This window comes from Ranitomeya imitator, chromosome 3 (assembly GCF_032444005.1).
Source record: "Ranitomeya imitator isolate aRanImi1 chromosome 3, aRanImi1.pri, whole genome shotgun sequence".
Classification (NCBI taxonomy): Eukaryota; Metazoa; Chordata; class Amphibia; order Anura; family Dendrobatidae; genus Ranitomeya; species Ranitomeya imitator.
In genome coordinates, this window is record NC_091284.1 from 774,194,902 (window position 1) to 774,266,990 (window position 72,089).

Genomic DNA, 72,089 nt, shown 5'->3' on the forward strand with positions numbered 1-72,089 from the left:
TCACAGCCTGTAGTTTGGCAGGATCCATAGCCAATCCCTGGGCAGAGATGATATAGCCCAGGAAAGGTAAAGACTCCTGCTCAAACACACACTTCTCCAACTTTGCGTAAAGAGAGTTTGCCCGTAAGAGGTCGAAGACTCTGCCAACATCTCTCCGGTGAGAGTCAATATCTGGAGAGAAGATGAGAATATCATCCAGATAGACTACGACCGAGGTGGAAAGCATATCCCGGAAGATGTCGTTGACAAAGTCTTGGAAAACGGCTGGGGCGTTACAGAGCCCGAAGGGCATCACCAGATACTCATAGTGCCCATCTCTGGTGTTAAACGCCGTCTTCCATTCGTCCCCCTCACGAATGCGAATCAGGTTATAAGCTCCCCGCAGGTCTAATTTGGTAAATACCTTAGCTCCCCGTAGCCTATCAAAAAGCTCAGAAATCAGGGGCAGCGGGTACTTATTCTTAACGGTGATGGCGTTAAGACCCCTGTAGTCTATGCAAGGACGCAATTCTCCATTCTTCTTCTGTACGGAGAAGAACCCTGCCCCTGCTGGTGACACTGACTTCCTAATAAATCCTCTTGCCAAATTCTCCTGGATGTATTGGGACATAGCCTCCGTCTCCGGGAGAGAGAGGGGATAGACACGTCCCCGAGGAGGTTCTGCTCCAGGCAAGAGATCTATAGGACAGTCATAGGGACGGTGAGGCGGAAGGGTCTCCGCGGCCTTTTTGGAGAAGACGTCAGCATAAGACCAATAGTATTTGGGGAGAGTAGAGAGATCTGCGGGTATCTCAGTGGTGGAAACCTGAACGCACTCTTTCACACATCTGCCCTTACAGGATTCACTCCAACCCAATATCCTCCCAGAGGTCCACTCAATATGTGGGGAGTGGAAACGGAGCCAGGGTATTCCCAGCAGAATCTCATCCATTCCCTCAGGAAGGACAAGAAGGGAAATAATCTCCTGGTGGGATGGGGACATGGCTAACGTGAAAGGGACAGTCTGATGTGTGATCTGTAATGGAAGTGTCGACCCATTCACCACTCTAACGGTTACTGGTTTGGCAAGCATAACCAGAGGTATTGTGTGGCGCAGTGCAAAAGCAGAAGACATAAAATTTCCCTCTGCTCCTGAATCCACACAAAGCTCTACTGTAAGAGTGGATGTGCCTAACAGGATTGTCCCTTTAAAGGACAATTTTGAGGAAAATGCCGCAGTGTCCAGTGAACCTCCTCCAATGGACACTAGACGCGATCGTTTTCCCGACCGCCGTGGACATTTATTAGCGTAATGTCCCGGTTGCTGGCAATTTTTACATACCACAGGTACTCGAACGGTCTGAGACCTAGGTCCCGCTCGAGAAACCTCCATGGCCTCATGGGAGTCGGACACCATAACAGGAGATTTTAGAGGTTTGGCAAAGGAGGGAGTCAGCCGAAACCTCTGCCTACACTGGGTCCGCTCCAACCTCCGCTCGTTAAAACGGAGATCGATGCGGGTAGCTATAGTAATAAGCTCCTCCAGTGTGGCGGGAATCTCCCTGGTGGCCAAGGCGTCCTTCACATGATCTGCCAGTCCTTTCCAGAACACCGGAATAAGGACTTTATCCGGCCATTCCAGCTCAGAAGCTAGAGTCCGGAATATGATGGCAAACTGGCTGACCATGGACGAAGCCTGAGTAATTGCCAACAATTGGAGCGCGGTATCGTGGGTGACACGGGGTCCCAGAAAGACCTGCCTCAGAGCGTCCAGGAAGATAGGAGCACTCTGTACCACACGATCACCACGTTCCCAAAGCGGCGTTGCCCACTCCAACGCCCTGCCCGACAAGAGAGATATAATGAATCCCACTTTCGCCCGTTCCGTAGGAAAACGTGCAGCCAGCAGCTCGAGATGTATGGAGCACTGGCTCACGAATCCCCGACATAGCTTACTGTCACCAGCAAACTTGTCTGGAAGCGGGAGACGGGATAAGGTCGAAGCAGGGGTGGCAGCGGACAAACTGGCTGCAGCTGCACTTGCAGCCTGAACAGCGACAGCAGTAACGTCCACAGCTGAGGTTGTGCGCTCGAAAGCCGCCAACCTACCCTCCGGCTGCTGGATGTACTGCTGTAGACGCTGACCGTCCGCCATTTACTAGCCAGACCCTGGCGCTAGTATTATGTTAGGGCTAGCGGAACGCACCGAGTAGAAATAGATATTTATTATTAATGGTGCGTTCGCAGCCCGGGGTCCACCGTGCAGGAAGAACCTGCTGCTAGTGAATGGTGGCACAATATGGCGGTGTAGACTAGCTCTGTTACCTCACAGAGCAGCCGCGAGAGGAAAGCACTGCGCCCTGTTAGCCTCACAGGAGCACAAGCTTACTGCCAAGCTGATAGCAGTCTGTGATTAAGCAACACGCAATCTCCTCACCGGAGAAGCCGGTATTCTAGCGGCTTATTTCAGCCGGGTCCCTGAACACACTCATACAATCTCCTCACTGGAGGTGCCGGTATTCTAGGGGCTTCTTTCAGCCGGGTCCCTGAACACACTTATGCTAACCACACTGGCGCAAAGCACATATGACTTGATACTAGCGCATGGCCGTGCGGTCATGCGCAGTTTATATAGCTGCAGCACAGGAAGTGGCTATAGAACTTTTGCCCTTCCAAGACCTGCCAAGAGGACCAATGGAATGTGCCGCAGAGCCTGAGCACATGACCCTCGATCTCCAACGGGAGATCTTGCCCTGGGCATGCTCAGTGTGTGCAGATAAGGACTTAGTCCCAGAGAAGTCCGCTCGCTGCTGACCAGTATAGGCTTTAAAGGCAGAAGCTGGAGAAGCAGCAGTAACTCTTCTCACAGAGTCAGACTGAGCGAGACGCTGGGATCGACGTCCCTGCTGAGCAGACTCCACTGCGGCTGGAGGAGAATGGGAGACCGCAGCGGAGATGGATCGAGATTCCCCCTGTGCAGCAGAGGAAACTCGACTCCTAACACCAGTCTGCCACCCTGGAGTCTGCGGAAGACACGGGCATAGGCATAGGTACCCGTGGATGCTGACCATAGTTGAGGAGGAATGGGGTTTGTCCAGTGGAGTCGGCTACGGCGTTGTTCAGTGCAAACTCTGCCCATGATAGCAAGGATGCCCAGTCATCCTGCCTGGCTGAAACAAAATGTCGCAGGTATGTGACCAAGGTCTGGTTGGCCCTCTCTACCAACCCATTCGTCTCGGATGATATGCGGAAGAGAGATTTAACTCAATGCTGAGAAGACGACAAAGCTCTCTCCAGAACCGAGACGCAAACTGGGGACCCCGGTCACTGACAATTTTGTCTGGCATGCCGTGTAGGCGGAAGATGTGTCTTATGAACAACGCTGCCAAGGCCCGTGCAGAAGGTAACCGTGGGAGCGGCACCAAATGCACCATTTTCGAGAAATGATCGGTAATAACCCAAATGATGGTACAGCCGCGAGACTTGGGCAAACCCACTACAAAGTCCATCCCGACCATCTCCCATGGCCTGTCTGCCACCGGCAAGGGATAGAGTAACCCAGATGGCCGTTGTCGAGGAGACTTATTTTTGGCGCATGAGACACACGCCAGAACGTAATCTCTGACATCTCGGACCATATGCGGCCACCAGTACGTCCTCGCCAGTAGCTCAGATGTCCTCTTTGTCCCAAAGTGTCCACCCACCCTGGACGAATGAGCCCAAGAGAGAACCTCCGGTCGCAAATTAATGGGCACAAAAGTCTTGCCCGGAGGCACAGACTCTAGCGAAACCGGCGCTACGGTTCTCAGGCTCTCGGAAGGGACAATTAGCCGAGGCTCCTCTTCCTCCTCCTCAGTTGACATAAGGGAGCGAGAGAGAGCATCAGCACGGATATTCTTCTCCCCGGCGAGAAAATGAAGGGAAAAGTGGAACCGGGAGAAGAACAGGGACCATCTGGCCTGGCGAGAATTTAGCCGCTGGGCTGTCTGCAAATAGACCAAATTTTTGTGGTCCGTGTAAACTTGGAAGGGAAACCGCGCACCTTCCAGAAGGTGTCTCCACTCCGAAAAGGCCAACTTCATTGCTAGCAACTCCCTGTCCCTGATGGAGTAGTTTCTCTCCGCTGGCGTAAAGGTCTTAGAGAAGAAGAAGCATGGATGCTTTCGACCTTGAGCATCCTTTCGATAGAGGACTGCTCCAGCACCAACGGACGAGGCATCCACCTCCATTAGGAATGGCTTATCCACATCGGGACGATGTAAGATGGGAGAGCTAGCAAAGTGGGACTTAATAGAAGTGAAGGCCTTGGAGACCTCTTCCGACCACAATTTGGGATTCGCTCCCTTCTTGGTGAGGGCTACCAAGGGAGCTACCAGAGTTGAGAAGTGGGGAATGAACTGGCGGTAATAGTTTATGAACCCCATAAAGAGCTGCACCGCTTTAAGAGAATGGGGCTCTTGCCAGTCCATCACAGCCTGTAGTTTGTCAGGATCCATAGCCAATCCCTGGGCGGAGATGATATAGCCCAGGAAAGGTAAAGACTCCTGCTCAAACATACACTTCTCCAACTTTGCATAAAGAGAGTTTGCCCGTAGGAGGTCGAAGACTCTGCGAACATCTCTCCGGTGGGAGTCAATATCTGGAGAAAAGATGAGAATATCATCCAGATAGACTACAACTGAGGTGGAAAGCATATCCCGGAAGATGTCGTTGACAAAGTCTTGGAAAACGGCTGGGGCATTACAGAGCCCGAAGGGCATTACCAGATACTCATAGTGCCCATCTCTGGTGTTAAACGCCGTTTTCCATTCGTCCCCCTCACGGATGCGAATCAGGTTGTAAGCACCCCGCAGATCTAGTTTAGTAAACACCCTTGCTCCCCGAAGCCTATCGAAAAGCTTAGATATCAAGGGCAAAGGATACTTGTTCTTAGCGGTGATAGCGTTAAGACCCCTGTAGTCTATGCATGGACGTAGTTCTCCATTCTTCTTCTGCACAAAAAAGAACCCTGCCCCAGCAGGTGACACCGACTTCCTGATGAACCCTCTTGCCAGATTCTCTTGAATGTACTGAGACATTGCCTCCATCTCTGGGAGAGATAATGGATAGACTCAACCCCGGGGAGGCTCAGCACCAGGCAAGAGATCAATAGGACAGTCACAGGGGTGATGGGGCGGAAGGGTCTCCGCCGCCTTTTTGGAGAAGACGTCTGCATAAGACCAATATTGCTTGGGGAGAGAGGATAGATCTGCGGGTACCTCTGTAGTAGCAACCTGAACGCACTCTCGGTGACACCTACCCCCACAAGATTCACCCCATCCCAGAATTCTGCCTGAGGACCACTCGATGTGAGGAGAGTGGTACCGTAGCCAAGGTATCCCCAAAAGGACCTCATCAATTCCCTCAGGAATGATGAGCAGAGATATAAACTCCTGATGGGATGGCGACATGGACAGAGTAAAAGGGATGGTCTGATGTGTTATCTGTGAGGGCAGTGTCGACCCATTCACCACTCGTACCGTTACTGGTTGAGGTAGCATAACCAGGGGTATTGCATGACGTTGGGCGAAGGCAGAAGACATAAAATTGCCCTCCGCCCCAGAATCCACGCAGAGCTCTACCGAGTGGGAGGATGAGCCTAATGTTATTGTCCCCTTAAAGGACAATTTGGAGGCAAACGTCGCCGTGTCTAGTGTACCTCCACCTACTACCACTAGACGCTGACGTTTCCTCGTCCGCTGGGAACATCTGGTGGCAAGATGTCCTGACTGCTGGCACACATGACATACCTGGAGTGCACGAGCGGTCCGGGACTTAGATCCTGCTCGTGACCCTACCATAGGCTCATGGGACTCAGGAGCCTGGACTGGAGATTCCAAAGGTTTCGCGAAGGTGGGAGCCAGCCGAAACCTCTGCCTACACTGGGCTCGCTCTAACCTCCGCTCGTGAAAACGGAGGTCAATATGAGTGGATACTGTTATTAATTCCTCCAGTGTGGCGGGAATCTCCCTAGTGGCCAGAGCGTCCTTAACGTGGTCAGCCAGCCCCCTCCAAAATATAGGAATAAGGGCTTTATCCGACCACTCCAGCTCAGATGCTAGGGTGCGGAAGTGTACGGCAAAATGGCTGACCAAGGACGAGCCCTGAGTCAATGCCAACAGTTGGAGTGCCGTATCATGGGTGACACGAGGTCCTAAAAAGACCTGTTTCAGAGTGCTCAGGAATAACGGAGCACTCTGCACCACATGATCGCCACGCTCCCACAGCGGCGTAGCCCACTGCAACGCCCTGTCCGACAGGAGAGACACGATAAACCCCACCTTTGCCCGCTCTGTAGGGAAACGAGAGGCCAGAAGCTCGAGATGTATAGAGCACTGACTCACGAAACCCCTACAAGACTTACTGTCACCAGAAAATTTCTCTGGTAGCGGGAGGCGAGATAGAGTTGGAACAGGGATGGCAGTGGACAAGGTAGCTGCAGCCACGCTAGCAGCCTGAACAGCGACAGCAGTGACATCCACAGCTGAGGTTGAACGCTCTAGAGCCGCCAACCTTCCCTCCAGCTGCTGGATGTACCGCTGTAAACGCTGATCGTCCGCCATTTACTAGCCAGACCTTGGCGCTAGTATTATGTTAGGACTGGCGGAACGCACCAAGTACAAGATGAAATGGAACTAGGTGCGTTCGCAATCCGAGCTCCACCGTGCAGGTAAAAACCCTGCTGCTGGTAAGACGGACTATATGGCGGTACTACAAGTATACACGCACGGGTTAACTGCACCCTGCGTGAAGGAAGCGATCCTGTTGCGTCACAGGACCGCGGTACCGCACATAGAGCGCGAGCAATAAGTCAGCGAACTCAACCCCAACTAGGATTGAAGTCCGATTAGACACTTGCTGGCACAACACCGCAACTGGGTGTGTAAGGAAACTAAATAATAATATAAAGGCACAAGAGTGCGTGCGGTGCCGCACAGACGGACGCCACTAACTAACGGACGTGCTGTTGGATAAGTCGGGCGCTAGATAGCAAACATACACCTTCCGCGAACAGACATTCAATAGGGAGGGTATTTAAAGAGCGACTTTCACTCACAACACACACACATATTTACAAGACAATACTAGCGCATGGCCGTGCGGTCATGCGCAGTTTATATAGCTGCAGCACAGGAAACAGCTACAGAAGTTTTGCCCTTTCAGGACCTGCCAAAAGGACCAATGGGATGTGCTGCAGTACCTGAGCATGTGACCCTCGATCTCCAACAGGAGATCTTGCCCTGGGCATGCTCAGTGTGTGCAAATAAGGAATTAGATCCAGAAACGTCCACTCGCCGCTGCCCAGCACTGGCTTCAATGGCAGAAGCAGGAAAAGCAGCAGTAACTCTTCGCACAGAGTCAGACTGAGCAAGACGCTGGGATCGACATCCCTGCTGAGCAGACTCCACCGCAGCTGGAGGAGAATGGGAGACCGCAGCGGAGACGGATCGAGATTCCCCCTGTGCAGCAGAGGAAACTCGACTCCTAACAGACACCTCTTTGCTATTGTTCTAGCAACCTGTAGCATTTCAAATCTTCTTGAGATTTGGACAAAGTACAAAACTGATCTCAGTGAGGACTTCCTCATGCAGGGAAAATCCTCAGCAACTCATCAACTTCACCGAGGAAATGTTCAATGAAACTTTATTGCTCCTTGAAGATCAGTGCATAGCAATGGCAGGAAAAGCCTTACAGTTGCTTGGTTTGCCTGCTCCAATAACAAATCCTGAAGGCATCCAAATGTGTAGGGAGATTTTCATAGAAACAAACTACAATATTGATGAACTGACAGCATTTGTGTCTTAGAATGAGCCAATATTGGTACCAAAACAAAGGGACGCCTATAACTACATTTTAAGTTTCAGTGAAACCAACAAAGGTGGGATTGTCTTCCTTGAAGCTCCAGGTGGAACAGGAAAGACATTTGTAATCAACTTGCTCCTGGCAAAATTTTGACAACAAAAAAAGATTGCACTTGCAGTGGCATCTTCTGGAATTGCAGCTACGCTTTTAAAAGGTGGCAGGACAGCACATTCGACATTCAAACTACCACTTAACCTGTCTCATAGTGACAGCCCCGTGTGTAATATTGCCAAGGGATCAGGACTGGCCAAATTGCTTCAAAAATGCAGTGCCATCATTTGGGATGAATGCACCATGTCACACAAAAGGACTCTGGAAGCAGTGGACAGACTGCTGCAAGACGTGCGTAGCAACAAATATATCATGGGAGGAGTAGTTGTTGGTTTGGCAGGTGACTTCCGCCAAACACTACCTGTTATTCCAAGATCAACCCTTGCAGACAAACTCAATGCCTGTCTCAAAGCATCGTACCTTTGGAGAAAAGTAAAGAAAATGTCACTGAACACAAACATGAGGGTCTACATGACAGGCAATGTTTCTGCTGGACTGTTTTCGAGCCAGATGATGACTATTGGAGATGGCAAGGCACCAGTAAACTCAACCACTGGACAGATCACCTTCCCAAGCAACTTTTGTTGCATTGTGACTTCCATTGAGGAGTTGAAAGCAAAGGTTTTTCCAAACATTCAATTCCACTTCAAAAATTCTGGCTGGCTGTGTAAAAGGGCTATTCTAGCTCCCAAAAATGACAGCGTCAACAAGATCAATCTTCAAATTCTAAATCTCCTTTCAGGTGTGTGCACAACCTACAAGTCAGTGGATACAGTAATAGACCATGCTCAAGCATTATTTTATCCAACTAAGTTCCTCAATTCCTTGGAGCCACAAGGACTTCCTTCTCACAACCTCTTTCTAAAACCTGGAGCACCTAGTCTGCTATTGAGAAATTTGGATCCACCAAGTCTGTGTAATGGAACAAGACTCTTGATTAAGAACCTGTTTCCACATGTAATTGAGGCAACCATTTTGACAGGATGTGCCACAGGAGAAAATGTTTTCATTCCAATAATTCCTCTCATTCCATCTGATTTGCCTTTTGATTTTAAACGCTTCCAGTTTCCTGTTTAACTGGCATTTGCTATGTCCATCAACAAGGCTCAGGGACAGTCCTTGAAAGTATTTGGAATTGATTTACAATCTCCATGCTTTTCTCATGGTCAACTTTATATGGCCTGTTCAAGAGTTGGAACAGCCAAAATTCTGTTCATCTTTGCACCTGAAGGAAAAACTAAGAATGTCATTTATCAAAAGACTCACGAATAAGTAGTAGAAGATTACTTCACATTACCTGGCCAATTTAGTTAAATCTGTGTGGAATATCTCTGGTGTTGAAATATATGTTGTGAAATGCTTCTATTAGCTTAGTTTTTGCCTTTTAATAATTACATTTCTATCAATTTGTTTTGTGGTTTTTGTGTGCAGAATAAATTTTTGTTAACACACTCTATTTTGCTAACAGCAGTTATTAACCTGGTGAAGCCGGGTAGTACAGCTAGTATAAAATATACATAATCATAGCCATGTAGACATAAGCAATATATAAGATATATATAGTTCAAAAGCATAACCATATACACATATGTAATAAAGAGAAAAACTACTACATGAACATTTACATAGACACAAATATACCATATAGACTAGTGATGAGAGAATCAGCCAAAATTAAAATTTGGCATGTCGCTCAAATTAACATAGAAAATCAATTAGCATCAATGTTATTTGATGTGAATTAAATGTTCCTTATTACGCTCAGCATTCTCTCCAGACTCAAAATAAACATGGTGTGAAAAAATACTTACCTTGTCACTAAATTGTCCCACCAAAGCCCCACGAATGGCCCTCCACACGTTTTCTTTGACTCTTCAGTAATCCTCATTTGGCGCTGCGGCTACTGGCCATAATGACACAAATGGCCAGATATCTAGTCACCATCTCAGTTGATGCGCAACATAACTCTCAAGATATATCTCACCAGAGTCAAGGCAAGTCTCTTACACCCTCTAAATTTGTGAACCGTTAGCACTCTTTGAGACCCTACTACCAGTCCAGTGTTAAATCCCTTATCATCATGCACATGTAACTTTAGGAAAATAATGATGTAACTATACATTGCATTTTGACCTCATAGTTTTTATGCTTTTTTTCTGAAACCAGATTTAAAATTTTAAAAAGGGTTATTTGTTGTTATATTTTTACTTCATTTTTAAGTATGTTTTTGTTATATATCAATTGTATTACCTTAGCCCCATCCTAGCATTAAGCCTAACACTAGCTCTAATCCTTGCTCAAATCCTAGTTAGGGTTAGAAAAAGTGTAAAAGTGTAAAAGCAGCTCTTAGTAATAGATGAAGACAGTATTGAATCATGTGCTCTGTACACTATCCAATGCTGCCTCAATCCATTACTTGTTCAACTCCTGAGTTTGTCATTAGAAATGAGCGAACCTTTCAAGGTTTCAACATGCGTCGAACATATTCGAACCCCATTGAATTCAATGAGAGGCAAAACCAAACACTTAGGAAACACATTCAGGGGGTCAAAAAGCTGCCAAAACATCTCAAACTAGGGGCAAATACCAGGAAAAGTGGCATCAATTGACCCAGGGTACAAATAGTATAATTGTGCAGCAAGGATGCATGGGACAGAGCCTGGGACAGAGCTTGGACCAGCATTTCTAGTTTAAACATTAATCAGTAACAGGTGAATGAGTGACAGGTGTAGGCCTGGTTCTCTGAGAGCACTGACAAATTCAGGCAATACACAAGAAGGAGACCCAACTTGAAATACAAACATTTGATAAAATTGGGGTCTGACACCAGAAAATGTGGCATCAATTGACCAACAGTAGACATTTGCTAATGGCACAGCAGCAGTTGGCTATGGGCCATGCATGAGGTATCAGGGTTTGGGCCAGCATTTAGAGCTATGAAAATTAAGTGTAAATTAGGATGAGGTGGGTGAAGGACTGATGTAGCCTGCTGTGCTGGGAGCCCTGATACCTCATGCATCAGCTCAAACTGCTTTTCTGATCAGCCACACTCAGGTAGCACAAATATCAGTTGAGAAAATTCTTAGAAACATTTAAGGATAGTAACACAGGTAGTTCACTGAAAGTAAGTGCAGACCTGTCAGTCTGGGAGCCATACTGCTACAGGCAACACACATGAAGGAGGCCCAACTTAGAGTCCAAACATTTCAAAAAATTATTGCCACACACCCCTACAGTGGCATCAATTTTCCCAGAGTAGAAATAGCATAATGGGGTCTGACACCCCTTCCACTACAGGCAACCCACCAGATGGAGACCCAACTTGGAGTCTCCACATTTCAAAAAATTATTGCCACATACCACTAAAGTGGCATCAATTTTCCCAGAGTAGAAACAGTATAAAAAAATAGTTGCAAGAAAACCACTCTTAAGATTGTCTACAAGCGTATTTCTGTACTCCAGCATACGCGCATCCTTTTCCAGGTGGAGAAGCACCTGGCAAAATTTACTCTTGTACCGTGCATCTAACAGAGTGGCAATTCAGTAGTCAACACTATTTCTAAACCTAACAATACGGACATCATGTTGCAGATAATACAGCAAGAAGGCGCTCATGTGTTGGGTGCTTCCATGAGGTCCAAGTCCATGTTGTGTTGATGGCGGGGTAACACTCAAGCTTGCTTCCCCCGTCCCCTCCCACCAACCATGGAAAACAGAGAGTGGATTATTATCCTCTTCATATCCAGACTGTTGCGCTCCCATGGCTTCTTCCTCTTCATCCTCCTCCATTTGTTCCATGGCTCCTTCACCTTCAGTAACAGTTTGTCTTGTACCATGAGCCCCCCTCAATCACTGTAATCCACTCTCCCATGGAACCCGCCTGTGCGATGACAGTCTGGAACTTAGAGATATCGTTATCCCTTCTGAATCCTCTTCTTCTTCCACCTCTTCCTCTGGGATCAACACCTCCTCCTATTCAAAGTGTTCTCCAGCATGTAGATGACTAGAATAGTGATGCTGATGATGGCATCGCCAGCGTTAACCATATTTGTAGCCATTTCAAAACTGTGCAGAAGGGTGCAGAGGTCATTCATCTATGCCCACTCCGCAAGTGTAATTTGCACCACGTACATACTGCGTTGGCACAGGCTATGCAAAAGGACATACTGCAACAGGGCTTGTCGTTGCTGCCACAGTCGCTGCAACATGTGCAGAGTGGAATTCCACTATGTCGGCACATCACATATCAACAGTTAACCGTTAGGCCGAAAGACCTTGGGAGTAGCAATGCAAGTCAATGACCTGCCAAGTGCGAAAGGCGGAAGTGGTCACAGAAGTGACTGTGCTTTCTGCAGCAGCGCTTCCAGGCCTGGATAGTAGTGAAGAAATTGCTGTACCACCGGGTTGGGGACTTGAGCAATGCAAGGCACGTGTGTGAGGTTGCCCTGGCGTAGGGTATCCACTAGGTTTGCACCATTATCGCACATGGCCTTCCCTGGCTTCATGTTCAGTGACAGCCATTGCTCAAACTCGTCCTGGATAGCTGTCCACACCACTTGCACTCTGTGACTGCGTTATCCAAAGCATATTAATTTAAACACTGTCTGATTGCGGTGAACCCTGGCTGCGCAGTATGGAGGTGGATACACAGATTCTCTCTGCACTGTTGGAAAGCATGTCTCTTTAAAGGAGAGATGGAGGTGGAGGCCCTAGACGAGGTGGAGAAGGCAGAAGCAGTGGTGAAAGTGTTAGATACAGAGGTTTGTCCCGCAAGCCTTGGGGATTCCAACACTTGTGGACCAATCTCATGCCTACCTGCCCCCACAGCCATTAGAGTCACCCAGTGCCCAGTCAGCGAGATGTAACGCCTCTGGCCATGTTTGCTCCTCCAGGTGTCATTGGTGAAATGCACCCTGGCAGACATAGGTTTTTTCAAGAAATGGGTGATGTTGTCTGTGACATGCTAGTGTAGCGCAGAAACAGCTTTCTTAGAGAAATAATGGCGACTGGGCAACTGGTACTGGGGGATTGCAATGACCATCAGCTTTCAGAAACCGACTGTATCCACCCAACGGAAATGCAGTATTTCCATGGCCAAGAGATTGGAGATGGTGGAGTTCAAGCTCTTAGCTATGGCATGTGTAGGAGGAAATCTTCTTTTACGTGACCACAACTGTGGGACTGAGGGCTGGCTGTGCTGAGAGAGGGTGGAGTAGGGTGATAACGACAAACTGCTGGACTGTGAGTGAGGCACAGGCGGATATGTTATGGTGGATTGAGAAAGATGTGATGTGCTTGGTAAAACAAAAACAGCAGGCATCTCCACTTCCAAAACAGTTGATGGGCTCTCACTCACCCTGACTGTAGGGGGTAAACAATTAGAGATTCTGCGACTTGAGACCTGTGTGAGAACAGTTGCCACAGTGACGGCAAGTAATATTACAAGCTAACCCATGTACACTTCTAACAAAAAGCCTATTCCCCTTTCTACCACAACCTCACTTTTTCCCCACTTATGTTGGATGTACCCTTCTCCTCTTTTAACCAGCTGTTTCACAACCCTAGGTTCCAGACCTGTCAGTCACCGGTCACTAAATTAGCAATCAATATTTAGTTACTGAGACAGTGTGTTTGGACCACTTTTTTGTGTAAATCAAGTTTATTAAGTAATTTCTCATATATTGATACATTTTTAAGTTGAAATAGTAATAAATGGAAACAGCTTGAGATAACATGTCGTATTCTTAATATTATAACCATGAAGAGAGAAAAGAAAAAAAAATTACAATAAACTCTTCCATACAATCCTATGTAATGGCTCCTTCGTCTCTTTTAATATGAAGAAACTATTTTGGTAATTATTCAAAGAGAATCATGGATCTGAAGTAGATTCCCGAGCGTACACTCAGGAGCGCTTCATCTGCTGACCTTATGATGGCGTGTTACTATTAGCGACGGAATGTATGGTCATTGAGAATCCAATTTACCCGGAACTATTAACCAGTTTTGAATATACCGTTAAAATAGGGTAACGAAACAGTATCCTATTTATAACTATAATGTGATTTTAACCAATTAAATGATTAAGAAAAGAAAAGTAAAGAGTGAGGGGGAACAGAAAGAGAAGAGACAGGAGGGGGAGGGAGGATACGGCTTCCGCTATCCCGTTCAACTGAGCTTTTAGTTAATATTAATGCATATTTGTTTACTACCCAAGAGTTACATGCCCGAAGGTATCAATAATATATTCCATAAATTAGCTAAGCCAAGTAGTTAGCTCTGTGGTTTCTCTAAACATTATCCAAGGGGTCCATATGTTCAGCACCTTGTCCAGAGTTCCCGTGTCCTGACCGACCAGCTGCTCCATTCTGAAGAGATGGTTTAGTTCTGCTACAAGTTCGGATCTTGAGGGGAGATTCGATTGCTTCCAGTAACGGGGTGTCAAATTGCGTGCAGCTGTCAAAAAATGTCTGAGAAGGCCTCTCTTAAACTTGGCTATGGAAAGATCACAAATAGAAAGTAGAGCCACCTCCATTGTAGGTCGAACCTTGTGGAGAGATAATTTATTATGGAGATCAAAAACGTCCTCCCAAAAGCCTTTAATGTGTGGGCAAGACCACCAGATATGTGTGTGTATATGTTCCCTTCTCCTTCCAACATCTCCAACATGTATCTGGAGTATTGGGGAACATAATATGAATGCTGTCTGGACATCTGTACCAACGAGACAAGAGTCTGTAACTCCTCTCTTGGTAATTTGCACATAATGAGGATCTGAACGTGTGGAGAAGACTCTTATTCCTGTCTTCAAGCGTTGATGGTTTGTTCAGGTCGTTTTTCCATTTGGAAAAGAAGACTGGAGGATCAACTGTAGACAGCCGATGCCCCTGGAACATTTTATATAAGAATGAAACCGTGTGCGATGGAGGGTCCCCATCCAAGCAAGCTGACTCAAAAGGAGTAAGTGGTCGGAATAGATCAACCTGTCTGGATATCTTGTAAACATAGCTTCTGATTTGTTCATAAAAAAACAAACCCCAGGGGGAATCTCTGCCCCTCCGTAGAGGGACTGCAAGGGTTTTATGGAAGATTGGGTGATGTAGTCATAGACTATTGGATGGTTATCCTTGTGCTTATGAAGAAATATAACTTTATCTAAACCCGCGGGGAAGTCTGGGTTGTCAGAGATCGGGGTCAGGGGGCCTGGTGTAGATGAAATATTGAGCTTTAAATTGTTGCGTTTGACAAAAAGGGTCAGATTTCTCGTTAGGAAGGGGAGGCTGCCACCCTGAACCCCAGTATTTCCACTTTGCCACATGTTTGTTTTGGGATTAGTCATTGAGATCTTTGACTCTAGGTCCACCCACTTTTTTTATGTTTATGATGGTAGAGATCTAAAAGGCAGGTTCCGAGAGAGGCATGGTTATAAAGCTGAAAGTTAGGGAAGCTCAATCTCCCATCCTGTTTAGATCTGCTTAATAGTTGGTACGACAGGCGAGGACGCCTACCCGACCAAATATATCTTGTAATTGCCGTCTTGAGTCTGGAGAAAAAAGAGGCAGGGAGGACCATAGGTATAGTCTGGAAAAAATACAGAAAACGTGGTAATAGATCCATTTTTATTGTATTGATCCTCCCAAGCCACGACAAGTGTAGTCTGTTCCATTTCTCCAGATCAAGCTCTGCTCTACGAAGGGCAATTTTATGATTAGTTTCGTATAATTGTGATGTCTTGTCAGTCAGGTCTATACCCAGGTATCTAAGGGAATCAGATCACCATTTAAACGGGAAGGAATGCAACTGAGGGACCAGTGCGGGTGGTAAAGAAATGTTTAGCATTTCAGATTTGTGTGAATTTATTTTAAAATTGCTCAGTTGGCCAAAGCAATGCAATTCCGATAAAACATTGGGTATAGTGGTTATAGGGGAGGAAATAAACATGAGCACATCATCAGCAAAAAGTGCCAACCTGTGTTCCTCCGAAAGGATCTTCACGCCTTTTATAGATTTATTATTACGGATCGCATTGGCCAAATGTTCCATAGTTAATATATACAACAGGGATGATAGAGGACACCCCTGCCTCGTACCATTTCGTATATGTAGGGGATCCGATAAAGAGCCATTAACTTTGATCTGTGCAGAGGGAGAGTCATATAGGGCCATAATACTCCTCAGCATTTTCTTTTCTAATCCAATACCCTCTAACGTTTGGTACATAAAATCCCAACCCACCCTGTCGAACGCCTTCTCGGCGTCGATTGAGAATATACACATAGGGTCTCCTGTCCTATTTGCTCTGCCTATCAAAGAAATAGTTCTTATAGTGTTATCTCTAGCTTCTCTTCCCGGGACGAATTCCACCTGATCTTGGTTGACCAGGTGAGATAGGAGACAACTTAATCTTTTAGTAATCATTTTGGCATAAATTTTAACATCTATGTTGATAAGTGAAATAGGACGGTAACTACTACATAACGAGGGATCTTTCTCTGGTTTCGGGATGACTGTTATATGAGCAGCTAGGGCCTGTGGGGGAAAGGACCCCCCCCTCCCCGAGGCAACAAAGTTAAACGCGGCCAGGAATGGAGGGCCCAGCAAATCCGAGAATTGCTTGTAAAATCCTGCTGAGTAACCATCAGGGCCAGGACTTTTGCCCGACTTCAAGTCCCCAATCACTGAGGTGACCTCCTCTAATGAGAAGTCTTCTTCAAGGCTCGCCAGGCACTCCTCTGAGACCACGGGCAACCTGTTTGATTGTATATAAGATTTGATTTTGTCACGAAACAGGTGTGTCGGAAGGTCCTAAAAAGTGACCCTTTATATTATACAGGGAATTATAATAGTCATAAAAACTGGATAATATATCACGTGTACTATGTGCTACTTTACCCTTAGCATTTCTTATGAACGGGATAAATGTTTGTGGGCCTCGCGGGTGTAGAGCCCTCGCCAAAAGTTTGCCACTCTTGTTACCCAAGTGATAGAAACGGCTCATGACTCTCTCCCTGCAACAGTGGGATTTCTTATCTAGGATAGTTAGTAATTTTTGTCTGGCCGTGGATAAATCCGATAGGGTAAGCGGGGAAAGATCTTTTTTGTGCTGTGTCTCAAGCTTAGAGATCTGAGTGGAAAGATCAGCTATTTCTGCTATGCGGATCTTCTTGAGGCATGCTCCATGCGAGATAAGAACGCCCCTCAGTACACTCTTCAGGGCTTCCCATCTTATCGTAGGGGACGTGGGGTCCGAAGTATGGTCCACCACAAAACCCTCTATAGATCGTTTCACCTCTGAGGCGCACATCGGATCCCGCAGTAAGTTCTCATTTAATCGCCAGGAGAATTTAGGTTTCGCCAATGGGTCCAACTTTATTGAAAAATAAATGGGCGCATGATCGGACCTCAACACCGACCCCACCTCCGCCCCCACCCCAAATCCAGCATGGAGTGGGATACATAAAAATAGTCAATTCTACTATAAGTTGAGTGCACCTGTGAGTAGAAGCTATAATCTCTCGTATTTGGATGGAGGGTCCTCCACACATCAACCAGTCGCAGATCACTCATCTGCTTTCTCACCTTTTTAATGGTAGACCAGGAATAAGAGGACTTACCTGTTGACACGTCAATTAGAGGATTCGTTGGAAGGTTAAGGATAATCGGCGAGACGCCTGCAAATTTCTCCAGGAGCTTTTTGCATGAGAGACCGAATTTCTGCTGATCCTGGTTAGGAAAATAAACATTCGCCAAGATGAGCTCACGAGATCTCCAAGCCAACTTCAAGAAAATAAACCTCCCCTCTGTATCAATCATTGAGTCAAGAACCTCTGGAAGAAAGGACTTATGGAAACCTATGGATACCCCCTTAGATTTGGAATGGGCATTTGTACTATACTATTTCGGGTAGTAAAAAGATGTACAGTCAGGGGTCACACCAGTCTTAAAGTGAGTCTCCTGAAGTAACAGGATTGAGACACGTTGCTTATGGCTGGAGTACAAGATCTGTTTTCTTTTTTCTGGTATATTTAACCCTTTAACGGTAAAAGAGCAAAATTTTACTTCAGCCATAGTCAAGGTGTTGTTTGAGGAATTGGTTGTGTGAGAGCGGAAACCGGGCCCCTTGAATGCTCATGTGTGATTCCAGGGTAGGGAATAGGTTAGGGGGTTGAGGATGGAACAACAGAGGGGGGGAAGAGAAAGGAAAGCAAGCAGATTGGAAAAAAAAGAGGAAAAATTCAGTGTGTGGTGAGTGTACACCTAAAGGAAGAAGTCACGATGCGGTGGTGTATCTAGTATCCACCACGTACATCTATTTAAGTGAGCAAAAGCCGAGGGTGGGGTCCAACTTCCACCCGCCACCCCCATGACCAGGTAAATCAATAACAAGTAATAAGCAATATTTAAATCTATCAAAATTAACCAACGTCCAACCCCTCTTGTGTTAAATTTAAGCTCTGACTTCACAGTACAAACTGTTAAGAGGAAAATGAGACCTTCTATACTTAACAAATAGTAGATTAAAGTGTCCACTTAGTTGAGAACTGACCGCACTACCAAGCGAGGGCAAACCGAACGCACACTAGACCAGTGGTCTAAACAACCCGTCGGTGCACATGTGTGTCGGACAGCAACTTTGGAAACCGGAGGGAGAACATGAGAGTCCCTTCAGGTTTGACAGGAGGCCGAACCATTCTTCTTGTGTTGTTTGCTGTGGGGAGCTTTCAGCCATCTCGATGGGATGTCTGCGAGCTGTGGGGATCTCGGCCAATCAAGAATTTCAGTCAGTGGTAATTCGAAAGTTCCCAGAAAAGTGGTTAGGTCACCCAGATTTCGAAAAATTGCCGATTTCCCGCCTTTGAAAGCTATCAGCTGGAACGGAAATCCCCATTTATAAAGGATGTTTTTTTCCTTCAGGAGAGACAAGAGTGGTCGCAGGGCTCTTCTTAGCTGTAGAGTCCGCCTAGACAAATCCAAGAGAATTAAGATCTGAGTTCCACCGAAGTTGATGGTGCCTTTCTGTCTAGAGGCTAGCATAATGGTTTCTTTGACTTTATAATAATGTATTCTGCAGATGACGTCTCTAGGTCTTGAATCTGATTGCGGTTTAGGTCCAAGGGATCTGTGGATCCGGTCAAATTCTATGGAGCCTGCATCTTTGTCATTTAAGATCTCAAGGAAGTTTTTGTACTGTAATATCCAGCTCAGACGGGCTTACGGACTCAGGGAGACCACGTATTCTAATGTTGTTATGTCTGTTACGGTTCTCCAAGTCCTCTAACCCTGTTGCTATATCTTCCAATCTCATATTGTGGTTTGTTATGACCTCTCTGTGGGTTTGTAATTCTTGCAGGATAAGTTCCTGAGATTTCTCAACATCTTCTACTCTGGAGGTGAATTCTGATTTAAGAACCTGCAGTTCCTTCTTGTAGGAATTTTCAATTCTGCAAGCAAATGACTGTAAATCATTTTTAGTGGGAAGAGATCTGATAAATTTACTAAGATCTTGAATAGTCAAGTCATCTGGGAATTCAGAATTATCATCCCCTTCATATGTTGCTCTATCAGGAGAGCTATGGGAAGCTAGAGAATCCTGTGAGGAGGAACATTCCCCAGGAATCTTGGAGAAAGACTGGGATCTGGTATTTCTTTGCTGATTTTTTGTAGTTATAAAGCGATCCATTTCGTCAGAATGGGCTTTTGGGTCTAGAAGCTGTCCAGTATGCTTTTTGGGCTTGCCCATAAATGTAAGTGGTTTTTAGTAAAATATATATGGCCACGGGGGGAGCATGTGGGGAAGGAACTGCTACATTATGCAGCGTAGTCCCTCATCGGCAAACTCCTCTCCCCTAGTGAGGCTTCCTCCCATGAGTGGAGATGACCTTAGGTGTTATGACCTGGTGGTTAAGAGGCCACACTGAAATGACCTGGTGGCTAAAACGCAACATGGGACGAGCTCTGAGAAGGTGGTATCTCTACTGACCGCAGTCCCTAATCCTAACAACACAACTAGAAATAGCCGTGGGATGTTCCTGACTCTCCCTAGACACCTCGTCACAGCCTAAGATATAACTACCCCTAAAGAAGGAAATAGAAAGCTATCTTGCCTCAGAGAAACCCCCAAAAGGAAAGATAGCCCCCCACAAATATTGACTGTGAAAGGAGAGGGAAAAGACGAACACAGAAATGAAATTAGAATTCAGCAAAGGGGAGGCCAATACTAAACTAGATAGACAGAGAGCAAAGGATACTGTGCGGTCAGTATTAAAAACTACAAAATCCACGCAGAGTTTACAAAAATGAACTCCACACCGACTCACGGTGTGGAGGGGCAAATCTGCTTTCCCAGAGCTTCCAGCTAGCCTAAATAAGACATAGTGACAAGCTGGACAAAAGAGACAAAATGCAAAGCAATAGAGTCCAAACAAATGGACAAACAAACTAGCAAAACTTATCTTTAGCAGACAAGGACTGGCCATATGAGAAATCCAAGGGAAGAATCAAATCCAACCAAGAACATTGACAGCAGGCATGGACTAAAGCCCAGAGCAGGTTTAAATAACAAACCCAGGCAAGGCGATTAGTGAAGGCAGCTGCTACAGCTACCTAACGGAGCAGCAGTTCCACTCGAAACCACCAGAGGGAGCCCAAGGGCAGAACTCGCAAACACACCATTAGCAACCACAGGAGGGAGCTCCAGAACGGAACTCACAACACTTAGGTCTTTCAAGAGCTGAGCAGCTCCTGTGCTGGAATATTATTGTAGGAGGCGGGCAAGGCATCTGGCAAGATGGCGGCGTTTGGCGCCAAAAGAGGGGACCAGGGGGAAGGACGATGCGTCAGGAACCTCCAAAGTCCCGCCGACGCTGGGCTCATCCACCCTGCCTCAAATAAGTAAGATGCCGCGGGCGGCTGAGAGGTGAGGAGTCGCATGAGGAGGGGAGCAGGGCAGTGCTGCAGGTGACCGGAGCCGCGAGCCGTCTGCCTCACCACGCTCCGGAATCAAGATGGCCACCGCGTCTTCCTCAGGCGGCTTCCCGCTGCTCCACCATCACTCCCTCACTCACCGAGCCCTCCTCGTGATGTGCCGCAGCTTCCGGTGCTTCCTCCGGCGCCCTCTCCAAGGCCGATAGTCCCGCCATCACTCCGTCCCCGTGATCCGGCTGGTGATCTTCCTCCGGTCCCCAGCCAGCGAGCAGCAATGGCACCCTGCCATAGGAGCGCTCCTGCGTCAGCCGGCACCGAGCCCCACAAGGTGAGGGTCTCTCTTGATGGGAGGTGATGAGGCCGAGATAATCCGGGGTCCATGGAGGTCTGTGAGGTGATTAAAGGGGGTTAAATCCCGGTAGGTCTGGGGAGCTCTCCTCACACACGTCCGCTCAGCTCCGAGACCAGGCCACGCCCTGTGTTTGGACCACTTTATTACCAGAAAGGATTCAGATTCAGAAATGTGGGCTGGTGCCTGGATGACACTATTAGCAGAAAGGATTTAAATTCTGAAATGTGGCCTTCTGCCTACACTACAATATTAGCACAAACGATTTAGATTATGAAATGTGGAACTAGTGCCTGCACCACAGTATTAGCACAAATGATTTAGATTATGTAATGTGGCCTGGTGTGTCCACCACTGTATTAGTGCAAACAATTTAGATTGGGAAATGCTGACTGGTGACTGCACCACAGTATTAGCACAAATGAGATAGATGCTGGAAGGTTGATTTCACACAGGATCATATCTAGCTAAACTAGCTGACAATAAACCGCTTATCTAAGTATCTGACTTCTTGCAGCAGCTGCAGGAGCAACCTCTCTGCACTGTTACAAACTGGTATCAAAACAACATGTCTGCTTTTTATATGGAGATGGACATGTGACTTCGGCAGCCTTTGACAGAAGCCTTTGTGTATAGACCTCTCCCCACCCCTCCCCTCATAAACATGTTTCCCCGCTCATCAGACAACACCACTATCCTAGACAAACAAAAGCATTAGTGGAAACGTGATCATTTACAGAATTGTGCCAAAATTTTGCCTACTCTGAGGGAAAATGCTCGGAAATACAAATGTGCTACGTTCGTACCGAATTTTAGATTGGCGAATGTTTTCCAAACAAGTTCGCTCATCTCTATTTGTCATCAGCTGCTGCTCTCTACATAGGCAGTGACTGAAATGACAAAGTCCACTTCATTATACTGAACTTTGTCATCTCGGGGGCTCCCTAGCTAGAGTGCAGCAGCCACTGAAAAACTCATCTTTACAGATGCACTGTAGATAACCAGCTCCTTACAGCCCTCTCTGCCCACCCAAAAAAGAAGTGGGTAGCTTGGAGTGGGGGTAATTTTTGCTCTCTCCACCATACTTTGTTGCCTCTTTCCAAAACTAAAACAATGAAGCAGACTACCCCTTTAAGGCTATGTGCACACGTCAGGATTCCTTGCAGAAATTTCCTGAACAAAACCAGACATTTTCTGCAAGAAATCCACATGCGTTTTTTTCATGTTTTTCTTGCATTTTTTGCCCGTTTTTTTTTTTTTGCAGATTTTTTGCGTTTTTTCCCGAGGTTCCCAATGTAATAATATAGTGAGAAATCCGCAAAATTAATTAACATGCTGCATTTTTTTCATGGAAAAAAGTGCAACATATGCACAAAAATTGCAGAATGCATTATAAATGATGGGATGCATATGTATGTGTTTTTTAAGCATTTTTATCGCGTTTTTATAGCGAAAAAAACGCAAAAAATCCTGAACGTGTGCACACAGCCTTAAAGTGACATTTGAAAGTGTGCTCATTAATTAATCAAGATATAGCCCATTTGGTGGACTTCTTTGTTTTGCATAATTTTATAGTATAGATTCAATTTTTTTCTGGTCCGTAAGGCAACATAGCCAGAAAAAGGAGGTCCCACGAAAATGTGTAGTGTTGAAAAGCCTAAACAATGCCTTGATGTAAATAGGTAAAAAATAATTATAAATATGGATCCTTTGAAATGGTAATTGAAAGTATGGAAAGATTTACAGTATGCCCACAAGAGACCGAAGTACAGTGGACTTTCAGTGAATTAGAATATTCTAACTCTACATAATTTTCAGATATAGTTCATATCATGCGTCATGGTTCTGAAGTTGACACTTACAACTTGTTCTTTGCTTACTTCCCATTCTCGTCCTTTAGACGATTTGATTGAATTTTATGTTGTTGTTTTTCTGTAACTGTCAGTTATTTAATGACTTTGTACATTGCAGCATTGATTTTGTGTTGTTTTAAAGAGTGCAGAGGTAACGTAATGGTAATCATTATTATGGCCTGGTAACATCCTATATCCATTATAATTACATCCTCTGTTCTCATCTTGGTGTTCTCCAGTCTCAGAGGTACGCCACGGATCACTGGGATATAATTTGATCCCATATAATGCATAATAAAATGTCATTATGACAAAGGTGTGGAAGTGTCATTAAAGACTAAGCAGCCGCTGCTGAAATCTTCATCTTAAACAGTATAAGGACTTAGTACCGTCTATCATAGACTTCTAAATAGTGTTCAGACGTTTATCGGCTGAGATGAGGTTCACTTATGCATGAATAATAGCAATGAGGAAGCTGTATTTATGTGCTGTCTGATTTATCATGCAATAAATTGTAAATCAGATAGATCAGCCTCCGCTTCTTTCATTGTTAATGGGTCTGACGAAAAAAGCAAAAAGAACGCTTGGATTTCTACCGCAGTCTGATAGAGGATGAAAGGTGCAGAAGTCAAGCATGTGCACATCTGCTCTATCAGTGACAAATAGTATTGATGGCTCTGTCCGTTTCGACCCTTAACCTGTTCCTCCACCCCTAATCCACAGATCAACTTCTTTCCTTAACCCTACCTTTAAAATAGCGAGACCCCAAACTGAGATGGAATGAATTGGCCACAGCAGCCATTATCAAATGAACAACATGTATAACCACATGAAGAATCTCCAAAATTACCCCATATAATAGAAGGGGAATGTTCCATATTTGGGGGGCACTGTAATATAACTGCTTTAATCAATTTGTCACCTGCTCAGAAGCAAATATCAACCTGACATTTTAGTCATAACTAGTGTTGAGCGATACCTTCCGATATCGGAAAGTATCGGTATCGGTTTGGATCGGCCGATATTCAAAAAATATCGGATATCGCCGATACCGATACCCGATCCCAATGCAAGTCAATGGGACCAAAATATCGGAATTAAAATAAACCCTTTCTTTCCTTGTAGGTTCATTCTACATGAAGGAAAACAACTAAGAATAATGTAGGATGTATTGGGGGAGGTGGCGGAGACATTAAAGGCAATGAGGATTAGCCCAATCAAATAGAATAGCATGATTTTTTTTTTTTTTAAAGACGTTCGGATTGAAAAAGATATTGACTATGTAAATTTTTTTTTATTTTGTCAGATATTGATGTTTCACTATTCCACGACCTTCCCCTTCTTTTTTTTCCTTTTCCCACACTTTCATCTTCATCATCATCAGCATCTTTGACATCAACTTCTTCACCTTATTCATCTTCTTCTTCATCTTCTACCTATTTTTTTTTTTATTACATTCTTCATATTAATTTTCTTCAACTATTATTATTCTTCCTATTCTACATATTCTTTTTATTCCACTGTTATTATTCTTCCTATTCTACTTCTTCATCATATTCTCATTTGTGACAGGCATTCCCGTAGTTGTTATCTATAAAAGTTGGAAGATTACACCTTCCGTTTTGCCAGTCACAAAAGTTACATTTGTCCACGTTCAGTTTGGCCTGCAGCATCAGGCTTTATCCAGGGGCACCACGAGGAGGAACGGACTCACCCCCATACACTGCTTAGTCTTCTTCTGCATATAATTTGGATAATATCTTTTGCTCTGATATTAAGTGTTATGCTTAATGTTCTTCTGCTCTTTGTTCTGCAGCCTCTTGTTCTTCTGCTTCTCGGTCTTCCATGTCGTCGTCCCCAGGGTCGTCGTCTTCAGTGTCGTCATCTCCGCCGTCGTCGTCTCCGCCGTCGTCGTCTCCGCCGTCGTCGTCGTCGTCTCCGCCGTCGTCGTCTCCGCCGTCGTCGTCGTCATCGGGGTGGTCTTCCGGGTCGTCGTCGTCATCGGGGTGGTCTTCCGGGTCGTCGACTTTAGGGTCTTAAACTTGGAAATGTAGCAGAAGGTACAAGAAGGCTGAGAAAATGCCAAGAACCAGCTGATGGAACTGGAACTCGGATGGCTACCCGAAGGTTCAAGAGCCTATGGAACTACCGAGGACCAGCTGACGTTACTGGAACCCGGTTACTAAGCAGGAGGTACCCGTGCTAAAAAGCACTACCAAGGACCGCCTGACGTTGGCGGAACTCGGATACCCAGAAGGAGGCACCTAAGCCAAAGGCTCTGCCCGGAACCAGCTGACGTTACTGGAACCAGGATGGGGAGCAGAAGGTACAAGAGCAAAAGACACTGCCGAGAACCAGCTGACGGTACTGGAACCCGGATGGGTAGCCGAAGGTCCAAGAGCCAATGGAACTACCGAGGACCAGCTGACGTTACTGGAACCCGGTTACTAAGCAGGAGGTACCCGTGCCTGAAAGCACTACCAAGGACCACCTGACGTTGGTGGAACTTGGATACCCAGAAGGAGGCACCTAAGCCAAAGGCTCTGCCCGGAACCAGCTGACGTTACTGGAACCAGGATGGGGAGCAGAAGGTACAAGAGCAAAAGACACTGCCTAGAACCAGCTGACGGTGCTGGAACCAGGTGGTGGACCCGAAGGCCCACAGGAGAGGAGAGAACAGCTAGGCCGCGAGGCAGCCGCAGTTACCGAACCCCAACAGTCCTACAGGGGGAGCTGGGCCTACTGGCACTACAGAACCAGCCTTGACTACCAGTTCACGCAGCCCACATAGGAAGCTCCTAAACTGGAGGCACCCTGGAGTTGGCTAACTCGACCGCACCACGACGGGGCAAGCATAGGCGTCTCAGTGAAGTTGACACAACCCGGAAACAACTGACGGTGCTGAAACCAGGCTTGGCACGAGGGAGTACCTGTGACAAGAACACTGCCGAGAACCAGCTGGCGGTGCTGGAACCCGGATGCGTTGCCCCAGTGTGCAAGAGCCAATGGCACGACCGAGGACCAGCTGACGGTGCTGGAACCCGGTTACTAAGCTGTAGGTGCCCGCGCTTAAAAGCACTACCAAGGACCGCCTGGCGTTGGCGGAACTCGGATACCCAGGAGGAGGCACCTAAGCCAAAGGCTCGGCCCGGAACCAGCTGACGGTGCTGGAACCAGGTGGTGGACCCGAAGGTCCACAGGAGAGGAGAGAACAGCTAGGCCGCGAGGCAGCCGCAGTTACCGAACCCCAACAGTCCTACAGGGGGAGCTGGGCCTACTGGCACTACAGAACCAGCCTTGACTACCAGTTCACGCAGCCCACATAGGAAGCTCCTAAACTGGAGGCACCCTGGAGTTGGCTAACTCGACCGCACCACGACGGGGCAAGTATAGGCGTCTCAGTGAAGTTGACACAACCCGGAAACAGCTGACGGTGCTGAAACCAGGCTTGGCACGAGGGAGTACCTGTAACAAGAACACTGCCGAGAACCAGCTGGCGGTGCTGGAACCCGGATGCGTTGCCCCAGTGTGCAAGAGCCAATGGCACGACCGAGGACCAGCTGACGGTGCTGGAACCCGGTTACTAAGCTGTAGGTGCCCGCGCTTAAAAGCACTACCAAGGACCGCCTGGCGTTGGCGGAACTCGGATACCCAGGAGGAGGCACCTAAGCCAAAGGCTCGGCCCGGAACCAGCTGACGGTGCTGGAACCAGGTGGTGGACCCGAAGGTCCACAGGAGAGGAGAGAACAGCTAGGCCGCGAGGCAGCCGCAGTTACCGAACCCCAACAGTCCTACAGGGGGAGCTGGGCCTACTGGCACTACAGAACCAGCCTTGACTACCAGTTCACGCAGCCCACATAGGAAGCTCCTAAACTGGAGGCACCCTGGAGTTGGCTAACTCGACCGCACCACGACGGGGCAAGCATAGGCGTCTCAGTGAAGTTGACACAACCCGGAAACAGCTGACGGTGCTGAAACCAGGCTTGGCACGAGGGAGTACCTGTGACAAGAACACTGCCGAGAACCAGCTGGCGGTGCTGGAACCCAGATGCGTTGCCCCAGTGTGCAAGAGCCAATGGCACGACCGAGGACCAGCTGACGGTGCTGGAACCCGGTTACTAAGCTGTAGGTGCCCGCGCTTAAAAGCACTACCAAGGACCGCCTGGCGTTGGCGGAACTCGGATACCCAGGAGGAGGCACCTAAGCCAAAGGCTCGGCCCGGAACCAGCTGACGGTGCTGGAACCAGGTGGTGGACCCGAAGGTCCACAGGAGAGGAGAGAACAGCTAGGCCGCGAGGCAGTCGCAGTTACCGAACCCCAACAGTCCTACAGGGGGAGCTGGGCCTACTGGCACTACAGAACCAGCCTTGACTACCAGTTCACGCAGCCCACATAGGAAGCTCCTAAACTGGAGGCACCCTGGAGTTGGCTAACTCGACCGCACCACGACGGGGCAAGCATAGGCGTCTCAGTGAAGTTGACACAACCCGGAAACAGCTGACGGTGCTGAAACCAGGCTTGGCACGAGGGAGTACCTGTGACAAGAACACTGCCGAGAACCAGCTGGCGGTGCTGGAACCCAGATGCGTTGCCTTGCCTATTAAAGATTGTCTTCCTAGAGCCCCAACTAGCGGTGTTGGAGCAAAGGGTAAGCAGGGGGGGATGAGTGTAGGCCGAAGCCTGCACTGGAGGCAGCTTTGTGTCTGCGTTGCGTTTGCAGGACACTTTGCCGGCTACACACTGGGGGAACAGCTGGCGTTGCTGAACCCCACTAACACAATGGCGTGTGTTTTTCTCTGTGCAGCTAGCACTTGCGGGCAAAAACTAGCGATGCTAGAGCCCGTGTTGAAGCAGGAGGAGGAGGAGAGGAGCAGAGTGTAGGCCGAAGCCTAGTTGAACCAATTTCAAAGGAAACCTTTAACCCCCCCTCAGGTGTTACAAAGTACAAGAGACACACCTTGTGCAGTATTAATGCTGCACAAGTGAAAGGTTGCTCTATTAATTTGTCTACTTGCACACGCTGAATGAAAGACATACACAATTTACCCCATTCTACAGTCAAACTGTAGTGGATGCGTGACTTGGTTTTTTGATGAGACGCAGCACAGGTGTCCAAAATAACGCCTTGGTGCTTGGCGCAGCTTCCTGAGCGTTGTTATTTGCTGTACAGGAGTCTGCGTTCTTGTGTTATCCCTTGGCAATGCCCTGTTAGCGCTGCCCATCTTATGACATCATTTCATGTTGGCCGGTGCGGTTAACGATGGCCATAAATCCCAGACCCACAGTGTCTTTTCATAAAGCCACACTGCGGTGCTGGGATTCGTGGCCTTGAGCAGTAAATATTTTGGCCGCTCACAAACGTCCTTACACCTGCTTCAGACTGGGCGGCCTCTGCTGATCCCTTCTCGCATGCCGCGGCCATGAGGCTGCACAGTCTGAAGAAGGCGGAAGGAGATGAGTTAAGACAGGCGAAGATATGCACTGCTCGTGCCCATCAATCACACCCTCGCAGTCAAAATAAGTAAGACAACGAGGAGCATTTTATTCAGGCAGGGCGGACGAACAGGCGCAAGTAGCCAACCAATGATGTCAGAAGACGGGAAGCGCTACCAAGGGGGGTGCTGCGTATCATTAGAAAGGAAAGTCACACCTCAGGGACAGTGGAATGGTCTCAAAGAGACACATTTTGTACGTGTTGAGTTCCACGTGGGCAAGGAGAAAACATCAGCCACCTTGTACAAATGCAGCAGTACTGCTGTACAAGGTGGCTGTTATACATAGAAACACCTGGGGGTGGGGGCCAGGCTCCCTTCAATTTCAGTTCATGTGCCTGCGTGGCGTTTGCAGGTCACGTTGCAAGCTACACAGCAGGGGAACAGCTGGCGTTGCTGAACCCCACTGACACATTGACTGGTGTTTTTCTCTGTGCAGATCGCATGTCCGGGCAAAAACTGGCGGTGTTAGAGCCCAGGGTCAGCAGGAGGAGGAGAGGAGCAAAGTGTAGGCCGAAGCCTGCACTGGTGGCAGCTTTTGGTCGGTTGTGCCAGCGTGGCTTGTGCTGGACACGATGCCGGCTACACAGCGGGGGAACAGCTGGCGGTGCTGAACCCCACTAACACATTGGCTGGTGATTTTCTCTGTGCAGCTAGCATTTCCGGGCAAAAACTGGCGGTGTTTGAGCCCAGGGTCAGCAGGAGGAGGAGAGGAGCAAAGTGTAGGCCGAAGCCTGCACTGGTGGCAGCTTTTGGTCGGTTGTGCCAGCGTGGCTTTTGCTGGACACGATGCCGGCTACACAGCGGGGGAACAGCTGGCGGTGCTGAACCCCACTAACACATTGGCTGGTGTTTTTCTCTGTGCAGCTAGCATTTCCGGGCAAAAACTAGCGTTGTTAGAGCCCAGGGTCAGCAGGAGGAGGAGAGGAGCAGAGTGTAGGCCGAAGCCTAGTTGAACCAATTTCAAAGGTTACCTTTAACCCCCCCTCAGGTGTTACAAAGTACAAGAGCCACTCCTTCTGCAGCATTAATGCTGCACAAGTAAAAGGTTGCTCTATTAATTTGTCTACTTGCACACGCTGAATGCAACACGTACACTATTTAGCCCATTATACTGTTAAACAGTAGTGGAGGCGTGACTTGTCTTTTTAAAGAAAAGCAGCACAGGTGTCGAAAATAACACCTTTTTGCATGGGCGCAGCTTCCTGAGCGTTGTTAGTTGCTGTACAGGAGTCTGCGCTCTTGTGATCCCTTGGCTATGCGCTGTGAGCGCTTCCTGTCTTATGACCTCATTTCATGTTGGCCGTTGCGGTTAGCGGTGGACATGAATCCCAGACCCACAGTGTGTTTTCAAAAAATCACACTGCGTGGCTGGGATTCGTGGCCTTGTGCAGTAAATATGTTTGACGCTCACACATGTCCTTACACCTGCTTCAGACTGGGCGGCCTCATCTGATCCCTTATCGCATGCCGCGGCCATGAGGCTGCACAGTCTGAAGAAGGCGGAAGGAGATGAGTTAAGACAGGCGAAGATATGCACTGCTCGTGCCCATCAATCACACCCTCGCAGTCAAAATAATTAAGACAACGAGGAGCATTTTATTCAGGCAGGGCGGACGCACAGGCGCAACTAGCCAACCGATGATGTCAGAAGACGGGAAGCGCTACCAAGGGGGGTGCTGCGTATCATTAGAAAGGAAAGTCACACCTCAGGGACAGTGGAATGGTCTCAAAGAGACACATTTTGTACGTGTTGAGTTCCACGTGGGCAAGGATAAAAAGTCAGCCACCTTGTAAAAATGCAGCAGTACTGCTGTACAAGGTGGCTGTTATACATAGAAACACCTGGGGGAGAGGGGGCCAGGCTCCCTTCAATTTCAGTTCATGTGCCTGCGTGGCGTTTGCAGGACACGTTGCCAGCTACACAGCAGGGGAACAGCTGGCGTTGCTGAACCCCACTAACACATTGGCTGGTGTTTTTCTCTGTGCAGCTAGCAGTTCCGGGCAAAAACTAGCGGTGTTTGAGCCCAGGGTCAGCAGGAGGAGGAGAGGAGCAAAGTGTAGGCCGAAGCCTGCACTGGTGGAAGCTTTTGGTCGGTTGTGCCAGCGTGGCTTGTGCTGGACACGATGCCGACTACACAGCAGGGGAACAGCTGGCGGTGCTGAACCCCACTGACACATCACCTAGTGTTTTTTCTGTGTAGACAACACTTCCAGGAGTCAACTGACAGTGTTGAAACCCAGGGAATCAAAGAGGAGCAGAGTGTAGGCCGAAGCCTGCAGTGGAGCAAGTTGAAAGGGAACCTTTAACCCCCCCCCCCCCCCAGGCATTTGTTGCTGAAAGAGCCATCTTGTACAGCAGTAATACTGCACATGGAAAATGGTGGCTCCGAAAATAATGCTCCTTGCAAACGCTGAAGTACACACTCATATAATGTGTCCCCTCACACCGTCAAACCATCCCGGAAGTGCGACTTTCCTTTGTAATGTGACACAGCATAGCCGTCATTCCAACCCCCTTGGTGCCGTGCGCCACCTCCTCAACGTTGTTTGGTTCTGTCACGGAGCCCGCGCTGTAATGTTATCCCTTGGCCATGCACAGTTAGCGGTGCCCGTCTTCTGACATCATTTAGGTGTCAGGCTGGCAGTGCCTGTGCGTCAAAGCTGCCCGAGATCCAACCTTGCAGTGTCATCAAATGTAATCCCACTGCGGGCCAGGGATCCATGGGCATGCGCAGTGCATATCATCGCCTCTCACTCACCTCCTTCATGCTTCTTCAGACTGTGCGGCGTCACGGCCGTGGCATGCTATTAGGGATCAGCTGACGCCGCCTAGTCTGAAGAAGCATGAAGAAGGGGAATGAGAGGCTAGTATATGCACTGCGCATGGCCATGGATACCAGGCCCACTGTGGGATCACATTAGACGACACTGCGAGGTGGGATTTCGGGCAGCGTGGACGCACAGGCGCAGCCAGGACGACAACAAATGATGTCAGAGGACGGGCAGCGCAAACTGTGCATGGCCAAGGGATAACATAACAGTGCAGGGTCCATGACGGAATCAAACAATGCTAAGGAGGCAGCGCACGGTGCCAAGGGGGTAGCAATGACGGCTGTGCTGCGTCACATTACAAAGGAAAGTCCCACCTCTGGGACGGTTGGACGGTGTGAGGGGACACATTACATGAGTGTGTAGTTCAGCGTTTCCAAGGAGCATAATTTCAAGAGCGACCTTTCCCTTGTGCAGTATTAGTGCTGCACATGGTGGCTCTTTCAGTAACAAACGCCTGGGGGGGGGGGGGACAGGTCCCCTTACATTTTAGTTGTGCCAGCGTGGCGGTCGCATGACACGTTGCCGGATACACAGCTGGGGATCAGCTGACGTTACTGAACCCCAATAACAGAGGAGCGACTGTTGACTGTGCACACAGCACTTCCAGGCACCAACTGGCGGTGTTAGAGCCCAGGGACAGCAGGAGGAGCAGATTGGAGGTATTACCGCACACACAGCTGGGGATCAGCTGACGTTACTGAACCCCAATAACAGAGGAGCGACTGTTGACTGTGCACACAGCACTTCCAGGCACCAACTGGCGGTGTTAGAGCCCAGGGACAGCAGGAGGAGCAGATTGGAGGTATTACCGCACACACAGCTGGGGATCAGCTGACGTTACTGAACCCCAATAACAGAGGAGCGACTGTTGACTGTGCACACAGCACTTCCAGGCACCAACTGGCGGTGTTAGAGCCCAGGGACAGCAGGAGGAGCAGAGGAACAGAGTGTAGGCCGAAGCCTGATTGGAGCAAGTTGAAAGGGAACCTTTAACCCCCCCCCCCCAAGACGTTTGTAGCTGAAAGAGCCATCTTGTGCAGCGCTAAGGATGCAAAAGGAAAAGGTTGCTCTTTTAATTATGCTCCTTGCAAACACAGAAGTAAACACTAAAAATGTGTCCCCTTATACCGTTAAACCGTCACGGAGGTGCGAATTTCCTTCGTAATGGGACACAGCACAGCTGTCATTCCTATCCCCTTGGTGCCGTGTGCTGCCTCCTCAGCGTTGTTTTAAGCTGTCACGGAGCCTGCGCTGTTCTGTTATCCCTTGGCCATGCCCAATTAGCGCTGCCTGTCTTCTGACATAATTTGGTGTCAGGCTGTCAGTGCCTGTGCGTCCACGCTGCTCCAGATCCCACCTCGCAGTCTCGTCTAACGTAATCCCACTGCGGGCCTTGGATCCATGGGCATGCACAGTGCATATCCTCGACTCTCACTCCCCTCCTTCCCTCTTCTTTAGACTGTGCGTTGTCACGGCCGTGGCATGCTATTAGGGATCAGCTGACGGCGCACAGTCTAAAGAAGGCGGAGGGAAATGAGCGAGAGCCCGAGGGGAAGATATGCACTGCGCATGCCCATGGATCCCAGGCCCGCAGTGTGACTCAATCAGAAGACACTGCGAGGCGGGATCTATGGCAGCGCGGCCGCACAGGCGCAGCCAGCCTGACACCAAATTATGTCAGAAGACAGGCAGCGCAAATAGGGCATGGCCAAGGGATAACAGAACAGCGCAGGCTCCGTGACAGCTTAAAACAACGCTGAGGAGGCAGCGCATGGCACCAAGGGGGTAGGAATGACGGCTGTGCTGCGTCACATTATGAAGGAAAGTCCCAGCTCTGGGACGGTATAACGGTATCAGTGAACACATTTTATAAGTGTTAAGTTCTGCGTGTGCAAGGAGCCCAAAAAAAATAGCTACCTTTTCCTTGTGCAGCATTACTGCTGCACAATATGGCTCTTTCAGTAACAAACGACGGGGGGGGGGGGGCAGGTTCCCTTACATTCAGGTTGTTGTGCCAGCGTAGTGGTCGCAGGACACATTGCCGGCTACACAGCTGGGGATCAGCTGACGTTACTGAAACCCAATAACACTGGGTCGTATGTTTTGACTGTGCAGCCTGCACTTCTGAGCCGCAACTAGCGGTGTTGGAGCCCAGGAATAGCATTTCAGGTGGTAGAAAGATGAACACAGCAGAAGACCTGGATGACACCCAATTAATTAATCAGGCAGAGGAGTGGCAAATTCATGCGAGATCCAGGCCTGGTTCATTTTCAGGAAAGTAAGCCGGTCAACGTTATCGGAGGATAGTCGCATGCGACGGTCTGTTAGTACACCACCTGCGGCACTAAAGACACGTTCCGATAAGACACTAGCCGCAGGGCAAGCCAGCACCTCCAATGCATACTGACTTAGCTCTGGCCATGTATCCAGCTTAGAGACCCAAAACTTGAACGGGGAAGAGCCGTCGGGGAGTACAGTAAGAGGGCAAGCCATGTAGTCTGTCACCATCTGACGGAACCGTTGCCTCCTGCTGACTGGAGCCGCCGGTGATGGTGTAGACATTTGGGGCGGGCACACAAAAGTGTGCCAGAGTTGTGCCATACTCGGCTTGCCTTGGGCAGAGGCACTGCTTCTGCTCCCTCTTTGGGCAGAGCCTCCCCCACTGCCTCGACGCACTGAGCTGCTTTGTAAAGCACTAGCAGCACTCCTCTCAGTTGGACAGGAGAAGATGATGGAATTCACCAGTGTGTCGTGGTACTCCCGCAATTTACGCTCCCGGGTCAACGCAGGGATGAGGTTTTGGACGTTGTCCCGGTAGCGAGGATCGAGGAGGGTGAACACCCAATAATCAGGCATGTTGAGAATGTGGTCGATGCGGCGGTCATTTCTCAGGCACTGCAGCATAAAATCCACCATGTGCTGCAGAGTGCCAACCGGCCCAGAAACGCTGTCCCCTGCTTGAGACATGATCTCTGCCCGCTCGTCATCACCCCACCCTCGCTGTACACACTGACCACTGGACAATTGTGTCGCTCCCTCCTCTGGATGGAGCTCTTCCTCGTCCATTGACTCCTCCTCATCCTCCTCACAAATTGGCCCCTGTGTACCCCTTTGTGAGGAACCACGTGGCGCTGACTCTCCAGAAGCTGATGGAAAAGGTGACTCCTCATCCTCCACCTCTTCCACCACATCATCCCTTAACCCTTGCAAAGTTTGCTGAAGCAGGCAGATAAGGGGGACAGTCATGCTGACTAGTGCATCATCTGCACTTGCCATCCGCGTGGAATAATCAAAAGGACGCAAAACCTGGCAGACGTCCTTCAGAGTGGCCCACTCTGTGGTTGTGAAGTCTGATCGGCGCTGACTGCGACTTCTTTGCGCCTGATGCAGCTGGTACTCCATAACTGCTTGCTGCTGCTCACACAACCGCTCCAACATATGTAACGTGGAATTCCACCGGGTAGGTAGGTCACATATGATGCGGTGTTCCGGAAGGCGGAATCTGCGCTGCAGAGCAGCAATGCGGGATCTGGCCAAGCTGGAACGCCGCAAGTGAGCACACTCTAGGCGGACCTTGTGCGGCAGGGCATCAAGATCTGGATAGTCCCTCAGAAAACTCTGCACAACCAAATTGAGCACATGTGCCAGACATGGGATGTGAGTGAGGTTGCCAAGGGCCAAAGCTGCCACCAGATTTCGGCCATTGTCACACACTACCATGCCTGGCTGGAGATTCGCTGGCAGTAACCACACATCGCTCTCCTGCTTGATGGCATTCCAGAGCTCCTGCGCTGTGTGGCTTCGATGCCCCAATGAAACTAGTTTCAAGACGGCCTGCTGACGTTTGGCCACGGCTGTGCTCATGTCGGTCATAGGTAAACGTTCACGGGTCCATGTGGGGGTGGACTGTGACGGATCCTGCAGAGAGGAATCAGAGGAACTGGTGTAAGAGGAGGAGTCGATGCGTACAGACTGGATTCCTGCAATCCTTGGAGTGGGCAGGACACGTCCTGCGCCACTCGCACGATCTGTACCTGGCTCAACAACATTAACCCAATGGGCAGTGAGGGAAACATATCGCCTCTGTCCATGCTGACTGGTCCACGCATCGGTGGTGAGGTGGACCTTGCTACTGACGGCGTTCAGTAGCGCATGTTTTATGTTTGCCTCAACATGCCTGTGCAGGGCAGGGACAGCCTGCCTGCTGAAGTAAAAGCGGCTGGGCACCTTGTACTGTGGGACTGCCAATGCCATCAAGTCACGGAAGCTGTCAGTCTCCACCAGCCTGAACGAGAGCATTTCCAGGGACAACAGTTTGGCAATGCCTGCATTCAGAGCCTGTGCTCGGGGGTGGTTGGCCGAGAATGCCCGCCTTTTCTCCCATGCCTGTACTACCGATGGCTGTAGAGTAGACTGGGAGTGTGAGGATGACTGGGAAGGTGGTGCTGTGGGTGGAATTACACAAGGTCTCTGGGAGGAAGCCAAACCAGCTGTGCGTGAGCTGGAGGAAGAGGCAACACGAGCTGAAGAGGTGGTAGCTGCCGCTGTTGGTTGGCCTACATCTTCAGTGTGTTTCTGTAACTCCACCGCGTGCCTGGTCCGCACATGTTTCCACATATTTGTGGTATTGAGGTTGCTGACATTTTTCCCTCTTTTTACTTTATGATGACACAGCTTGCATTTGACAAAACAAATGTCATCTGCAACTGTGTCAAAAAAGGACCAGGCACTGCAAGTCTTGGGAGCGCCCTTTTTGGCTTTGGAAAGAGACAGGCTCCTAACGGGTGCCAAAGTGGAGGCTACAGGCTCCGCAGTCTTCCCCCTCCCTCTCCCTCTATGGCCCGTAAGAGGAAGCTCTTCCTCTGAGCTGCTCCCACCACCTTCCTGTTCCTCACGCCACGATGGGTCAAGGACCTCATCATCTCCACTACCCTCTGCCACCAACTGCTCCTCCTGGGTAGTCTCAGCAGCACAGTACGCACGAGAAAGCGGCACCTGAGTTTCATCATCAGATGCGTACTGCGCTGTGGTCACCGGAGGCACTGGCCCACCTGCCTCTTCGAGTCAGAGAGAAAAAGGTGTTGGGCATCACTGCACACTGCCTCTTCTTCCATTTCTCCAATGCTGCTTGGCTGGCCCCCTGTTTCCAAGCCAAGAGATTCAGAGAACAGAAGTAGAGACGGCTCCTGTCCTGGGCTCTCTGACTGCCTGGCCAATTTGGCAGGTGGTGAAGAGACAGATGGCTGCTCTCCAGTGCTCTGTGCCTGAGAGGATGTGGCACTAACTGAAGTCGATGCCGAGGCGTTAGCTGCCATCCACCCGACAACGGCTTCAATTTGGTCTTCACGCAGCAGCGGTGCATGGCGCTCTCCGACAAAGCTGCGCATGAAGGACTGTTCCCTGCTGAAACTGAGTGACGACGAGTCACCGGCGCCCGCTGCAGGCACAGAATCACCACGTCCTCTCCCTGCTCCTCTTCCTGCTCCGCGCCCACGCCCACGTGCCTTACTCCCTGCCCTCTTCATCTTGGTTGACAGATAAAGATAAGCAGAAAAGTACTAAGGCCTTAGTGTGCTTATTCCTGTAATGCTCCTCCTAACAGGTGTAAGAAACACTAATGTTGTAAATTGTGGACTAAACTTTATTATTTTTCAAATGTGGCCTACACAAGTGTTAAGTTGTGTTTGGTGAACTTAACTTTTTTTTTGGTGCAGATCGGGCTACAGAGCTAGTTTAAATCACACGGAGACCGTGCAGACAGCCGTAAACGGCGCTGCAAGGCCAAAAAACCCTCCTCTAGGTTATCCTATATAGTGTTTTTCCACTATTTAGCTGGATACAAGTGGAAAGACACTAATAGGAATTTTTTTTTTCAAATTTTAAACTGGCTGCACTATTTGAAAAAAAGGAAATTGTTTTTCAAGGTATGAGGCAATAACGCACCCTGAGCTGAATCCAACCGGCTATGGCTGCACACAGACTACAGGGCGAGCTGCGCTCACACAGAGACCGTGCAGACAGCCGTAAACGGCGCTGCAAGGCCCAAAAAAACCCCTCTAGGTTATCCTATGTAGTGTTTTTCCACAATTGAGCTGGAGACTGGTGGAAAGACACTAATAGGAATTTTTTTTTTTCAAATTTTAAACAGGCTGCACTATTTCAAAAAAAGGAAAATTTTTCTCAAGGTATGAGCCAGTAACGAACCCTGAGCTGAATCCAACCGGCTATGGCTGCACACAGACTACAGGGCGAGCTGGGCTCACACTGAGACCGTGCAGACAGCCGTAAACGGTGCTGCAAGGCCAAAAAACCCTCCTCTAGGTTATCCTATATAGTGTTTTTCCACTATTTAGCTGGATACGAGTGGAAAGACACTTATAGGATTTTTTTTTTTCAAATTTTAAACAGGCTGCACTATTTGAAAAAAAAGGAAAATTTTTCTCAAGGTATGAGCCAGTAACGAACCCTGAGCTGAATCCAACCGGCTATGGCTGCACACAGACTACAGGGCGAGCTGGGCTCACACGGAGACCGTGCAGACAGCCGTAAACGGCGCTGCAAGGCCAAAAAACCCTCCTCTAGGTTATCCTATATAGTGTTTTTCCACTATTTAGCTGGATACGAGTGGAAAGACACTAATAGGAATTTTTTTTTTCAAATTTTAAACAGGCTGCACTATTTGAAAAAAAGGAAAATTTTTCTCAAGGTATGAGCCAGTAACGAACCCTGAGCTGAATCCAACCGGCTATGGCTGCACACAGACTGCAGGGCGAGCTGGGCTCACACGGAGACCGTGCAGACAGCCGTAAACGGCGCTGCAAGGCCCTAAAACCCCCCTCTAGGTTATCCTATGTAGTGTTTGTCCACAATAGAGCTGGAGACTGGTGGAAAAACACTAATAGGAAATTTGAGAAAAAATGTGCAGCAGGCTGCACTAAGAGCAAAAAAGAACAACTGTGTGAGGCAGTGTGAACCCCCCCTGAGCTGAATACAACCGGGTATATGGCTGCACACAGACTACAGAGTGAGCTGCACACACACACACACACAGAGACCTTGCAGAACGCTGTTAAAACAGCGCTGCAAGGCAAGAGCAAGGTGAACAGTGAAGAACACACAGCGTTTTGCTAAATTAGCCTTTGGAAAGGAAAATAAAGCAATTAGCAAGCTCAACTGGCCCTCAGTTAGAACACAGCGTCCTGTCCCTAACTGAAATCACAGCAGAGTGAGCGCAAAATGGCGGCAGCGCTTTTTTATAGTGCAGAGTGACATCATTTCAGCAGCCAATCCCAGCCTTGCCAGTACTTACATGCCCACCATGCTAAACAGGATGTGCCCACACTTTCATTCATTCCTCATTGGCTGCTGCGTTCAATTTGAATTCTGGGAACTTCCGATTCCGGTATCCGATACGCGGGAAGTATCGGAATTCGGTATCGGAATTCCGATTCCGCAAATATCGGCCGATACCCGATACTTGCGGTATCGGAATGCTCAACACTAGTCATAACAAAATACTTCCATGTTCCCAAATCCTCTTTACATAGGCATTCTGCTTCCCACCATACAAATTGAGGGAGGCTCCTTCTCCAACCATCCACTATGAGCTACATCCCCAACTTGAAGGACGCGCCTCCATCCCCGCTGCAATGACAAAACCAAGTAGTTATACCCATGGGCAAAAGACACTCCATCACAATTATTAGAACATAAAAATTCAAGACCAAAAGTTTCCAAAAAGGAGCCCGAAATTTGTATTTTTTTTTTTTTGCAAAGCTAAATCCAAATTTTAGCTTGGTGTAGTCAGCTTACCCTGAAATGGCTGCTCCCACCTTCTCTGATATCACAGAACCTATTTCCCTCCATATGCTTTACACTATAAAGCTACAATCCAAACCCTGTCATGACGACTTCCTTTCTAGGCCATGTCCTATGACTGACCTTGCTAGATTTGGCTGCAGAGCTCTTTTCTCAAAATCATAGAGAGCAGACTTCCAGTTATCCACTATTTGAATAATAGTTAATGACCATGTAATGGTCACAAAGAGAAGGGGTTCACATATGAAGGAGGCCTGGGAGGCTAATGCGATCCATAATTCTCTTTTCCTTCCCTCAAGTAAAACAGAAGCTAATTGTAGATGGAAATGTGTAGGTATTTCTGTTATTTCATCCTTTTTATTTTATAACTGTTTTGCATATTTGTGTGTCATTTTTATTTTTCCTTTTTCTATATTTTATTGTAAGCACTGTATATTTTGATATTAAAGCTTAAAATCTTTAATAAGTTTGACCTTTTGTATGCTCTAAAAGAAACCATAGCCTCCGAGAGTGTGTTGACCTTTTGTTTGTGTAACAGTAATATATTTTAGGGACTCATCATCCCGTGTGTTTGATGAGTGGGGGCAGCGTGTTAAGAAATCGGGGTGTGCTGAATGTGTCGGAGTGTTCACTTTATAGCCTAAACCAGGGATTGAGAGCTAAATTGAGTGAGAGGAGATAAATTAACCCTTGCAGGTGCTGCACTCCCCATCACGTGCTGAGAAGTGTGTACTTGACACAACGCAATGAAAAAGTCTTCAGTTCTACAAAACTGCTACTAAGGTCAAGACTTCAAACTAATGCAGATCTCAAAGGCGCCTCAACCGTGCAGGGTGCAGCACAAAATCCTACAGCATCAATCTTTTCTATAAAGTTTCTGGAGCAGGTACACTGCAGCAATAAAACGTGAGCCTGTTTCATCGTTAATATTTTACTACATCAGTGTGTTCAAACTTTTTATCTGTGCAAACCAACTAAAAAGCATTTTAATTTCATGCCATCTATCACTCATCCCTCCAGTGCCAGACACAAGGCTTCGAGTAAATGGGAGTAGTGTGCCGATCCCATATTCGCAGCCAGATAACTGAGTTAAATAGTTTTTTACACTGAGCATGCCGTCTCCTTTTATCTAATCTTCAAGTTTGCACATTAAAATTCAGCTTTTTTATATTACAATTAGATTGCTTTTCAGCCTGTTTTTCTTCTAGGAGAAAGCGGATGTTCGGCGATCAATTACATCTCAGACTGTCAGGTGTTGGAGATGATTCTTATTATACATAAAAGCTGTTTGTATGTCACAAATAATACTTTGTGTGTGATACCTTTTTACATCAATTAAAAAAGCTGACATATGATCCATTGATAAAAAAGACAATTTACATTCCTGTCTGAACGAGCGGCTCGGAAAGCCAAACATGTCTTTAATTATGGAAATAAATTAAGGCTTCTTCTGTGTCATTCTCTAAGAGGGATTAAAATTACCAAACGCCCTACCAAATTATCACTTTTACTGAATATTTATGTTCCTTGTACCCAACACATGAAGATTTACGTCTCTTACTGAACTCACCTTCAGAACTATGGTCCCGATACATCAAGACTGGCAATCTTCTTCTCACCGGTCTTGATAAGGTGGCGTGATGGAGCCAAAAGCTCAAGATTCTAGTCTAGTCTTATTTCAAATTGAGTTGTCAAAAAGAGAAGTTGGTGTCATGTATTTCACAATGTGGCCAATACTTCCCAATGTTTCAAAAAGATATGTAAATATTCAATGATACAATTATATTTTATGAGATGATAATCCACATTTAACACTATTCTCATTTTTCTACAAAGTGTGCCCACAAGGCCCACACTGAGAAGACATTTCAGAAGGACGATAATGGCTCATTTTTATTTTTAATACCTTCCATTTTCAAATTCTGTCATTTATATTGTCCCCAAGCCCCACATTTTCCACACTAATAAGTACATTCTCCTGCACATATTTTCTGCATGAAGCAAATAATATTAATCTACCGGAGAGTTATTGCATTGCTTAGACCGTGATTTCTGACCATATGCTGTTTTTATGTGACACCAGATTGTCTGTTAATAGGGAAACATCTATCAGTCAGTTATAATGTGTTGTTATATAACCGAAGGGTATAAGGTGCGGAAGCTTCGAGGTTGTGTCTGCCCAAATCATTACATGTTACTACTCTGGAGCCGGAGAGGGAGAAAATAAAGCTTTGATTTAATTCTGTTATTCAGCTGTCGGAAACAACTGTTATAAGCAAAAAACATCCCCAACAAGACCAGTCGTTCTCTATGACTTCTTGTTCCTTAAAGTCAATCTCCACCTGTTAACACTCTGTCGTTTTTTGGCTCAGGATTTAGCGCTGATGTAAAAAACATATAGAAAAGCACGGTCTTCTTTCCTTTATTTTCCACAACTTCTTTGGTGCATTCACCAATGTAGTATGTTTTAGGATCTGTCCTGGTTCTCATGCTCTATACCATGCCATATATTCTTCCAGTGGGGAGATCCTCTTCACTAGCATTCTGCCAGCACTGTTCCTTTCCATAACTTTCCTGCAGTCATTAGCATTACTCTAGCAATTGTCCAATGATGTGCCAGCCATTGAGTGAAAACCTTTTTTTCTGATATGCAGTTTGACAGACAGGAGAGCAGGAGCAAAGAGACAAAGAATGGACCCCATATATTGCTTCATTCAGTATAATAGTCTCATATATTGCTCCATACAGTATAATTGGCTCCATATATTTCTCCATACAGTATAATGGGCCCCAAATATTACTCTATTACTCCATACAGAAGGGGCACCATATATTATTCCAGATAGAATAATGGGCCCCATATACAGTTGTGTGTAAAAGTGTTTGGCCCCTTCCTGATTTCCTATTCTTTTGCATGTTTGACACACTTAAATGTTTCAGAGCACCCAACTAATTGAAATATTAGACAAAGATAACACAAATAAACCCAAAATTCAGCTTTTAAATGAAGGTCTTTATTATTAAGGGAAAAAGAAATCCAAACCTACAGAGCCCTGTGTGAAAAAGTGATTGCCCCCTAAGCCTAATAACTGGTTGGGCCAACCTTGCAACAACTGCAATCAAGCATTTGTGATAACTGACAATGAATCTTTTACAAGGCTCTGGAGGAATTTTTGCCCACTCATCTATGCAGAATTGTTGTAATTGAGCCACATTGGAGGGTTTCTGAGCACAAGTCGCCTTTTTAAGATGATACCACAGCATCTCAAATCGGATTAAGGTCAGGACTTTGACTAGGCCACTCCAAAGTCTTAATTTTGTTTTTCTTAAGCCATTTAGAGGTGGACTTGTTTGTGTCTTTTGGATTATTGTCCTGCTGCATAACCCAAGTGCAGTTCAGCTTGTGGTCACGAATATATGCTTCGATGGTTGGACATTCTCCTTCAGGATTTTTTGGTAGACAGCAGAAATTCATGGTTCCATTTACCGCAGCAAGTCTTCCACATCCTGAAGCAGCAAAACAGCCCCAGACACTACCACCACCATATTTTACTGTTGGTATGATGTTCCTGTTCTGAAATGCTGTGTTACTTCTATGCTAGATGTAATGGGACATACACCTTCCAAAAATTTCAACTTTTGTCTCATCAGTTCACAGAGTATTCTCACAAAAGTATTGGGATCATCAAGATGTTTTCTAGCAAAAATGAGATGAACCTTTATGTTCTTTTGGCTCAGCAGTGGTTTTTGTCTTGGAACTTTGCCATGTAGGCTATTTTTGCTCAGTCTCTTTCTTATGGTGGAGTCAGCAAGATGAAAAAGTCCAATGGTGCTTCCGTTTGTGAGAGGGATTCCCAGTGATATAAATGAAAGGCAAATGGTTGCAACAGAAGGATGGTGAAAAACTCCATCGATGTAAGGAAAATCTCCAGATGGATCATAGATATGTAAAAATTCAATATATATTTTGATAGCAATCAATATTGCTATATCATAAAAGCATTTAAAAACATTAAAATGAAAAATGAATACATAACACTATGGTGGAGTCATGAACACTGACCTTAACTTAGGCTGGTTTCACACTTGCGTTTCAAAACGCATGCGTTTAAAAAAAAAAGCATGGTGAAAAAACGCATGTAAACGCGTGCAAACGCTGCGTTTTTTTGATGCATGCATTTTTGCATGTGGTGAAAAAAACGCGGCGTTTTGATGCATTTACATGCGTTTTTTCATGCGTTTGCGTTTTTTAAACACATGCAGATAAATGTGTGACAGCTGCCAATCATCAAAATAAAGTAAAAAACCCACTATAAACAGAAAGAGCTAGGGTTAAGGTTAGGGGTAGGGTTAGGGGTAGGAATCCTAACCCTAACCCTAAAGGGATCCTAACCCTAACCCTACCTATAACCCTAACCCTAAAGGGATCCTAACCCTAACCCTACCCCTAACCCTAACCCTACCCCTAACCCTACCCCTAACCCTAACCTTAAAGGGATTAGGGTTAAGGGTAGGGATAGGGTTAGGGTTAGGGTTAGGGGTAAGGTTAGGGTTAGGGGTAGGGTTAGGGTTAGGGTTAGGAGTAGGATCCCTTTATCAATTTTATGGTGTGGGGTGGTTTATCAGTGTGTTTTTATGTTTTTTTTAAAAAACGCATGCGTTTTTAACGCATGCAAACGCATGTGGCTAAAAACGCATGCTTTTTTTGCGGCAAAAAAAGCCGCTAAAAATACTACATGATGCATTTCTGCAACACAACGCATGCAGAAAAAAACGCATGCGTTGCAAAAACGCGTCAAAACGCATACAAAAAAACGCATGCGTTTTTAATGTTAAATATAGGGAAAAAACGCATGCTTTTTTTGCGTTTTTTGACCCAAAAACGCAAAAAAAAAACGCAAATGTGAAACCACCCTAAGATAAGTGAGGCCTGCAGTTCTTTGGATATTGTTGTATGGTCTTTTGTGACCTCTTGGATGAGTCGTCACTGCGCACTTGGGGTAATTTTGGTCAAATGGCCACTCCCAGGAAGTTCACCACTGTTCCATGTTTTCGCCATTTGTGAACAATGGCTTTCACTGTGGTTCGCTGGAGTCCCAAAGCTTTACAAATGGCTTTATAACCTTTTCTAGACTGATAGATCTCAATTACTTTGTTTCTCATTTTGATCCAGAATTTCTTTGGATTGCAGCATGATGTTCAGCCTTTGAGGTTCTTTTGGTCTACTTCACTTTGTCAGACAGATCCTATTTAAGTGATTTCTTGACTGAGAACAGGTGTGGCAGTAATCAGGCCTGGGTGTGGCTAGGGAATTTGAAACCCAGCTCCACAAAGATGTGATAAACCACAGTTAATTTAGGTTTTAAGGGGGGACAATCAATTTTTCACACAAGGCCCTGTAGGTTTGGATATCTTTTTCCCTTAACAGTAAAGACCTTCATTTAAAAACTGTATTGTGTGTTTACATGCGTTATCTTTGTCTAATATTTACATTTTTATGGTGATCTGAAAAATGTAAGAGTGACAAACATGCAAAAGAATAGGAAATTAGGAAGGGGGCAAACACTTTTTCAAACAACTGTGTTGCTCCATAGCGTATAATGGGTCCCATATGTTACTCTACACAGTAAATTGGTCTTATATATTACTTCATACAATATAATAAGCCGCATATATTACTCCATACATAAAAAAATATAATATTCACCTCTCCTCCTTACATCGCTGCTCTGGTCTTCTCACCATCTTCTGACCCTGGGCACTGCTCTGCACAGAAGATGCACTGTACTGACGTCATCACATCCTCTGCAGTGAGACATCATAGAGAATGAGAAGACGCTGAGGAGACCGAAGCAGTGGGGAAAAAATGAGAGGTGAGTATCTGAAACAGTTGAAAGTATGATGCGGTGGGGACCGGTGCCACCCCTGACTCATGGGGTGCTGGTGATAGAGTGCCAGTGTCCTCGATGGTGAGTGGGCTCCAACCTTTGTCCAGGGCCCCAACACTTGCCCATGTGTGCCGGGCAGTGATGCCGGCCCTGCTATCACTGTAAAACTGACAGGTCAAATACACTGCAATGCACAATTGTTGCACAATATTTGATCAGTGATTATATAAATTAAAATTGAAGTCCAGAAACGTGACTAGGTAAAAAAAAGTTTTAAAAAATTGTAAAAATATATAAAGAAAAAAACACAAAATGAAAATCAAAAAAAATCATTGAAAAATGTTCCAGCAATAAATATGTATTATTTTATGTAAAAGCAATAAGTAAATAAATAAAAAAAAGTTAACCTACTTGGGATCTCTGTGTCTAGTACAAGCCGAGCAATAAAATTGTCAAGCTATTTAGCCCCTAAAGTGGGTATTCTAAAAAAAAAAAAACCAAATACAGGATCTATTCATCATACTGCTGTACAAAAAGAATACAACGCAATTAAAAAGTTGTATGTAAAGTAAAATGACTGAAAAAAAGAAAAGTTTAAAAAATATGCCAATGGTAAAGAAGGTTTTTTTTTCAATAGAAAAGTGTTTTTATTGTATAAAAGTAGAAAAACATTTAAAAAAAAAACTTATCTAAATCTGGAATTTCTGTACTGATACTGACCGGAGGAATTTATTTGTCTCGTCATCACTTATATCGCATGAAGAACGGTGCCAACAATTTATTCCTGGAAAAAAGAGGACCATCCCTTCCAAAAAATTTTGAGTGCCCAGTCAGTAGTTTTCAACTATGTATGGAAAATCAGCACTCAGGAAAAATTTTACAACACTCCATTTTCTCCCCTTACCTTTATGAAAAGGAAACATTTTTGGCAAATGCATCATTACAGTAAAAATAAATTTGATTTTTCATTGTTTCCGTCCTTCCTAATTCTTATGAAGCACCTGAAGGGTTAATAAACTTCCTGAATGTGGTTTGAATTCCTTGAAGGGTGCATTTTTTAACATGGGGTCCTGTTTGGGGGTTTTCTTACATGTAAGCCCCTCAACAAAAGTGAAGTGGTTCTTAAAAAAATAGATTTTGTAAATTTAATTGAAAAAATAAAATATTTCTGCTAAACTTTTAAAACTTCCAACTTCTTTACAAAAAATATGTTTCAAGAATGATGCTGATGTTAAATGTCATATATATATAAAGGTTAGTTATTAACTTTTTTGTGTGGCATGGCCATCTGTTTTAAGGTTATAACAATTTGAAGTTCTAAAATTGCAATTTTTGACACATTTTTGTAAAATGTAAGATATTTTCATAAATAAAAGCAGATCATATTGACCTTAAATTTACCACTACCATTAAGTACAATGTGTCACAAAAACAATCTCAGAATTACTGAGATATGTGGCAGCATTTCAGATTTATTACAGCATGAAGTGACACACGTGTCTGATTGGGAAAATTTTGCCAGGTCAAAAGATGAAAACTGGCTTTGGTGGGAAAGGGTTAAAGTAAAAGGTTTCAAACTCACAATGTGGTGGTCAGGAATCTCAGCCCTGACCCTGAAAGACATGTCTGTGTCGATGGGCGGGTGTGGTTTCTGCTTGCTCCTTCTCTCTTTACAATTCGCACTTACAGTGCACTCTCTTTCCAGCTAGTTACTTCTCATTAGAGCCAATGAGGGAGCGCACTGTCACTGTGCATTGAGAAGAATATTGCACAGTAAGAAGGGAGCCCATACTGAGCATATTGTTGTGAATTCTGTGGCAGAGCTCCCTCTTGTGGTCACAAGTGGTACTTCGGCTGATTCTCTCTGTGAGCTTCCGTTGGTGGAGGAAAGTGGTACTGCGGCTTCTGAGTTTCCTTCCTCAGGTGATATGGTGAAGTCGTTAGGTGCTGCTCTATTTAACTCCACCTAGTGCTTTGATCCTGGCCTCCAGTCAATGTTCTAGTATTGGACCTGTTTCCTCCTGGATCGTTCCTTTGGTCTGCTGCTCTGCATAGCTAAGTTATTCTTTGCTATTTGTATGCTGTTTTTTTCTGTCCAGCTTGTCTATTTGTTTTTTTCCTGCTTGCTGGAAGCTCTGGGACGCAGAGGGTGTACCTCCGTGCCGTTAGTTCGGTACGGAGGGTCTTTTTGCCCCCTTTGCGTGGTTTTTGTAGGGTTTTGTGTTGACCGCAAAGTTACCTTTCCTATCCTCGCTCTGTTCAGAAAGTTGGGCCTCGCTTTGCTAAATCTATTTCATCTCTATGTTTGTCTTTTCATCTTAACTCACAGTCATTATATGTGGGGGCTGCCTTTTCCTTTGGGGATATTTCTCTGAGGCAAGGTAGGCTTATTTTCTATCTTCAGGCTAGCTAGTTTCTCAGGCCGTGCCGAGTTGCATAGGGAGCGTTAGGCGCAATCCACGGCTGCCTTTAGTGTGGTTGGAGAGGATTAGGGATTGCGGTCAACAGAGTTCCCACGTCTCATAGCTCGTTCTTGTTTTTTGGGTTATTGCCAGGTCACTGTATGTGCGCTGACCTCTATGTCCATTGTGGTACTGAATTACCTTTCATAACAGTACTGGAGGCCAAAAGTACTAATGATTCTCAATAGAGGGAAAAAAGAAGTTCTGAGACCATTTTTTTTTCTTTGCACTGTGTTTTGCCTTTTTTTTCCCCTAGACATTTGTAGTTCAGGACACAGGTGTGGACATGGATATTCAGGGTCTGTGCTCTTCATTGGATAATCTCGTTATAAATGTACAAAAGATTCAAGATTTGGTGGTTCAGAAGCCTATGTTAGAACCAAGAATTCCTATTCCTGATTTGTTTTATGGTGATAGAGCCAAGTTTGTGAATTTCCAAAATAATTGCAAACTGTTTCTGGCCTTGAAACCTCGCTCTTCTGGTGATCCAGTTCAACAAGTGAGAATTGTTATTTCTTTTTTGCGTGGCGATCCTCAGGATTGGGCATTTTCCCTTGCGCCAGGGGATCCTGCATTAAGTAATATTGATGCATTTTTCCTGGCACTCGGATTGCTGTACGATGAGCCTAATTCAGTGGATCAGGCAGAGAAGAATTTGCTGGCTCTGTGTCAGGGTCAGGATGAGATAGAGGTATATTGTTAGAAATTTAGAAAGTGGTCTGTACTCACTCAGTGGAATGAAGGTGCGCTCGCGGCTATTTTCAGAAGAGGTCTCTCTGAAGCCCTTAAGGATGTCATGGTGGGATTTCCTATGCCTGCTGGTCTGAATGAGTCTATGTCTTTGGCCATTCAGATAGGTCGACGCTTGCGCGAGCGTAAATCTGTGCACCATTTGACGGTATTACCTGAGCTTAAACCTGAGCCTATGCAGTGCGATAGGACTTTGACCAGAGTTGAACGGCAAGAACACAGACGTCTGAATGGGCTGTGTTTCTACTGTGGTGATTCCACTCATGCTATCTCTGATTGTCCTAAGCGCACTAAGCGGTTCGCTAGGTCTGCCACCATTGGTACGGTACAGTCAAAATTTCTTCTGTCCGTTACCTTGATCTGCTCTTTGTCATCGTATTCTGTCATGGCATTTGTGGACTCAGGCGCTGCTCTGAATTTGATGGACTTGGAGTATGCTAGGCGTTGTGGGTTTTTCTTGGAGCCCTTGCAGTGTCCTATTCCATTGAGAGGAATTGATGCTACGCCTTTGGCCAAGAATAAGCCTCAGTACTGGACCCAGCTGACCATGTGCATGGCTCCTGCACATCAGGAGGTTATTCGCTTTCTGGTGTTGCATAATCTGCATGATGTGGTCGTGTTGGGGTTGCCATGGCTACAAGTCCATAATCCAGTATTAGATTGGAAATCCATGTCTGTGTCCAGCTGGGGTTGTCAGGGGGTACATGGTGATGTCCCATTTCTGACTATTTCGTCATCCACCCCTTCTGAGGTTCCTGAGTTCTTGTCTGATTACCGGGATTTATTTGATGAGCCCAAGTCCGATACCCTACCTCCGCATAGGGATTGTGATTGTGCTATCGATTTGATTCCTGGTAGTAAATTCCCAAAAGGTCGACTGTTTAATTTATCTGTGCCTGAGCACGCCGCTATGCGGAGTTATGTGAAGGAGTCTTTGGAGAAGGGGCATATTCGCCCGTCATCGTCACCATTAGGAGCAGGGTTCTTTTTTGTAGCCAAGAAGGATGGTTCACTGAGACCTTGTATAGATTACCGCCTTCTAAATAAGATCACGGTTAAATTTCAGTACCCTTTGCTATTATTATCTGAATTGTTTGCTCGCATTAAGGGGGCTAGTTGGTTCACCAAGATAGATCTTCGTTGTGCGTATAATCTTGTGCGTATTAAGCAAGGCGATGAGTGGAAAACTGCATTTAATACGCCCGAGGGCCATTTTGAGTATCTAGTAATGCCATTCGGACTTGCCAATGCTCCATCAGTGTTTCAGTCCTTTATGCATGACATCTTCCGAGAGTACCTGGATAAATTCCTGATTGTGTACTTAGATGACATTTTGATCTTCTCGGATGATTGGGAGTCTCATGTGAAGCAGGTCAGAACGGTGTTTCAGGTCCTGCGTGCTAATTCTTTGTTTGTGAAGGGATCAAAGTGTCTCTTTGGTGTCCAGAAGGTTTCATTTTTGGGGTTCATCTTTTCCCCTTCTACTTTTGAGATGGACCCTGTTAAGGTGCTTCGAAAGCATCACCAAACCAGGGATTCAAGCTTCAGGAGGCTAATTTGCATATTCCAGGTGCCTTCTGCCTTTTTGCCTGTAGGACATTATTGCAAGAGAGCTTGGCTGAGTAGATTACACAAGAAGGAAAACACACAGCAAGTCAGCAGGATCTAGGAGCAACATGGCAGATGTGACAACCTACATGGTGAGCTGCAGCATGTGCTACATGTTCACAGATCGACCAGAAGAAGAATCCAATTTCACCTGTCAGAAGTGTAGACTAGTGGCCCTTTTAGAAGAAAAGGTGCGGGGTCTGGAAGAAAGAATAGCAACTTTGAAACTCATCAAAGAGAATGAAGACTTTCTAGACAGAACAGAAGCATCTCTACTGGTCACAGAAGGTGCAAAAAGTGTCAGAGAACCTCCAAAAGCAGATGAGTGGAAGCATGTGACCAAAAGAAGCAAGAAGACCATGGAGAAATCACCAACCACACAACTGAAGAACCGATATCAAATCTTTGTAGAGGATGAAGATGGCACACCTAAGAATGAAGCAATACCAGCAAGCAAAAAAGAAAAGGGCACACAGCAACAAGTGACAGCAAAAAGTACAGCCAAGAAGCAACGAAGAGTGGTGGTGGTGGGAGACTCACTACTGAGAGGCACCGAAGCAGCCATCTGCAGACCGGACATAACTGCAAGAGAAGTATGCTGCCTTCCAGGTGCGATGATCAAGGATGTGACCGATAGGATACCAAAGCTCTTCAGCTCCAAGGACGTCCACCCATTTCTTCTGATACATGTTGGCACCAATGACACGGCAAGGAAGGACCTACCGACAATCTGCAAGGACTTTGAAGAGTTGGGGAAGAAAGTAAAGGAACTGGATGCACAGGTAGTTTTTTCTTCTATCCTTCCAGTAGACGGGCATGGCACCAGGAGATGGAACAGGATCCTTGATGCAAACAACTGGCTAAGACGATGGTGCAGACAACAAGGATTTGGATTCCTGGACCACGGTGTGAATTACTGGTATGATGGACTCCTCGCCAGAGACGGACTACACCTCAACAAACCTGGGAAACACACATTCGCCAGAAGACTCGCTACACTCATCAGGAGGGCGTTAAACTAGAAGAAGAGGGGACGGGAAGAAAAACATTAGACTCGAACAAAGACGACCCAGGAAAACATACTCAGAAGGGAGGTAAGAACATTTCTAAAACAATCCACAGTGAGGAGATTGGAACAAAACAAAATCCTCTAAACTGCATGCTCGCAAACGCCAGAAGCCTGACAAACAAGATGGAAGAACTAGAAGCAGAAATATCTACAGGTAACTTTGACATAGTGGGAATAACCGAGACATGGTTAGATGAAAGCTATGACTGGGCAGTTAACTTACAGGGTTACAGTCTGTTTAGAAAGGATCGTAAAAATCGGAGAGGAGGAGGGGTTTGTCTCTATGTAAAGTCTTGTCTAAAGTCCACTTTAAGGGAGGATATTAGCGAAGGGAATGAGGATGTCGAGTCCATATGGGTTGAAATTCATGGAGGGAAAAATGGTAACAAAATTCTCATTGGGGTCTGTTACAAACCCCCAAATATAACAGAAAGCATGGAAAGTCTACTTCTAAAGCAGATAGATGAAGCTGCAACCCATAATGAGGTCCTGGTTATGGGGGACTTTAACTACCCGGATATTAACTGGGAAACAGAAACCTGTGAAACCCATAAAGGCAACAGGTTTCTGCTAATAACCAAGAAAAATTATCTTTCACAATTGGTGCAGAATCCAACCAGAGGAGCAGCACTTTTAGACCTAATACTATCTAATAGACCTGACAGAATAACAAATCTGCAGGTGGTTGGGCATTTAGGAAATAGCGACCACAATATTGTGCAGTTTCACCTGTCTTTCACTAGGGGGACTTGTCAGGGAGTCACAAAAACATTGAACTTTAGGAAGGCAAAGTTTGACCAGCTTAGAGATGCTCTTAATCTGGTAGACTGGGACAATATCCTCAGAAATAAGAATACAGATAATAAATGGGAAATGTTTAAGAACATCCTAAATAGGCAGTGTAAGCGGTTTATACCTTGTGGGAATAAAAGGACTAGAAATAGGAAAAACCCAATGTGGCTAAACAAAGAAGTAAGACAGGCAATTAACAGTAAAAAGAAAGCATTTGCACTACTAAAGCAGGATGGCACCATTGAAGCTCTAAAAAACTATAGGGAGAAAAATACTTTATCTAAAAAACTAATTAAAGCTGCCAAAAAGGAAACAGAGAAGCACATTGCTAAGGAGAGTAAAACTAATCCCAAACTGTTCTTCAACTATATCAATAGTAAAAGAATAAAAACTGAAAATGTAGGCCCCTTAAAAAATAGTGAGGAAAGAATGGTTGTAGATGACGAGGAAAAAGCTAACATATTAAACACCTTCTTCTCCACGGTATTCACGGTGGAAAATGAAATGCTAGGTGAAATCCCAAGAAACAATGAAAACCCTATATTAAGGGTCACCAATCTAACCCAAGAAGAGGTGCGAAACCGGCTAAATAAGATTAAAATAGATAAATCTCCGGGTCCGGATGGCATACACCCACGAGTACTAAGAGAACTAAGTAATGTAATAGATAAACCATTATTTCTTATTTTTAGTGACTCTATAGCGACAGGGTCTGTTCCGCAGGACTGGCGCATAGCAAATGTGGTGCCAATATTCAAAAAGGGCTCTAAAAGTGAACCTGGAAATTATAGGCCAGTAAGTCTAACCTCTATTGTTGGTAAAATATTTGAAGGGTTTCTGAGGGATGTTATTCTGGATTATCTCAATGAGAATAACTGTTTAACTCCATATCAGCATGGGTTCATGAGAAATCGCTCCTGTCAAACCAATCTAATCAGTTTTTATGAAGAGGTAAGCTATAGACTGGACCACGGTGAGTCATTGGACGTGGTATGTCTCGATTTTTCCAAAGCGTTTGATACCGTGCCGCACAAGAGGTTGGTACACAAAATGAGAATGCTTGGTCTGGGGGAAAATGTGTGTAAATGGGTTAGTAACTGGCTTAGTGATAGAAAGCAGAGGGTGGTTATAAATGGTATAGTCTCTAACTGGGTCGCTGTGACCAGTGGGGTACCGCAGGGGTCAGTATTGGGACCTGTTCTCTTCAACATATTCATTAATGATCTGGTAGAAGGTTTACACAGTAAAATATCGATATTTGCAGATGATACAAAACTATGTAAAGCAGTTAATACAAGAGAAGATAGTATTCTGCTACAGATGGATCTGGATAAGTTGGAAACTTGGGCTGAAAGGTGGCAGATGAGGTTTAACAATGATAAATGTAAGGTTATACACATGGGAAGAGGGAATCAATATCACCATTACACACTGAACGGGAAACCACTGGGTAAATCTGACAGGGAGAAGGACTTGGGGATCCTAGTTAATGATAAACTTACCTGGAGCAGCCAGTGCCAGGCAGCAGCTGCCAAGGCAAACAGGATCATGGGGTGCATTAAAAGAGGTCTGGATACACATGATGAGAGCATTATACTGCCTCTGTACAAATCCCTAGTTAGACCGCACATGGAGTACTGTGTCCAGTTTTGGGCACCGGTGCTCAGGAAGGATATAATGGAACTAGAGAGAGTACAAAGGAGGGCAACAAAATTAATAAAGGGGATGGGAGAACTACAATACCCAGATAGATTAGCGAAATTAGGATTATTTAGTCTAGAAAAAAGACGACTGAGGGGCGATCTAATAACCATGTATAAGTATATAAGGGGACAATACAAATATCTCGCTGAGGATCTGTTTATACCAAGGAAGGTGACGGGCACAAGGGGGCATTCTTTGCGTCTGGAGGAGAGAAGGTTTTTCCACCAACATAGAAGAGGATTCTTTACTGTTAGGGCAGTGAGAATCTGGAATTGCTTGCCTGAGGAGGTGGTGATGGCGAACTCAGTCGAGGGGTTCAAGAGAGGCCTGGATGTCTTCCTGGAGCAGAACAATATTGTATCATACAATTATTAGGTTCTGTAGAAGGACGTAGATCTGGGTATTTATTATGATGGAATATAGGCTGAACTGGATGGACAAATGTCTTTTTTCGGCCTTACTAACTATGTTACTATGTTACTATGTATGTAAGGTCCAAGCCATCCATAATTGGACTCAGCCGACATCTCTGAAAAGTCTGCAAATGTTCCTGGGCTTTGCTAATTTTTATCGTCGCTTCATCTGCAATTTTTCTAGTATTGCTAAACCATTGACCGATTTGACCAAGAAAGGTGCTGATGTGGTCAATTGGTCTTCTGCTGCTGTGGAAGCTTTTCAAGAGTTGAAGCGTCGTTTTTCTTCTGCCCCTGTGTTGTGTCAATCAGATGTTTCGCTTCCGTTCCAGGTCGAGGTTGATGCTTCTGAGATTGGAGCAGGGGCTGTTTTGTCGCAGAGAAGTTCTGATTGCTCGGTGATGAAACCATGCGCCTTCTTTTCCAGGAAGTTTTCGCCTGCTGAGCGAAATTATGATGTGGGCAATCGAGAGTTGCTGGCCATGAAGTGGGCATTCGAGGAGTGGCGTCATTGGCTTGAAGGAGCTAAGCATCGCGTGGTGGTCTTGACTGATCATAAGAACTTGACTTATCTCGAGTCCGCCAAGCGGTTGAATCCTAGACAAGCTCGTTGGTCATTGTTTTTCTCCCGTTTTGACTTTGTGATTTCATATCTTCCGGGCTCTAAAAATGTGAAGGCGGATGCTCTGTCTAGGAGTTTTGTGCTCGATTCTCCGGGTGTATCTGAGCCGGCGGGTATCCTCAAAGAGGGAGTAATTGTGTCTGCCATCTCCCCTGATTTGCGGCAGGTGCTGCAAAAATTTCAGGCTGATAAACCTGATCGTTGCCCAGCGGAGAAACTGTTTGTCCCTGATAGGTGGACGAATAAAGTTATCTCTGAGGTTCATTGTTCGGTGTTGGCTGGTCATCCTGGAATCTTTGGTACCAGAGAGTTAGTGCCTAGATCCTTTTGGTGGCCATCTCTGTCGCGGGATGTGCGTACTTTTGTGCAGTCCTGTGGGATTTGTGCTCGGGCTAAGCCCTGCTGTTCTCGTGCCAGTGGGTTGCTTTTGCCCTTGCCGGTCCCGAAGAGACCTTGGACACATATCTCTATGGATTTTATTTCAGATCTTCTCGTCTCTCAAAAGATGTCAGTCATTTGGGTGGTCTGTGATCGCTTCTCTAAGATGGTCCATTTGGTACCCTTGTCTAAATTGCCTTCCTCCTCTGATTTGGTGCCATTGTTTTTCCAGCATGTGGTTCGTTTACATGGCATTCCAGAGAATATCGTTTCTGACAGAGGTTCCCAGTTTGTTTCGAGGTTTTGGCGAGCCTTTTGTGGTAGGATGGGCATTGACTTGTCTTTTTCCTCGGCTTTTCATCCTCAGACTAATGGCCAGACCGAACGAACCAATCAGACCTTGGAAACATATCTGAGATGCTTTGTTTCTGCTGATCAGGATGACTGGGTGTCCTTTTTGCCTTTGGCTGAGTTCGCCCTTAATAATCGGGCCAGCTCGGCTACCTTGGTTTCACCGTTTTTCTGCAACTCTGGGTTCCATCCTCGTTTCTCTTCAGGGCAGGTTGAGTCTTTGGACTGTCCTGGTGTGGATACTGTGGTGGACAGGTTGCAGCAGATTTGGACTCATGTAGTGGACAATTTGACCTTGTCCCAGGAGAAGGCTCAACGTTTCGCTAATCGCAGACGCTGTGTGGGTCCCCGACTTCGGGTTGGGGACTTGGTTTGGTTATCTTCTCGTCATATTCCTATGAAGGTTTCCTCTCCTAAGTTTAAACCTCGTTTTATTGGTCCGTATAGGATTTCTGAGGTTCTTAATCCTGTGTCTTTTCGTCTGACCCTTCCAGATTCTTTTTCCATACATAACGTATTCCATAGGTCATTGTTGCGGAGATACGTGGCACCCGTGGTTCCATCTGTTGATCCTCCTGCCCCGGTTTTGGTGGAGGGGGAGTTGGAGTATATTGTGGAGAAGATTTTGGATTCTCGTGTTTCTAGACGGAAACTCCAGTATCTGGTTAAGTGGAAGGGTTATGCTCAGGAAGATAATTCCTGGGTCTTTGCCTCTGATGTCCATGCTCCTGATCTTGTTCGTGCCTTTCATATGGCTCATCCTGGTCATCCTGGGAGCTCTGGTGAGGGTTCGGTGACCCCTCCTCAAGGGGGGGTACTGTTGTGAATTCTGTGACAGAGCTCCCTCTTGTGGTCACAAGTGGTACTTCGGCTGATTCTCTCTGTGAGCTTCCGTTGGTGGAGGAAAGTGGTACTGTGGCTTCTGAGTTTCCTTCCTCAGGTGATATGGTGAAGTCGTTAGGTGCTGCTCTATTTAACTCCACCTAGTGCTTTGATCCTGGCCTCCAGTCAATGTTCTAGTATTGGACCTGTTTCCTCCTGGATCGTTCCTTTGGCCTGCTGCTCTGCATAGCTAAGTTATTCTTTGCTATTTGTTTGCTGTTTTTTTCTGTCCAGCTTGTCTATTTGTTTTTTTCCTGCTTGCTGGAAGCTCTGGGACGCAGAGGGTGTACCTCCGTGCCGTTAGTTCGGTACGGAGGGTCTTTTTGCCCCCTTTGCGTGGTTTTTGTAGGGTTTTGTGTTGACCGCAAAGTTACCTTTCCTATCCTCGCTCTGTTCAGAAAGTTGGGCCTCGCTTTGCTAAATCTATTTCATCTCTACGTTTGTCTTTTCATCTTAACTCACAGTCATTATATGTGGGGGCTGCCTTTTCCTTTGGGGATATTTCTCTGAGGCAAGGTAGGCTTATTTTCTATCTTCAGGCTAGCTAGTTTCTCAGGCCGTGCCGAGTTGCATAGGGAGCGTTAGGCGCAATCCACGGCTGCCTTTAGTGTGGTTGGAGAGGATTAGGGATTGCGGTCAACAGAGTTCCCACGTCTCAGAGCTCGTTCTTGTTTTTTGGGTTATTGCCAGGTCACTGTATGTGCGCTGACCTCTATGTCCATTGTGGTACTGAATTACCTTTCATAACAGCATATGTGGTAATTGACAATTGTCACATGCCCAGTAGTGCAGTGACTAGCCTAGCCCCTAAAATAGATGTCATGGATGATGTTTCGTTTCAGGATAGGGACAATGGCTGCAACAGTGACCTCAGCCCCTGCCCCCTGATAATGTCCCATTTTAGCATCCCAAAATGCAATATAAAGCAGTTCCATTGGAGAGGGAAGAGTGGAAACATTTTAACAAAACCATATAGAAAAACTGTTATATTAATAAAGTACATAGAGAGACATTTAGGATGAAAATCAGTATAAATTTTAGACCACCCCTTTAAAGACTAATGACCCTATGAGCTTGCTATATGACCCTCAACAAAGCTCCAAATCAGAGGATCTAGATCCAAGAAAAACATTTATGTGACTTGGAAATAGTTTCTCTGACGATTACCGTTCCCTCTCTAGCTAGGTGGTTAGTGGCATTCCCCATGGTCTTGGTGTGACAGGAGAGTCACGTTAACGGTGTAACAGGCCAAATTTGCTTGTAGCATAGCCAAAAGGATAACAGCCAGAGATGGTAGAATAAAACACGTTGAGGTGACCAAATTTCCAAAATTACAGAAAGTCGTTGGTAGCAGATGAAGAGTGCCTCCATTGTCTAAGGCTGAAGTCCAATGCTGTCACTATGGAATTATCTCCCACCACGCTAGGGCTGCGACCCCTAGCTGGCCTCCATGTGTCAGTCTCACCAATCTTCATTATATGTAAGGTTGGCGGACTTTCCCATAGGTACTATGGGTGACGTACTTCTGGCTGAGTACTCCTGTGTCGTGGTACGCTTGTAACTAAACCATGTACTTTTGAGGACCAAGGTATTCCTCCAATCCCAGTAGTAGAAGGGTAAAGTCTACCCCCAGTTTTCTCCGATTAGCTGCTCCATACAGCCTGCTGGAACGGGGCAATAACTCCCTCACTTGTTTCCTGATCTGTCATTTTGTTGATTCTTCTTCAATCTTTGTACTGTTCTCTGAGGCTCTCACTGAAAACTCCAATATTAGTGCACCCCAAACCTCCTCCCATCAATCTATTCTAGTGACTAGCCTTGTGAAGAGATTATTAGTTCCTTCTCTAACTGGTGCAATAGATACCAGGTCACAATGACATGCCCACAAATAACAATACATTAATGTAATCCACAACTTTGGGGCAATACATTAGTTGTATCCCATATAACAAAACCCCCAAGGAAAAATGGAGCTCAAATTGTGTCCCCGTTTTGTATGCATATTTCTGTCCTGGTTATTGTTCCAGCGCTAAGTACAACTTAGGGAAACATATCTATTTTTTTTTATTGCAAAATGGTACCTAGTCCATAAGTTTTATTACCCTTAAAATATAAGGGTCTCATTTATCAAATCTGTCTGAACTCATCTTCCTCCCCATAGCAATCTATGATTGCTTCTTTTTTAAGCAATTTCCGAAAGAAAATATGAACTCTGATTGGTTTCAGTACAACCCTTTCTTCTTTCATACAGTTTTGATAAATGAGGCATAATGTTCCCATCCCGTCAACTCATCTCTAATTACATTCAACATTTCCAGAGTAAATAACATGGTTAAATGACATTTCTAAAGTTTAGAAGTAGTTGCAAAAATGTTTTTGTATAACGATGATTAAACTTTTCCGACCTCAGTTTCCAGCAATTACTTTTCCCATTACAAATGCTTTAGATTTCTCATTTATTCTGCAGGTTCAAAAAAAAAAGGAAGCAGTAAGGCATTGAAGGAAAGGCTTGGTAAATGATAAGGTAAATACAGATCTTTGTTTATGGAAATACAACAATTTATCAGATGCAGGATCATTCAGATTAAGATAAGGCACCAGACAATCACATTCGATTAACTTCACCGGTTCCAGTCTAACTTTCTGAAAGTGCTTAAAAATAGAATGACTTTTTCTTTTTCTTTTTTTTTGCAAAGATTAAGATGTGATTCAGTGAAGAGCTTTGATCAATTACTTAGTACATTTCAGATATGCTGCATTGATTCTTTAAGTGCCATCACTGAGAAGGCTGCAGCGGCTATGAAAAGACACGAGCGGCCATCACACTAATAAATGGGATATTATGATTAGTGCATGATGGGTGGTGTTGAGTAAGGAACGTTTTTTAGACTTTTTTTAGCCATATATATATACGTAAAGTGTTCAAATTATATTGACTTTTATCGGTATAGGTTACATGCAAAAAAGATAATTCCACCATTGTTATTTTTGGCATTTACTGATCACCATAAAAGGCTTAAATAATGTGATCACTGAATTATGCAGGTTGTGGAAGCTCCATCCTATGCAAAATGTAATGCCAGTGATCTGCACATATCTGTACACCAGTATATCATGCTAGTAAAGAAAAATGCTATTGAGGTCCTCTCAATGATGGTAGTGGAGGCTGGTATCACTGTTAGGGTTTCTGTCTCTCATACAAAAGGCCGTGAGTTTGAAACGAGGCAGAAAAAAGGTAGTTCTGCAACCGTCATTTTTGGCATTTACCAATCACAATAATGTGCTCGTTATGTTGTGCTGTGTATGGAGGCTGTCTTCTGCGTAGAATGTAATGTCACAGCTCTGCACATATCTATGCAACAATATATTATGCTAGCGAAGAAATTTACTACGGAGGAGTCGGACCTCTCAATGAAGGTGGAGCAGCCTGTTGTCACTGTTTGTGTTTCTGCCTCCAATAAAGCAGGTCATTGGTGTAAAAACCAGCAAAAATATGGTTAAATGCAGAAAAAAAAGTAATTTCACCATTGCTATTTCTGGTATTTACTGATCACCATAAATAATATGTTACTGACCACTATAAATAATATTGTGGAGATACAAGGGTCAGTGGGTGCTCTTGTCCGCTGGCTTGGCTGTCTTTAGAAAGACCTCATGGACCAGTGCTCATCCCAACAAACGCCCGTACTCATTTCACATGGGCAGAATAATACTCAGACAACACAGGGTGAAAGTAACACCATGTGGCAATACTTTATTGAACCAACAATAGAAAATAAGCTATAACACAGACACAGCAAAGATTGTGCAAATGACAGAGTCTCACCCTTCCACTGGCTTGCTTGGGAATTAGAACATCTGCAAATTCAAGCCTTCAGGGCCAACTGCCCCAACCAAAGCTACCTCACTTTTGGCGGGCACTCACAAAAAGGAGGTAGCAGCAGTCTTAGGAAGCTTACATAGTACAAAGAGGTATGTGGCTAGGTGACCTGATTGTCCCAACCTGGATTCTCCAAACATCTTTGAAGGTTCAGTGATGGTCAATGGAGCAGATCTGTATTCCTCCAGTTGGGGCCATGATTCCTTAAGCTGACGTCCTGTAGAGTGTCAAATCTTTACTCCTCCGGTTGGAGCCATGGTGCCTTGGCTACTGTCATGTAGAGTCTTGTACAACAGAGGCAGATCCTGCTATTATAATTCACAGCTCATATTTAGAAATTTTTCTACAGGATTGGGGTAAGGTGTGAGGAAAGATCATCTCTAATTGTTTGAGTGTTCAAATAACCTGTAAAGTTTGTCCTTCAATATTTGCAGAACAACAAGCTGCATGGACTGATGCAATGATAAGTCAACATGTTAACAAACATCAATTGCTCAATTATCCTGTGCCTTTGTTTCCCAAGTATATTAGGACAATAAGCTGCAAATAATGATACAATATGTAAACAGCAGCCATTCAACAATCCACAAACACGAATTCAATGTACAACAAGAGACAATGTTGAGACTCATGAACAATAGCTCATGTTCCTGGTCCTACTGAAGATAGGTCTGGCATAATTAAGAATAAATGCAGTGTCTTCACAAATGTGTGCACTGCATAGTGAAAAATACTACTGAGGTCTTATGAATGAAAATAGTGCAGCCTGTTGTCACTGTTAGTGTTTCTGCTTTCCATTAAGCATTTCCTGGATTTGAAAACTTGCAGAAAAAAAATAAATGAATAAAACATCTGTTCGCACTCAGACCAATGTTAGTCTATGGGGTAGTGCACATGTCTGATTTTTTTCCTCGGACAGAGTCAAATTTGATGGAAAAAAATCACTGCATTTTCAAGTTTGATCCCATATTCAGATCGTATTTGGCCATGCAAGTCAATGAGCCCATTGGATTGCACTGGGAAAACATTGCACTGCATGGACTGACAGGATGTAGTAGGCAGAGATATTTTTTTCTCTATTTTCTCCTCATCTGAATCACATTACACTATGCTCACACTCTGTTCAAGCTCTGATCAGAGTGTGATTTGGATGGTTTGTCCCAATTCTCTCCAATGAGAGTAAATACGCTCATCTGCACCTGCCCTAATAGAGGCATCCCACTAAGCTCTTCAGAAGGAGGTACTACACCAGATGTAAGAAAGCAGCAGTATCCTGAGTAGTTATTTTTATTGCTCTGTATAAGGGTCAGATGATCGCCGAGAACAATGATTTTTACGGCTGCATAAAAGATCATTTCACTAAATGAACGAGTATCTGGCTCGTACATTGAGTGATCAGCGGCATGTTTTCACAGCAAAAAAATTGTGAAACGAGCATTTTTAACAAATTCGCATTCAAGTGTAAATGTCCATTAAGCAACAGAAGTAACTGCACTGGAAATAACTATGAGCAAAGAACAACAATGGATCCTTGCTCCTCCGATGTACCCTGGCATTTGCACACCCATGAGGAGTGCTGACACTGACCGCGCTGTGTTTGCTATTCAGACAATAATAAGCTGTATTGTAGCCTTGTGAAACCAGCCTAAGGCCGGAGTCACACATGCGAGAAACACGTCCGTGTCTCGCATGTGAAATCCAAGCTCTGGTGCCGGCACTTGGGAGCGGAGCGTGCGGCTCCATGTGTTGCTATGCGGCCGCACGCTCCGCTCTGGAGTGTCGGCACCAGAGCTTGCTTTTCACATACGAGACACGGACGTGTTTCTCGCATGTGTGACTCCGGCCTAAGGCTATGTGGCATTTTTGCTGTGTTTTTTTTTTCTGCAGCAAAACCTCCTCTCTTGGCAGTAAAGAAGCTGCAGCAGGTTTTGCTTTTTTGCTAAAAAAAAAAGTAGGTTTTGCTTGTTTTTTCTTACGGTTTTGCTGCATTTTTGTCATGCTACATTTTTCTCTTGTGCATGCTGATAAAGTTTATTGACAAAAAAAAATCACATTCTACTTCATAAGGTTTTGGCACAAAAAAACACAAAAACACAGCAAAACCTGATTCCTGCATTTTTTCACCACCAATTACTTTTATCCCCTTTCCAACATCGGGTGTACATTTACGCCAATGTCAGACTCCCTCGCTTTCATGTAGGCTCCGGCGGTGAGCCCACATCTTTCCCGGTACATGTCAGCTGTTTTGAACAGCTGACATGTGCGCAGAACAGCCGCGGTTGGAATCGCAATCCACCTGTGGCTATTAACCTGTTAAATAATGCTGTCAAACACTGACAGCGGCATTTAACATGCATTTCCGGCAATCATGCTGGAAATCCGCCCACCGGTGACCCCCCTCATTTGATTGTGGGTCACTGGTGGGTTGGTATGACCACCAGAGGTCTCCTGGAGACCTCTATGGTTGTCATTGCCGGCTTGCTATGAGTGCCGCCCAGTGGTCTGCGCTCATAGCAAGTGAGTAATTCTACTACATAGAGGCGATCTGATCATCACCTGTATGTAGCAGAGCCGATCGGGTTATGGCAACTTCTAGTCTCCCATATAGACTATTGAAGCATGCCGAAAGTAAAAAAAAAAAGTTTTAAAATATATAAAAGATGAAATCACCCCCCTTTCCCCCATTCAAAATAAAACAAAAATAAAATCAAACATACACATATTTGGTATCACCGCATTCAGAATCACCTGATCTATAAATTAAAAAAAAGATTAACCTGATCGTTAACAGCGTAGCAAGAAAAAAGTAAAAATGCCAGAATTACATTTGTTTGGTCGCGGCGACAATGCATTAAAATGCAAAAACGGGCGATTAAAAGATCATATTTGCACCAAAATGGCGTCATTAAAAACATCAGCTCTTTGCACAAAAAATAAGCCCTCACCCAACCCGAGGTCACGAAAAATGAAGACGCTGTGGGTATTGGAAAATGGCGCAGTTTTTTTTTAACAAAGTTTGGAAATTTTTTTCACCACTTAGATAAAAAAGAACCTAGAAATGTTTGGTGTCTATGAACTCGTAATGACCTGGAGAATCATAATGGCAGGTCAGTTTTTGCATTCAGTGAACCTAGTAAAAAAGCCAAACAAATAACAAGTGCAGGATTGCACTTTTTTTTGCAATTTCCTCGCACTTGGAATTTTGATCCCGTTTTCAAGTACATGACATGGAAAAACCAATGGTGTCGTTGAGAAGTACAACTTGTCCTGCCAAAAACAAGCCCTCGGATGGCCATTTTGACCAGAAATAAAAAAAGTTATGGCTCTAGGAAGAAGGAGAGCAAAAAATGAAAATGCAAAACCAAAAATACCTCGGGTCGTTAAGGGGTTAATGGGTGAAAAATGCTGAAAAAATTCTGAAAGACATGACATGCACCATTCTGCAAAAAAACAAGCAATGCACAAAATTCTGAGGACAAAAAAAAACAAGCTGTGTGTGCATGAGACTTCTGAAATCTAATAGACTTTGCTGGTACTTTGCTGAAAATTTGCACAAAAAAATGCATTAAAAAAAAACACAGCAAGAAATGCCAAGTGTTAACTCGAGTTGAGCGAATTACCCGCTTATTCGGCTGGCTATAGCGTTTGCTGAATAAGCTGCAGAGGGAACCCGGCTTCCTGGATCGCGCCGGCCGATCAGCTGATCGGTGTCACAGCTGCATGTGTCACAGCTGTGTCACAGTACATGCATGGAGAGCCCAACACACAGGTTCTCCATGTATGTGCTGTGATGGTGACACAGCCGCAATACATGCAGCTGCGGCGCCGATCAGCTGATCAGCCGGCGCGATCCAGGAAGCCGGGCTCCCTCTGCAGCTTATTCGTCAAATGCTATAGCCAGCCGAATAAGCGGGAACCCGAAGAAATTCGCTCAACTCTACTGTTGACATACCTCAAAATTAACAACGCTCTGGCAGGGTGAGTGTTATTCAATGCGACCATCGGCGCACCGATGACGTGATCGAGGGTCGCCAATAGGTTGCTACGACAGTCGGAAGTCAGCTGAAGACCGCTGGGCTTGTCATTAGCTCCCCTGAAGCACTGCTTCAAAGGAGACCATGATTTTTGCTGTATATAGTAATACTGAGGTATTTCTGTATATAGCACAAGCGACCAGACAATCACAGATTAACAAGAACAGTGAAAAGTAAAAAAAAAAGTTTAAAAAAATATGAAAAAAAAAAACATAAAAGTTCAAGTCACCCACCTTTTCCCCCATTAGCAATAAAGATAGTTATGAAAAAAATTAAAATTAAGAATACACATATATGGTATCGTCGCATTCAGAAAAGTCAAAATAAAAATAATTAACCCGATCGGTAAACAGCGTAAACGGAAAAAATCAAGAATACCAAAATTATATTTATTTCATCCCTGCAATACCACAAAAAATGCGGTAACAAAATCCTTCACAAAATGCTATAACTAAAAACGTCATCTCGTCCTGCAAAAATTAAGACATCCCACATCTCAATCGACCAAAAAATGTAAATGTTACGGGTGTCGGAAAATAGTGAAACAACCCCCAATTTTTTTTCAAACTTCTGATGCTTTTTCACCACTAAAATAATATAAAAAAAACTGATGAGCAGACTCGTATTACGAGGTTATTTTTACCACACAATGTATGCTGTAAAATCAATTTCTAAAAAACGATGACAGAATTGCGTTTTTTTTCACAATTTCTCCCCACTTTCAATTTGTTTTCCGCTTCCAATAAATGATGTGGTAAAATGAATGGTGTCATTCAAATGTACAACTCATCCCACAAAAACAACGTCTCATACAGCTGTGGGGACAGAAAAATAAAAAAGTTATGGCTCTGGGGGTGGAAAAGACAAAATGCAAAAACGGAAATTGTCTGCTTTGGGAAGGGGTTAATGGTGGCATTTGGGGGCTTTAATAATACATGGTGCGACAGGGAGTAAATATTAATGTATGGCTCCTCAAGGGGGCATTAACATATGCTGCAGCCAGGAGGCATTATCAATATATGGTGATGTAAGGGGCATTAATATATTGTGGCACAGAGTGTATTACTGTGACTGGAAATATCTTGTGCTTTGGCTTTTTCTTTTTGAGGGGGAGTGGTAAGATCATACATAGATTCTAGCTGCGGAAATGGGGCATCCAAGCAACACTCTGGAGGGAGGGAAGTGCCAGGTCCAGAATTTGCCATGTGGTCATTAGGATTCCAGTTTCGCACCTGACATAGGCAGAACACAACAAACTGTGTGTATCTTCAGCACTTACTAGGACCATTAACACAGTGTGATCTCTGTGTCAGGTTCTGCGTCTGTGTAAAATGCCTGCAGCTCATTTCACCCTGCGATAATGGCTCGAGCAGGCATTTGCATTGACTTATAATGGGAAGGTTGTGTCACAACAGCCCTCATTGCTTATTCATTATCGTGAAGCCTGAGCCATGGTAATGATTAATAGCACCTAGAAATATAATAAATAATATGGTAATAAAAATGGATAGAAAATAAATCAATCATATCCAATATTTGGATGTCCATGAAATCACTTATCTTCACTCTGCAGGTTTGGATTCACTCCGGTAGCTGGGAGGCATTACTGGGTCATAGTGGGCTCATAATAGAGACCGGTGAGTGTCTTAATTTTGAGGTCCTCCCTCTTTGTGCTTCATCTGACTTTATTATAGCAGGTTGTGAGTTGTAAAGAAGCAATTCTTCATGTTTTACAGTACTAACTATATTTCTGCATAAAGAACACCATGGGAGTTCACATTCAAGTGAATCATCTCCGATAGTCTGGTTACTAGGGACGTTCGGCCTTGTAAGGAGATGGACATACTACCCATGTTCCCCCTTGAATAATATGTGTAATGTTGCATGGTGTAATGTGAATTGTTATATGCGTTATTATTGTGTATTGTGCATTACCCAATGGTAGCAAGAGTTAGAGTTAAGTTTGAGACTGAAGAGACAGAGACAGTTTCTTATTAGGACTTCAGATAGGGCCCATTGTGTGTAGAAAGCAGACGGAAGGTTGGTGTTGCATGATCTGGGTGTACCAGAGTAAGGAGAGACCGAGACAGTGGTTAGTGTGAACCGGACTAGAGAGAAAAGACCGAAAGACAGATCGGAGACAGATCCTGAGAGAGGATGCCGAGCAGTATACAAAGCCCAGAGTATACAACTATATCGGGCCAAGATGGGACAGAGTACGTGAGATGAAGAGAGGGCCCCAGGTGAGAGTTCCAAGGCGTCAGTGACAGAGAAGATATGCACCAGTCATACTGGCAACATAGTTCCGTAAAGAATAATACACAGAACCGCTGGTTGAGTAAAGGACTCTTGCTAACTGGCTGTAGTACTGAGCTGTGATGTGGTGAAGTAGAGAGGAACAGTGAAGATAGAGGATAAGTAACGACAGAAGAGGAAGAGATTGAAGCAGTGTGTGGAAAATGCTCCATATTATTAAGGAGACGTTCATTAAGTTGTGTACCCACTATCAACTGGACCATCTGGACCATCATTGTAAATACACACCTGTGCTTTGTATCTCCTCCACCTCATTGTAGATTGTAAGCTCTCACGAGCAGGGTCGTCTTATTGTGCTTTAATTATTGTGTTGTTAATGTTGTTACTTATGACTTGCATTTGAAACTGTTAGACTGTAAAGTGCTGCGGAATATGTTGGCACTATATAAATAAAGATTATTATTATTAACTGTATATGATCCCCACCAAGTTACTGTTTAGTGAAAACTTTATTTTTGACTAGCGGACTCCCTCATTGAACTGTCAAACATGTGGTCCTGGCCAACCAAAGTCATAGCAACTCCCATAGTACAAGTTCACACATCCAGCCAGGACCCCCACCTACATGTAACATGCTGTGGTGTAAGAGACAAGTAACTCACCAACAGCTACTGACCCGCACCCTGGTACAGCCTGACAACCTAATATAAAATGGGTTAGATACCAGACTACCAGACGATAGGATGAATTATTAGTGAGTATCCACATATCCTAAGTCATGTGACAAGGCTTGTTAAAGGGTCAACATTGACTTGTAGGATTGCTACTTCCAATAGGTGGCACTAGAGTTCTAGCTCTCTTCCTCTCTGAAGAGACAATTTGCATAATTAGCATATTACCCAGAGGAGCATTGCGGCTTTAAGTCTCCTCATCTCGGCATGCTTAGCATGTTGATCTCCACAAGGAGAAATGATACTTCTTGGATAACTGTCTGACGCCTCTCACTCAGCCAAATCAGATCTCCACTTTACACTGACGAAGGGCAGTACTCCGAAACACAGTGTCTGCAAATTGAGATTCTGGTTTGGCTATTATCCTAAGTCATGTGACAAGGCTCGTTAAAGGGTCAACATTGACTTGTAGGATTGCTACCTTCCAATAGGTGGCTCTAGAGTTCTAGTCCTCTACCTCTCTGAAGAGACAATTTGCATTATCCATATGTCCAATAACTTTATAAAAAAAAGAAATTGAACTAAGACCACAACATGAAAGAGAACCTCGCACTTTGCTCACTGCTGAAAAGGTATGAGTGGTATGTGCACATGACATATTTTTCAGGCACGGAAAGCGTGTGAAAAACCCATCAGAAAAAGATCAAAAGAATGAACATACGTATTTTTTATGTAAAAACAACTTGCTGTTCGCAGACTTAGGTGCCTGTTTTAACTGCTTCAAGTTTCTAAAAACGCCAAGTGGTTAAAAGAAGTGATCTGTCCATTCTTGTAAGGTTTTCTGCTTGGAAGACGCTTTGAAGTCAATGTAAAAGCCCAAAAGACACACAGATGTCTTTTGTAACGTTTTGCCATTGGTTTTGCTTAAAGGAAAGCTAGCAGTTTCTTGATTTTTTTACTGAATTAGGCTGGTTTCACACTTGCGTATTAAAACGCAGAGTTTTTAACGCAAACGCATTTGATGCAAAAACGCGTTTAAATGCGTTTAAACGCATGCGTTTAGATGCGTTTAAACGTGTTTTCCCTGCGTTTGCGTTTTTGAAACGCATAATGAGAAGTGTGTGACAGCTGCCAATCATCAAAATCAACTAGAAAACCCACTATAAACATAAATACTTAGGGTTAGGGTTAGGATCCCTAGTAACCCTAGGGATACTAACCCTAACCCTAACACAAACTCTAACCCTAACCCTAACACAAACCCTAACCCTAGGGATCCTAACCCTAACACAAACCCTAACCCTAACCAGTTGAGAATTCTGTTGTTGGGCTCCCTCCTGTGGTCATGAATGGTACTTCGGCTGGTTCTGTCCATGGACTTCCTCTGGTGGGTGTTTCTGAGTTTCCTTCCACAGGTGACGAGGTTAATTCGTTAGCTGGCTGCTCTATTTAACTCCACTTGGATCTTTGCTCCATGCCACCTGTCAATGTTCCAGTATTGGTCTTGTTCACTCCTGGATCGTTCTTGTGACCTGTCTTCCCAGCAGAAGCTAAGTTCCTGCTTGTATTTTCTTTGGTTTGCTATTTTTCTGTCCAGCTTGCTATTTTTATTGTTGTCTTGCTTGCTGGAAGCTCAGGGACGCAGAGGGAGCGCCTCCGCACCGTGAGTCGGTGCGGAGGGTCTTTTTGCGCCCTCTGCGTGGTCTTTTTGTAGGTTTTTGTGCTGACCGCAAAGCTACCTTTCCTATCCTCGGTCTGTTCAGTAAGTCGGGCCTCACTTTGCTAAATCTATTTCATCTCTGTGTTTGTATTTTCATCTTTACTCACAGTCATTATATGTGGGGGGCTGCCTTTTCCTTTGGGGAATTTCTCTGAGGCAAGGTAGGCTTTATTTTTCTATCTTCAGGGCTAGCTAGTTCCTTAGGCTGTGCCGAGTTGCATAGGGAGCGTTAGGCGCAATCCACGGCTATTTCTAGTGTGTTTGATAGGATTAGGGATTGCGGTCAGCAGAGTTCCCACGTCCCAGAGCTCGTCCTTAATTATCAGTAACTATCAGGTCATTCCGTGTGCTCTTAACCACCAGGTCCATTATTGTCCTGACCACCAGGTCATAACACTAACCCTAACCCTAGGGATCCTAACCCTAACCCTAACACAAACCCTAACCCTAACACAAACTCTAACCCTAACACAAACTCTAACCCAAACTGTAAAACAAACTCTAACCCAAACTCTAACCCAAACTCTAACACAAACTCTAACACAAACTCTAACACAAACTCTAACACAAACTCTAGCACAAACCCTAACACAAACCCTAACCCTAGGGATCCTAACCCTAACCCTATCCCTAACACAAACTCTAACCCTAACCCTAACACAAACCCTAACCCTAACACAAACCCTTACCCTAACCCTAGGGATCCTAACCCTAACACAAACTCTAACCCTAACCCTAACCCTAGGGATCCTAACCCTAACCCTAACACAAACCCTATCCCTAACCCTAGGGATCCTAACCCTAACCCTAACACAAACCCTAACCCTAACACAAACTCTAACCCTAACCCAAACTCTAACCCAAACTGTAAAACAAACTCTAACCCAAACTCTAACCCAAACTCTAACCCAAACTCTAACACAAACTGTAACACAAACTCTATCACAAACCCTAACACAAACCCTAACCCTAACCCTAGGGATCCTAACCCTAACCCTAACCCTAACACAAACTCTAACCCTAACCCTAACACAAACCCTAACCCTAACACAAACCCTAACCCTAACCCTAGGGATCCTAACCCTAACACAAACCCTAACCCTAACACAAACCCTAACCCTAACACAAACCCTAACCCTAACCCTAGGGATCCTAACCCTAACCCTAACACAAACCCTAACCCTAACACAAACCCTAACCCTAGGGATCCTAACCCTAGTAACATAGTAACATAACATAGTTGGTAAGGCTGCAAAAAAGACATTTGTCCATCCAGTTCAGCCTATATTCCATCATAATAAATCCCCAGATCTACGTCCTTCTACAGAACCTGACACTAGTGAATGAGCAAATATTAGAGAAATACATTTCTTTAAAAGGTGTGTGTATGTCAGTAGAAGACACAATCAAGAAGCTTCCATAAAGGATAATTGCATCAGTGTCTCACTAATTGGGAAAATGAAATGAAGATACGGAGGTAAGTAGATTTTTTATTAACTTGGGTGAAAAACATTTACCTTTTCTGGTACTTTGCACATATTCCCAACAATATTCTTTTTTAACAACAACAACCCTAACACAAACCCTAACCCTAACACAAACCCTAACCCTATCCCTAGGGATCCTAACCCTAACCCTAACCCAAACTCTAACCCTAACACAAACCCTAACCCTAACCCTAACACAAACCCTAACCCTAACCCTAGGGATCCTAACCCTAACCCTAACACAAACCCTAACCCTAACCCTAACACAAACCCTAACCCTAACCCTAGGGATCCTAACCCTAACACAAACTCTAACCCTAACCCTAACACAAGCCCTAACCCTAACCCTAACCCTAGGGATCCTAACCCTAACCCTAACACAAACTCTAACCCTAACCCCAACCCTAACACAAACCCTAACCCTAACACAAACCCTAACCCTTACCCTAGGGATCCTAACCCTAACACAAACCCTAACCCTAACCCTAACACAATCCCTAACCCTAACCCTAACACAAACCCTAACTCTAACCGTAACCCTAACCCTAACCCTAAGGGATCCTAACTCTAACCCTAAGGGTTAGGGTTAGGATCCCTAGGGTTAAGGTTAGGGCTAGGGTTAGGGCTAGGGTTAGGGTTACAGTTTGGGTTAGGGTTTGTGTTAGAGTTTGTGTGAGAGTTTGTGTTACAGTTTGTGTTACAGTTTGTGTTACAGTTTGTGTTACAGTTTGTGTTACAGTTTGTGTTTTAGGGTTAGGGTTAGGGTTTGTGTTAGGGTTAGGGTTAGGATCCCTAGGGTTAGGGTTAGGGCTAGGGTTAGGGTTAGGGCTAGGGTTAGGGTTAGGATCCCTAGGGTTAGGGTTAGGGTTTGTATTAGAGTTTGTGTTACAGTTTGTGTTACAGTTTGTGTTACAGTTTGTGTTACAGTTTATGTTACAGTTTGTGTTACAGTTTGTGTTTTAGGGTTAGGGTTAGGGTTTGTGTTAGGGTTAGGGTTAGGATCCCTAGGGTTAGGGTTAGGGCTAGGGTTAGGGTTAGGGCTAGGGTTAAGGTTAGGGTTAGGGTTTGTGTTAGGGTTAGGTTTAGGATCCCTAGGGTTAGGGTTAGGGTTTGTGTTAGGGTTAGGATCCCTAGGGTTAAGGTTAGAGTTTGTGTTACAGTTTGTGTTAGAGTTTGTGTTACAGTTTGTGTTACAGTTTGTGTTACAGTTTGTGTTTTAGGGTTAGGGTTAGGGTTTGTGTTAGGGTTAGGGTTAGGATCCCTAGAGTTAGGGTTATGGCTAGGGTTAGGGTTAGGGCTAGGGTTAGGGTTAGGATCCCTAGGGTTAGGGTTAGAGTTTGTGTTACATTTTGTGTTAGAGTTTGTGTTAGAGTTTGTTTTACAGTTTGTGTTACAGTTTGTGCTACAGTTTGTGTTTTAGGGTTAGGGTTTGTGTTAGGGTTAGGATCCCTAGGGTTAGGGTTAGGGTTAGAGTTTGTGTTAGAGTTTGTGTTAGAGTTTGTGTTTTAGGGTTAGGGTTAGGGTTGGGGGATGGCTTATAAGTGTGTATTCCTGTGTTTTTCTATAAAGACGCATGCGTTTAAAAACGCATGCAAACGCATGTGCTTAAAAACGCATGCGTTTACATAGACATCAATAGTATTTTTTACCGCGAAAAAACGCATGCGTTTTTTTCACGGCAAAAAAACGCCGCTAAACGCCGCTAAAATTACTACATGTTGCGTTTCTGCAACAAAACGCATGCAGTGAAAAAACGCATGCGTTTCAAAAACGCATCAAAACGCATGCAAAAAAAGCATGCGTTTTTAATGTTAAGTATAGGGAAAAAATGCATGCGTTTTTTTGTGTTTTTTACCGCAAAAACGCAAAAAAAAAAACGCAAATGTGAAACCACCCTTAAAAAAGCACCATAAAATGAC